Source organism: Pinus tabuliformis, chromosome 2_2, assembly GCF_031772625.1.
Source record: "Pinus tabuliformis cultivar Carrire ecotype Pingquan chromosome 2_2, CPIR1, whole genome shotgun sequence".
NCBI classification, from domain to species: Eukaryota; Viridiplantae; Streptophyta; class Pinopsida; order Pinales; family Pinaceae; genus Pinus; species Pinus tabuliformis.
The window spans coordinates 1,248,069,178-1,248,141,266 of NC_142300.1; positions in this window are offsets into that span (position 1 = coordinate 1,248,069,178).

Consider the following 72,089-nt stretch of genomic DNA (forward strand, 5'->3'; position numbering starts at 1 on the left):
TCACCATTTGCACCACTCATGAATGTGGTTAGTGATATAGGCGGCGGTGGTTTGGCAATAAGAGGTCAAGATCTCGATACTGGTATCATGGAGGACTGGTAATTGAAAGTAGGGAAATAACATATTTGCGATGGTGTTGAACACATGGTGAGTGCCATGGGGTTGGTCGATGTACCATTTCATTGTAGCATCAGACAATGTGCATTAAAATAGACGAATATGAAAAAAATATTTCAGGATGGAGTAGGAGAAACACCACATATGGAATGATCAGATGTGATTGGTAGGATCCTCTCCTGGGTTCCCCTCAAACTTAGTGATATATGAAGGAACCTTGGTTAGCATTAGGGGCCATGTCAAATCATGGAGAAGAGGGTTGTGTTGTAGTGGCTACAACCACATTCCAAAATTTTTACTTTGATTTGTTTTGGAGCCTCCCTCGACATCTTAGTAGCATGTCTTTCATTTCTCAAGTACTTGTGTTTTTATTTGAACTTATCTTTGACTTGACAGCTCGTGTTCGCTAACTTGCCTTGTTTTCTGACCACAATTTTCCCCCATGACTTGGTTCACATCTAGTTCTTACGGTGTCTTGGAAAACTGCACAATCCTAGAGGGCAACCATCCTTGCTCTCAGGAATTGCGTAGAGCAGCCTAGAAGTCAGCACTACTCTCGAGAAATGCCCAGAGCAGTCTGACAGACAACCTTCCTTAGAGAATTTGCACAGAACATCCAAGCACTGGGCTTCGGCTCAAGAAATTACTTCACCCAGCTGACAACTTGTCTTCAGATGGGAAATTGTGCAGAGCATGAGAGGTAGTCAAAGCCACTCAGCCTAGGAACTACGTAGAAGCATTCCTCAGTTTGTTGTCTAATTCATGTACTGGCAAGTTGCTCGATTCCCTCCAGAATTGCACAATATTCCCATGCATGCATGACAATGTTTCTTGAAAAAGAAAAAAAGAAAAAAGCATCCCTAAAAAATAGGGATCCATTTTTAGCACTGGGAGTTACATGCAAAGTTTATTTTAGAAACTTCCCACCAAGTGTCGTTTTTTCCTAGATTTGTGGCATGCGCGTCATAAACCATAAATATTCTAAATATATTTAAATGACACCCCAGAGCTCATTCTACACATTAGATCTTGGATCTCTACCATTTCTGAGGCATCTAGGAACCTTCGGCACAGTTGCCACAACTTTTCCTGGTAAGTTTTGCTTTTCAAGTCTTTTGCTACTTTTTCTATTGCTTGTATTTCCTTGGCTTGTGTGAGTGTTGTTCTACATGTTCTATTGAATGGCCGTTGGCATTTTGGTTTGTTTTAACCCATGGAAGTGTTGTTTCAAGTTTTTCATTGTATTTCCTATGTGTCGTATGCATAACATTGTTTTTGCGCTAATGGTCGTCGTTGCGGCGACCCTTTCCACCAGCTTCGTTGTCTATCTGTTTCACTGATTCCTGCATTGGTTTTTATTGCATGCATTATCATTCACTCCTATCTACACCATCCTTTTCTTTCTCTTTCGAATGTACTCATTTTCAAGTTGCCCTTGGGCAAATCTAGGCTGCCTTGGCTGAGATCCTATTTTCAACAGCATGCTCTGCGCATTCTTGAACTTGAGGCTCTACCTTGGCCCTAGGAATTGCGCAAAGACTACCTGTCACTGGCCTCCAGAAGTGCTCTACGTTGTTCTAGGAGTCATTTCCTAGTCTTTCCCACTGGGAATGCGCAATGTGGAGCCCCATCTAGCGGTAAAGCCAGACTAAACTGCGCATTACGTAGTTCAAGTCCACAGTCAGCCTAACTGGACTATGTTCTGCATAGTTCCAGTCAGCAACAAGTTCACTGGAAGTTGGGACTACGCAATGCGGAGTTCCAATTGACAATCCTCAGCCTCCCAGAATCACCATTGCGCAATCTTGCCCAGCAGTCACCTAGTTTGTTGCATGATCAATCCGTGAAGTAATCTTTTTTGTTAAACTGGCACTTTCTTACTGTGAGGGTCCGCTCTATCTCTAGGTACATCAGTTGTTGAGAAGTCTCTCAGCAGTACAAGCATCATGGTTTCCAAGAGAGCTAGATCAAAGGGCATTGTAGAGAGCAACAATGGAGACATGGTTGAACATATGCCAATAAACTTGACCGTCTATGCATACATGCAATTTTTCATAGAGAAGCACATGATGATCACATGGCAAGAGATAAAGGACATATTTGCAAGCACTTTCAAGGAAGATCTGGCAGGTTGTCAAGTCTATGTGAACATTCATAAGTCAGGCTTGTACAAGGTTGCATGCAAGTACCCTACCTTCTCGTGCACAAATGTCATTCACTAGGTTGACTCACATACCGATCCCAAGATGATGACTCTAAGCAGCGATAGTGGAACACAGCTTGCCACCTTCAGAAAGGAAAACTACAATCAAATGTATCACTTTCCGTAGCTGGTGAACCACATGGATGCATCATTCTTCACTCCTAACAACAATGAAAATTCAAGAGATATCTTGAAGCGTTGGGTAAAAGATCCATCAACATTCAGGATGAAGTCACTAAGGAAGGTTTACCATCTGTTGGTCATATTCATATGTCGCTTGTATGGTGAAGAAAGCACGAATACCTTCCTGTAGTGTTGGGTTGTCAAGTTGGATCAGTTGGAAAATGAAGGCATTTCAACTGGTTAGATATGTTGGCTCTTCACCTAAACATGCATGTGTCAAATGCCCAAAATATGCCTAAGGATGGACAAGAAAGATTCTATATTACCTACTTGATGCAATCTGTACCCAACAAAAGTTCCCTGGCATGGGTTGGACATGGACACCATCAGAAGAATTTGTGAATGTTTATTTCAAGTTGCTCTCTGAGTGAAGCTATCGAGGAGTCATGACAAGGTTGTCTGAACACTTCATCACCCCGCTGTAGAGGATGATATTTGAGTAGGACCCACCTTGCATGTCCTAGGAAGTGATGCAGGCATTGCTCAACATTGCAGATTGGTATGCCTCATCCAGTGGCACCTTCATCAAGATTTTTGGTGCAAAGAAGCTTCCGCATGAGCTATCGAGATTTCCCATGGAAAAATTGGTCATGTAAGAGGTTGTGTGCCACATCTCCATAGGGTTATCAATAGGACTGCACAGGAGGAAGAAGGCACCATGGCCCACTATTCCTTTGCAGACTGGGTTGTATGATATTCGTACCTTGAAAGATGAAGATGTTGATACCAAGGACTTGAATAATTTCAGGTTTAGAACCAAGAGTTTCAATCCGTATGATCTGTACTGCATATGCAAGAACCACTGTGTGAAGGTGTACTGCATGTCATTGGCCATAGGAAGATCCTTATAGGTATTTCTATAACTCCTCTAGGCTCAATGAACTAGTCAGTATCATTGTAGAATGGAAAGCAACATTGTAGGCAGCCACACCACAGGAAGTGACAACAACAACAGTAGTGAGCAGCAAACTGGCACAAGACAAAGGCAAGAGGAGGATTGTCGATAGTGCAAAGGCTGAGAAAAGCTGCAAGTTCAAAGAATATCCAATTATTGAGAGATTAGATTTGGAGATAGATGCAAATACACAAAAACGTGACAAGAGAGTAGCACAAAGAAAGAGGGAGAAGAAAATATTGGAAGAGATGAAAAGGAGATTGCAGGAGACAGAGAAGAAGTTGAAAGAAGAAAAATAGCTCTGGAGGAGAGAGAGTGAAGAAAGGAAAAAACAGGAACAAGAAGAAGGATAAGGTGCATTGAGAGAGAAAGTTGTATAGATATAGGTTGAGACAGTAAAGCAGCCAACAAATGATGACCATGGTGGGCAGGTGTAGGTTCGAGAACTTTCCTAGCAGGTTCAGCAATTGGTTGAGGTAACAAACATGGAGACAGAACACGAGCTATAGGACCAAGACATTGATCTCATGTTGAGGGGATTCGAGGTCGAACCACAGTCTCTAACACCTCCAAAACCAAAACCAGTCCCGAGTGAGCAAGGAGAAGATGTTCTCCTTGAAGATGATCCAGAGACAGATGTGTACAATATGGCATTTGATGAGACACAATAGAGGATTGTACAGGCACAAAGAAAGCAGCTACCTGATGATCATACATCATCTGCGCACACAGAAGTAAGGGTGATTATACCAGATGTTAGAAGACATCTAGTTTCCACGGCCGAGGCTTCTAAGACTTATGCAAAAGTCATGAGTTCGACAGTCAAGTTCTTGGTAGTAGAGAAAGATCGAATGGTGAAGGAATTGCAAGAGGCCAGGCAAATAGTAGAGCAGTCTGCGGGATTTTCCATGACAGAGATGAAGAAAGCAATAATGGCAAAGATGCCAACTTTGAAGGCCACCATGTGGACAATGTATAGAATATTTGTCACCGTGCATAAAATGGTTGTCCATTTGCATGTCTTTCAGCAGTAGTGTGCTCAAATACATTCACACTACTATTGCACACATGCAAGAATGGAAAATGAGGTACAAGGGAGCCATGCTTTACTTGCACAAGAAGATGAAGCCACAGGCTCAGCTAGACAAAGCACGGATTCAAATGCAAATATGGAATTATGAGCAACTCCCTCCACTCATCACTAGCATTGAGGCTTCCTATGCATGGTTGTTTAGGAGTTTGGATGTGATAGTGTGAACACACAAGATCCCTTCCTTTGGAACCCTCACACAGACCATGAGGAAGAACCATGTTGGATGTCAACAAGTACATATAGCAGTTGAGTGCATAGCCACCAATGTATTCAACCATACTATTAGAAGAAATACCAATACATATGCCTCTTGAGACTAACAATTGACTAGATGAATAATATATTACCCAAGTGGTGGAAGCTAAATTCCGAGTATGTCTACTAATACCATCAGTGAATCTTAAATACACCAAATCACCTATCGAAACCTACCAAAGCAGATCAAAATATCATCATCACCACGAGGCCCATAGACAGAAATAAAATAATTTGTACAATATTTATAAAACAAAGCAAATGATATGCAAGAGCCTAGGCATAATACTTCTTGAGATATTCTTTAGGGGAACAATTCGCTCCAATGAAGATAACATTAGGACTTGTAAATGTTCAATGGAATGATTTCTCAAATACTAGACATGTTACCTTCGACATAAATATGTGATGGAGCGAAAGGGTGATGAACATTTCAACTGACAGGAGGACTAGACAAGTTTGATTCAACCTCACGTAAATTAGGGAGAAAATAGAACCGATGGTGCAAATCATCCCACGGTCTTTCTACACAAGTTAATTCTTATAGAATTGTCTGATCGGATGATAAAACAATATCAAGGAAATCCATAGCTAAAGTAGAATCAATTGTCCAGACTGGAGCCACATCCCCTTCTTCATCCTCTTATGGGAGAGGGATGGGATTAGAATCTTCAGAATTCACAATATATTGATATGTAATTTTTGTTGCAGATATTAGGTAAGTCATTCCGCCTACTTGTTCTTCTTCTAATATGGCAGTAGGAGGGGACAAGGGCCAAGGATCATAAAAATAGTGAGTTCTAAAAGAACCTTTTCGAGGAATGATCCTAGAAGATGAAATGGAATTGACATGAGCAACAAGAGATGGAAGATCAAAAGTTCCCATCAAAGAAGAATACATTCCAACTCCTAAATTCTCAACATTTTTCTTTGTATTCTTTACCAAGTGAACAATAGAGTTAGAAGATGCATTGGGGTCATTAGGAGAATAAGCTAACTGATCAAGCGTCACAATTCTCCCTTCATGAGGGAAGCATAGGATGCGAAATAAAGATGAGACAATGGCATCCATTGTGTAAACCTAGCTGCGACCCAATAAGAGATTGTAATCGAGATTAGTATCTACTTTCTCTACTTTCACAATAGTGACCTTTCCCCCCTACACAAATATGGAAAATAGGTAGAATTCCATGAGACTTATGAGAATGGACATCGAATGTAGTTAAGGCAATAGGAGAGGGAGCAATTTTAGGTGACCCAATACCCTTCCAACATGACATAGACATGATGCATGTGGAAGCCCCTTCATCAACTATAGTTCGAAATATGGTCTTCTTCCGATATGTAGATTTAATCTAGAAAGCCATATGATAAGGGAGTCTAGTCTTACCACTTGACATATCAATGAGCAAAGTACTCCTCTATGCAGGACATTATTGGAGTACGTCTAATGTTTATATGGCACGAGGGCTCTGAGCTAAATCTTCAAAAATAGAGTATTTTTGAGCAGCCCTCACATTGGTATTATAGGTTGAACATTTTGAGAAGCCTTTAGGTATCTGAGGTATAGGTTCTACTACGGGCCTCTCAATATGCTGAGGTTCTCAGTTATCAGAAGCCGTTTTAGCTTTAAAGGTTCTACCTCTCCATAATCATGAGCTCTCATTGAAATATCAACGTGAGACTTAACCATATATACATTCAATGTAGATTCCCTGTCCTTGTTTCCCCCTGTAGGGGTTCTAGCACTAACATTTGTGCCAACAAATAATTGTTTCCCTTGGGGAAAAGGGTTAGTAAGCACAACCTAGGAACTAGAAAAACCTTGCTGAGCTAACAAGCATTGAGCATCCTAAATCTTGGGGTAGAGATGTGTAAGGTGATCCCAACAACATAAATTACATGGGAAGTTAACCTTATTCTTAGATACCATTTTTCCCTTGTTAGTGTCATCACTGGGTTTATTAGTATTTCCCTTCCCTCCCTTATATTTTTTATTCCCACATCCCATCTTCTTCCTATAGAATTGTTTATTTGCTTTGAGATTTGAGGACTAGACAATGTTAACTGATAAAGGTTGAGAAGAAGTAGACACAAATGACGTAGTTTTTGTTGTAGAAGTAGATTGTAAATACAACTTCTATAATTGATTCAATAAATTATTTGTATTTCTATCGATCGATCCTATAACTTTGTCATCGTGGGGACCCACTTTCGGCTTGGCGAGGCCAATTTTTAACTTGGGAGTGTCAGGAAAAATCTTATAAAGAACTCCTGACTGGAAGTAGATGAGATCTAACTGTTGCGCTCTGAAGATAACATGTTCTTCAGTGAACACCTCAGAAAGTGACACATCCTTCGAAATCTTCGGTTGCAATTGATTTCAAAAACCATTCTAGAAGAAATTCATCAGGGATATAGGCCTTAATTAGTCTGTCTTCCTTTTGCGCCACTCTTGAATGTGGTTAGAAATATGTGTACCCTTTCACTTGTTGAAATTGGCAAGAAGCTCAGTTCTAGTGTCGTTGTTATAGCTCCAAATCTCACTCTTATGGTTTGTGATGCTGCACTCATGGCCTAGGGCAACCCCTCCTTCCAGACCTGGTCCTAAAATTTAAAAAACAGTGTTTTATCCCTTATACGCGACATTGCCTTGAGTTAAGCGCGTGTACACGCGGGTCTGTGTATACCCAACCCGCGTGTATGTATTAAAACACTTAAAAAAATAAATAATTCCTTATTTTCGGGCGGAGATCGCGGGTTTTACCTGCTGATCACCTGTTAGTGCCCGTGGCCCAACTGTTCCCAACCAACTCCTAACTAAAAAACTACTTTGGAGATGGTATAAAAAGACATCAAAGGGAAGGCCTAATGGAGAGAGAAAAGAAGAGCAAGATTATTATGCTGAGATTTTCCCCTTAGACCAGGTCTGAAGTCCTTGGTGCCTTTTTCACTTCCCCCATTTTGCATAGGAAACCCTTGTTTCCATGTGTATTGGTGATCATTCATCCTTTATATCACCATTGAGTAAGACTTGGAATGAGCTCTTGTTGGAGGCTTGAGGCTGGAACGAATCCGGGAGGAAGCTTTGCTTGGAGCCTGCTGAAGGTGTTTCAGGTGAAATCTTTCCGTTATATGTACTTTACTTGCCTTTATCTAAAGAAACACGTCTTGGTTCCCGAAACAATCTTTCTTTGTGCTTATGAGATTCTTGTCTTGAATTCTTATGCAAGTAGTTACTTAAAGATTTTTATAACTAACTTTATAGCATGAAGATGGTTTTCATATAAGTATTTGTCCATGTACTGCTGTGTTCTTTGATTTGTTTGTTTTACAGGTCAAAGGAGAAGAAGGGAACTCCAAGAAGGGTTTGGACCCTAAAGGCCTTCTCGAACGTAGGACCTTAGGTACGTACCCTAAACATTAGAATTTTCTTATAGTAAAGATAATGGTTGTGTGTGTTTCTTTTAATAAGCAATTTTCAGTCTGGTAGAGTCTTAACCCAAAGGACCCTAGGGGTACTTTCCCCTCAACCAGAATTGGCGACTCCACTGGGGAACAACACTCTTGTTGTTCCTAGTTTGGGTAGTCTTCAAGCCAATCAAGGCTCAGCCTCTCTGTTTGCTGGCTCTGACTGTCTGATCTTTTCTTGAACTCTAAGCTTTTCCAGTTTTTTCAGTCTGTATTTTTTATTTTTCTTGAAAATCTTCAGATACGCTGTTTTTCTGGATTACAGAAGCGTATATACGCAAGTTGTACTAAGTGAACCCGCGTATACGTAGGTTTCCTCAGTTACAGTCGCATGTACACGCACTCTGCACATCACTGCAGGCGCGTATATTATCTAATTTTCAAGATTTATAAATTTTCTTTTTGCTGAATGTCTATCTGGTGGTTTGGGTTAGTTTGAAGCAGTCATTTTCCAGTAACAGTCCTCTGTTTAACAGGGGGCATCTTGTTCTGAACTCTTTCTAGTTATAAGGAGTATCAGTCTTGTTTTCGTTGATTGCAAGCGTCATTGTTTTTTTTAACATACAAGATTTCTGGTTAAGAATCTTGACTGCTCTGTTTTGGCAGAGTAGGAAGATTGGATTCAATCTTTGTGTTCATTTTGTTTTGGTGACCTTTTGTTTGCTTAACGAAACCATTTTTGTGACCATTTGCTCCTTCGTTTTGGGAAAGTTGTTTGTTACCATTTTCTTAAAACTTGTCTTTTGATATTTTGGACTTTCATTGCTGCTTTTGATTGTCATGAGCGATTTCAAACGCATTTATTTTTGTTGGGTTTTCATCATTTGAAAGGTGTCAATTCACAAAAGTGTTTGGTTGCCTATTCATCAATCATTGGTGTCAGTATTTTTGAGAGCATTCTTTGAAAAAAGACTTCTTGGCTTCATTGAAAGAAAATCTTTTGAAAGTTTTGAGTTTCGCTTTCTTAAACTTGCTTTTCATTTGATTTCCTTTTTTTTGAAGTGAAAGTGCTTTGTGTTTATCTTAGAACTTGTTTTTATTGTTTGGATGAAATGATTGGTAACACATCATCTTCTATCTAAGCATTTTAGTGGCAAGACAAATTTGATAAGGCAGCAACTTTCCTTCTTTGTTTTTAGAGTAGTCTTTAAATCTTGCATCCACATATAGTTCTTGCATTAGGATAGATTTGCATCTCTTTTTAGGCATATATAGTTTTGTTAGTTTTTGTGAGTGTGGAGTCTGAAAAGAAAAGGAAAATTTGTTTATATTAGAAGTACCTCTGAACCTCATAGAAATTGCTCTTCATCGAAAACAAAAAAGTGCATGTGCATGTAGCTAAGTTTTATTAATTTCTTTTGTGTCCATAAAAACACCACAAGTTTCATCTCCATTACCCTGTGACTTAAAGAACAGCCTAATAAAATCAAGCGCTAATTAAAATCCACTAGAACTTTTTGTTTTAGTCAGTTACACCAACAAGTTTAGGATTTTAGGGCATTGGATTAGGTGAGTGGAGAGTTAACTCTCCAAGGCCACATAAAACGTCAAACATAAGAGTCTGAATAACGAGAGTAAATCCAATAGCGTTAGGAAGACCAGGAAAGCTCCGGATCTGGGAGTTAAGCACGAGGGTCTATGAAGATAGGGAAGAGAGATACCCCCTCTCCTACTTGTCCGAACTTACCTCACGACTGTTCTGCCTGGCTTTTGCGACGAGTTGGTACCCATAGTTGCCTCTCCTAGGGATCTACACAGGTGGCTGCGGAGGGGAATCCCGTGGCACCTGAGGTTGACATTGTATCACTCTCGACAGTACTACTGGAGGGCACCCTTGCGAAGCTTGGGGGCTTGCACCGGCGCAGGCTGTTGTTAGGAGGTTAGCGTAACTTCCTCTGATACCTTCGCTGATAGGACTAGGCCCTCATCATCCCAGACTATCTTCGGAAGGCCCCTTGATTCACTTTCTCGTATTTTGGTGTCCGGTCCTAATCACCCGGAGCGGAAATACGTGGAAGTTGTTTGACTGGCTGTATCTTTAGGGACTTTATAGTGTGTGCTCTGTGCTTCTAGTTGGCCTAGCTTTCAATTTTTTGAGTCTTTAGTTAGATCATAACAAAAAATTCAAAGTGGATGACCGATCTCCTAGACGGTCTCGAAGACTTCGTGATCTTTCGCCGCCAAGTTTAGAGCCTTCTCTGAGAAGGCGCAGAGGGAGTACCACCGGTGGGGCTCGTCCTACGCCGGTTGACGCATTGGAGATTGATCCTCCTAGCGGAGGCATTATTGCCCAAGCAAGGCTTGGTACTTCTGAACAAGAGAGGGATAATCCAGTCCTTTCTCGAGTTCTTTTTCAAGCGGAGAATAACGTAGAGGTAGAAGAATTCTCAGAGTCGTTAGCGGCTCCGAATTCTCCCCTACCATTTAGTCATCTAGACGTATTGCAATACGTTGGGACTTCGTCACATAGACCATCAAGTCCAGGTTACGCTACGTGTTGTGGGGAAAAATGCCTATGCAGGACGATCCTATCCACCTAAGGTGTGACAGCGCCTTAGCAACAAACGAATACAGCTATTATGATTTCTTCCTTTATGAAATGGGAAAGAGGGGAGATCGGTAGACTTACCGTTATCTTCCGGTTGTCCCTCGAACTATATCCTCTTCTCTTTGTGTGTCCACAGCTACTTGTCTCCTCACTTGCTCAAGAGAACAGCTACTTGAATCCCACGAGATCACAAGAGAACAGCTACCTGTGACAAGAGAACAGCTACTTGCGACAAGAGAAGAACACAACACAAAGGCAAATATACATATTCATAAATGATTCAGGATTAGAAGTAAATCAAATATACTAATGCAATCATACAAAGTACACCAGCATATAGGAAAGAATCAAGATAGCTTTATTGATTGATAACAGGGTTCAGGAAGAGATACAACCCATAGGGCTCTAATCCAGCATCTCTTTCCCAGCATAATGGAATTCCTTCTTCAGCTCCCTTCAAAGCATTAAGCACCCAATGTCTCCAGTCACAAACCAACAGCAATTCTTTGCAATAACAAAATTCCAGCCTCTAGATCCCATGGAGGAGAGATCCATATATAGATGTTTGGAGAGAGGATGAGTCAGCTTGAGATCTGACTAGTGTCCTCTCCCTCTCTCAGTTCTTGAGTCCACTTGGAGGTTCTTGCTTCCACTTGGAGATTTGGAACCTCTTACTCATCACCAGTCGAATTCCTTGATGCAAGTGTCATTTTGGAAGCTTCCTGGGCATTGACACCTTGAGGAATGACTCTGCCACATGTCCAAACTTGCTCAGCGCAGGTAGCTAGTGTTGGAGTTGACATTCAATGCAGGTAGCCAGTGTAGCAGTTGACATTCAGCGCAGATGCTCAGTGGAGCAGTTGACATGATCCAGAATTGGCTTGTTTTTGAGTGTTTTCAGGTGGAGAACTTCTGTGAATTGCTGTGGTTAGTTTGCCTTGTTCCTCTAGGGGTAGGAACAACATGTTTAGGGACTTTGGATCCCTTAGTTTATGGACATTTCATGCTCAATGTTGTAAGGCACAAAAATGTCTATAACAGTTGCCCCCTAAAGTATGAGGCCGTTTATCGGGTGAAATGCTTTATCCAGGAGGGTCCGAAGTTCATCCATCTGCTGGGAGGAGACCTGTAATAAAATACAATACAACACATTATGATTCATACTGCTTTCATGATCTAGCTGAGGCGGGCATTCCCATGCTCAGCTTTATAAATTCATTTTTGTACATAGCACAAACGATCGTCTGATGGTAGACTGATAATTTTGGCGAAATTATCATCCTTTGAGTAGGATGATCATCTGTTGCAATGATGTACATGTCAAATGTCTTTATCTTTCCTGAATATATATCGCAGCCCGGATGGATGAAACTAGATCCGGGGTCTTCAAACTCGTTCGATCTTCACTCTAAGTACAAGTCGATCCATGTGAGAATTGCGCTGAAGTCGAACATGGAAAGACATCGCTTGATTACCGGTCAATGATGTAAACCGTTAACAAGCGCGAGAGGAATCACCGATAATGATAATGACCCTCAAGGTACTGCAGTACAATTCACGTGGTGTGAATAAGGGACTTGGCGTCGAACACCACGCAAAATCTTCTGGTCGAAGGTCATTAATGTATACCTGTCACCGGAAGTGAGAAACTTGCCATTGAGGCATGCAAGCTTCAAAGTACTGAAGGGGGTGTTCCTAGATCAACTTCTTGGATAATGAGCTGATGTCGACAAGAAGCGATCCGTCACAGGAGGGCCTTAATGAATCCCACATTAGTGACACGGAACGGAGCTAATGATTTTAATGGAGGTGAAAACGATCTGTGACATATGATTCAGGGTGGCGGTCATGAATGGATGAAGGATAATGTATGGCAGTGGATGGGACCCGGTTGACTCTTTCTGAACGACTTCTCTTGAACATATGGCGACACTGATGCGATGGATTGGTAGCATTACCCCAAATGTGGATGGTATGGCGAGACCATGGTGATGTGACCGGTGAATGAAACAACCCAACCCGAATGTGGTACGGAGGAAAAGTGTCATGTTCAAGAGCGACCTGCTACCATCAAAGTTTTCTTGATTTTTCCCAATTTTTCCCCAGTCATTGCTGACCAGTACCTCTTTATTTTTGTCAAGCTTGAGGAGGATAACATATGCTTGTTCTATAACCTGCCCTTTGGGCAAGCCCATCGCTATGTTTTAACGAGCCTAGCGATAGTGAAACTCGTTCTCGTCTAAAGACAAGTTTGTCGCTATTTAATAATTTTAACGAGTCTAACGACAAGGATAACTCGGTCCTTTTCATTTTTAGAGAGTCTGAAAAGGTACATAAAGTTAACTCCAAAGTTCCTTTTTCGTCATCTAATCCCTTAAGTCCGAAAAAGTATAAAACAATACAGAAGGGATGAGTTTTCGATAATTTTAACGAGCCGAATAAAACAAGCGCTCGACATTTTTGTGCAATAATCCCTCAGGTCCAAAAATATTAAAATCTAGAAGAGGGATAGCTCTTCCTGTCCTTTAACGAGCTGGAAGGCCAAAACTCGGCAATCTTTTCATATTTTATGAGTCAATTGAAAAGAGCTTAAAGAAGACTCGTCTTTTGAGGAACGAGTGATAAACAGGGATAGCAACTGATTCCAGGTACAGGTTGGAATTTTCCAATCACGGCAGTGTCACAAGGATGGCTAGGTGAAATCACTCTTCGCAGCTGTTCCTCAAAATGGGTAAAAAATCATATGGAGGTGAACGATCGGCCAAATGAAAATTGGAGGTGGCAGGTGCAAACACGACCAAGGCTTTAACGGCTGATAAATTACATTCACAGTGGTTATTTACCGGGATAGGTTCAATTTTTAGTTAAAAATGAGCTTAAACACTGGAGGAAACTCTGCTCACTGCTTATATTTATTTTTTAATGAGCATGAAGACCGCGTTAAAACTGCTCGGATCTTGCGTTTATTTTTTAACGAGCATGAACTTTATGCTAAAACTGCTCGATTACCCAGTCATTTGATAAGAGTGTCTCATCAAGATTCTATTTTTTATGGAGCTTCATCTCACTAAGCTTTGCTCCCCATCCTTTCTTTATGCAAGTTCGGAAACGGCTAATCCTACAAGTTTAAAGGGTTAGACCTACAGGTTTAAAGGGAGGACCTAAAAATTTAAAAAATAAATAGTCGCCCCTTGCTTGCACTCCAAAAGGTTTGCATGCCCCCAGGTATAAAACAGAGTTTCAAGGTTACCTCTACTTACCCTCCACCAAAACATTTGTTTTAATCGAGAGAGGCTTACCTCTTTCAGGTTACCCAAAGATTGTCTTGTTAATCTTTCAAACAAAACACTTCCTCGGCAATTTCTATCGAAATAAATAGAGGTGAGTGACGACCCCCTCCTCCTCACATAACTTTGACAAAAGAATCCTATTCTAGAACAACCCCTCTTCCAAATAACGGACGGGGTACGGACTAGTCATATTCTCCCGCGGAAACCTACCCTATACCCAAAGTTTTCCTGCCGAAGCAGACCAGGACGCATGCCCCCTGGGTTCCAGCCATATCCTCCCGGATTACTCGCGCTCATCAGGAGGACGGACTGTGGGTTGAGACACTTCTTGCATGAATAGACCATTTAGGGATGGCACATGACTATTTGCGATGTGTGATCTGGGAAACGAAAGTTGGTCCACGAGCTTGACCATTCTTCCTTCATGCGGAAAACACATTACTCTAAAGAGTGAGGAGACTACAGCTCCTATGCAATATATATAGTCTCGTCCAAGGAGTAGGTTATAATCCAAGGGTCCTTGAACGACCATCACGTTCATTTGAACGGTCTTCCCTTTCAATGTTATAGGCACATTGGGGAGGATCCCTAAAGGTCGACTGGTTCCTTTATCAAAACCTGATAGATTTCTCATCTCAGGTAAAAGCGCTGGCGCACCAAGCGCTTTCCAAGCAATAGAGGAAAGGATACTCACAGATGCCCCTTCATCAATGATAGTGCCAGCCATTACCATTCTGTATATTTGACAAATAATTCTGAATGGTATACTGGCTGGCAACCGGGGTCTGCCTAGTTGGTTCCAATCAAAGGACACAACCAGGTTGCTTGGTGGTGGGACCGAATATACGGCCGGATAGCGCTCTGATGAACTTCCTTCCTGCAACAAAGGAATGGTGGCATTGCCCCCTTGATCATCAGAGTCAGTGCTGATGAAGAGAATCTGGACGGTGTCGTCTTTATTCTCCTCTCTGATGGTGTCATTCGAAGATAGAGCCTCTGAAGGCAAAACCGGGTCAACTGCCGTATCAACCTTTTGACTTTCGTCAGGCATGGATCCAGACGGTTCTTCTTCAATGACAGGTGCTTCGGCTGACCACCTAAGTGGCTCAGCTGGATCCTCAACTAGTGGGGGACTTGGCAGGAGTCTTTGATATCCAGGAGGGAGATGCGCTCGTAAAATCGGGCGATCTTCCAGAACTCTTTTTGCCTCGTCTAAGAAGGGACAATGGTGGATGGCGTGATCGCCTTCACACAGTCTGCAGGGAAATTTAGCTCTCCCGCTCTGTCCTGGAGCTTCACTCCCACTAGTTGACGATGAGTAGTCGACATGGCTATCAGAGGTCGATGCTACCGAATTGTGCAAACGGGGGGACCAGTCTCTTAGTATCTGCGGGATACAGGGACAATATCTATGGAAGTGGTCTCCTTTGCATATGACGCATGGCGATTTAGGCCTTACGAGTGCGGTGTGTGGATTCTTGTTAGATGACACTTGTTTGCCCCTAGTCGCCTTAGGCTCCTTCTTCTTCTTTTCTTTCTTCTTCTTCTCCTTCTTCTCCTTAGGAACCTGGTTTTTAATTTGACCAGTTCCGTCAAGCGAAGAGGAAGGAGGGGAGGAAGATGAAGTGGAAGGCTGGGAGGCAACTTTTGTCTGATCTAACTATTGACTCAACTGTTCAGGAATGGTGGTATTCTGAACGACATTGGTTGAAAAGAGCCAAATTGGTAGGCCAATTTTCAGTCCTGGAAGCGACAATGTGGCCATGTGGGGCGCACCAACATCTCCCCAAGAGGAGAAGGGACTAGGATTCCCACCAAGGGGAACTCCTTGGTTGGTGTGCTCCATCTTTTCAACCTAAATATCAACGCAGGATTAAAGGGTGATTGTTCCGTTTAAAATAAATTGTTAACGACGCTTTAGACACAACTTGCTTTTTCAGTTTTAAAGAGTCGAGAAAAAGCTAAAGATGACTCTAGTCTCCTTCGATGTTTTAACGAGCCCGAAGTGACAAATGATCGGATGGACTTTTTCTGTTATAGAGTCTGAAAAAGGCCAAAAGAAACTGCTCTGGAGTTCTAGGCAGAGGGTGTGCCAAACTTTTCGCAAAACCGCAGAATTCTTTTTAGGGTACGGGCGGTCAATCTTCGTGAATGCCGTGTTCACTGCATTGCGATCAGTAGGGCGGCCGACACGGCTTCCTAAGGATAAAAGATATATGCCTATAGGGGTCTCCCAATATATACGCGACGGTACGTGGGAGCACAATCCGTACTAGCGCTACCGTCTCTCAGGAGGAATCACCCACCTTCTTCGAGATCGACAGTCACTAGGCTTAACGACACCGGAACACGTCTCTAGCCTAGACCTCTATGTTGTGCGTTATGTTACAAAGCGTTGTTAGGTTCATTCAGTTTATTTTAGGTTGATCTTTTTAAAGTTTGCCTTTCAAGGTTCACCACGAGATGTATGATACAAATTCCTAAATGCAGTCTAAGATGATAAGCAAGCTTTATTATCTTTTCAACTTTGAAAATCCTAGCTACTAAGGGAAAAGAATAACACTATCTTCTCTCAAAGAGCAATCAGCACACTCTAATGCACTTTCCCTAAATCCAACATGCAAACTATCAAATGCAAAATGCACAATGCAGGTGTTTGTTTTCCACTTTCTTAGTATAAATGCCTACAAAGAAAGCTTTTTGCACAACTTTGAATTTGCTTTTACAATGATCAATACAAACAAGTTCACTTTCTTCGAAATCAACAAGGGTAGAAGAGATTACAATCACTTTGCGATTTTCGAAATAAAGACTTGTTTTGACACTTTGAAAGAGACAAATTCAAACCAATAAGCAAAAGTAAATCTATAATCAATCTGAAAACAGCCAATGAACTCTCTTCTAAGATCACTATCAATCAGATCTGAATCAAAGGCTACAGGATGACTACTTTACTCATGCAAAGGAAAACTGTAAATGACGCCACAAACACATAAAAACATTGACAGTCTTTTTGTACAAAAAAGAGGCGGAATCTAAGCAAAGAAAAGGCTTATCAGAGTGGTACCTATGTTGGTTAAAGGCTGCAAAAACAGAGATCAAAATAGGGCAACAGAGCACAAAGAACCCCAGCTGCACAAGGCCAAACTGGTTCAGCACAACCTCAACACTGAGGACTTGAAATTCAGCGCAGGTAGCCCCTTCGGGACCTGCGTTGAAATGCAGACTACCTTCACAGCAGTTGCGCTGAAAGAGAAACTCTCGTTTCCCTTGGGTTCTGGGTCATAAAATGCTCAAAAATCAATTGTTTCAGGCCAAATCAGAAACACAAGCAAGGTATAAACAGAGGGATACTTTGATAGGGTACTAAAGACTATCACAAGGATCATCAAATCATTTGTGGATCTAGTTTAGATCATAGACAAGTCCAACAACTGGATCAAAGCAGCAACTTTCTACTTTGCATCCGGGAAAGATGCAGTTCAATAGTTGTTGTCAAGTCTATGAAGTAAACAAATGACTGAAACACAAATGAAATGAATAAACAAGTTCTTCCCCAGCGGAGTCGCCAATTTGTTATGGGGAAAAATGCCTATGCAGGACGATCCTATCCACCTAAGGTGTGACAGCGCCTGAGCAACAAACGAATACAGCTATTATGATTTCTTCCTTTATGAAATGGGAAAGAGGGGAGATCGGTAGACTTACCGTTATCTTCCGGTTGTCCCTCGAACTAGATCCTCTTCTCTTTATGTGTCCACAGCTACTTGTCTCCTCGCTTGCTCAAGAGAACAGCTACTTGAATCCCACGAGATCACAAGAGAACAGCTACCTGTGACAAGAGAACAGCTACTTGCGACAAGAGAAGAACACAACACAAAGGAAAATATACATATTCATAAATGATTCAGGATTAGAAATAAATCAAATATACTAATGCAATCATACAAAGTACACCAGCATATAGGAAAGAATCAAGATAGCTTTATTGATTGATAACAGGGTTCAGGAAGAGATACAACCCATAGGGCTCTAATCCAGCATCTCCTTCCTAGCAGAATGGAATTCCTTCTTCAGCTCCCTTCAAAGCATTAAGCACCCAACGTCTCCAGTCACAAACCAACAGCAATTCTTTGCAATAACAAAATTCCAGCCTCTAGATCCCATGGAGGAGAGATCCATATATAGATGTTTGGAGAGAGGATGAGTCAGCTTGAGATCTGACTAGTGTCCTCTCCCTCTCTCAGTTCTTGAGTCCACTTGGAGGTTCTTGCTTCCACTTGGAGATTTGGAACCTCTTACTCATCACCAGTCGAATTGCTTGATGCAAGTGTCATTTTGGAAGCTTCCTGGGCATTGACACCTTGAGGAATGACTCTGCCACATGTCCAAACTCGCTCAATGTAGGTAGCTAGTGTTGGAGTTGACATTCAACGCAGGTAGCCAGTGTAGCAGTTGACATTCAGCGCAGATGCTCAGTGGAGCAGTTGACATGATCCAGAATTGGCTTGTTTTTAAGAGTTTTCAGGTGGAGAACTTCTGTGAATTGCTGTGGTTAGTTTGCCTTGTTCCTCTAGGGGTAGGAACAACATGTTTAGGGACTTTGGATCCCTTAGTTTATGGACATTTCATGCTCAATGCTGTAAGGCACAAAAATGTCTATAACACTACGTGCTTACCATTCATGACCACTACTGGAAGCATGGCTTCTACGAGTGCTACGACTATGCAAACCCCTACATCGGTGCAAGGGGGAGGAACCATTTCCATCCCCTCCACTTCCTTGTTTGGAACTTTTGCGAGCACATCTCTACTTGGGTCTACCTCCATTCCGTCCACGAGTGGAAATGCCCAAACCAATGCTTTTGGTACTGGACTCTTCTCTTTTGGCACCCAATCACAGGGTATTCCATCGGTTCTGTTTAGTGCCGCTACGTCCATGATGGGCGGATTGGCTTCATTCCAGGGTTTTCCTTTCGGAAGTGGTCATATACCACATTCCAACCCGACGGTAGGATCCATGCCTTTTTCTTCAATAGGACAAAGCAGCAATCCTTTCCAAGGTTGGAATAACCCTGGGGTTAGTAGCGCGGGAACTGGGAATCCGTTTATCGGCCAACAAGGGAATAGGCCGTACACCACGGTTAGTTCGTTTCAAAGTATTCCTCCCCTTGCTTCGGCTTGGAATCCATATCATGGGTTATCAACTCCTTACCATTCTCTAGGAGGAAACTTTGCGGGTTATGGAGGTTATACGGCAAGAGTTGGTCAAACTCCGAATTTTGCTGGACCACAAGGCTTGCCTTTTGGTTCAGCCGGTTCTACCGGTCACTTCGGGCAGCTTGGTGCCTCCCAAATTCCAGGACAATCTTTTCAGAGCTCTGGGAGTTCTGCTCAGTCTGGGTGGAATCCCCTAGGTCCTCCTAGGCTTCCATTTCTGGCAACGTTAAACTTGCCAGATCTCACAAAGTTAACAAACGACCCAATCAGGTATAATCCGGCCTGGCCTCCGGTCCCAACCAAACTCCCTTCGGACATTCCAAAATTCGAAGGGAAGAGTGGTGAGGACCCAGGCGACCACGTAACCACGTTCCATCTGTGGTGCTCATCCAACTCCCTCATCGAGGATTCGATTAGGTTGAGACTCTTTCAGCGCACCTTGACTGGTAATGTGGCCAAGTGGTATATAGAGTTGCCAGGGGGCAGCTTTACATCGTTCGCCGACTTAGCCAATATTTTCTTAAATCACTTCCAGTTGCCTGTCCGCTATGATGCCGGAACTGAACTTCTGGCCACCTTTCATCAGGATAAGGCTACTCACATTTCCGATCACATTCAGGAATGGAGACGGAGAAAGAGGCTCATTAAAGCCGAAATTCCCCTGGAATACTGTCTCGAGTGGTTTTTGAAGTCTTTACAACTCGAGATCTCCAAGGATGTCACCATGCCTGGGGTCTATTCTGAGGAGCAAGCCATTTTTAGGGCCCAGCAATTAGAATTGATCTACTCTCAGTCTGGGATCCTAAAAAAGTACTTGCCAGATGCTCCTGGATCTAAGGTTGATTTAGCTAAGCCGAAGCCAGGTCCGCACGCGGACGGTATCGTTGGGTCAGTAGACACAACTACAGTGAACTTGTTGAATCAATTGCAGCAGTTGTCTTTGCAAACTGCTTCTAACAACCAAGTCACAATGTCTAATCCTCCCACTTCCCAAACTTCTTCAATTAATGTCGTCCAATCCGATAACCCCAAAGGAAATCAAAATTCCAATGGGAAGAAGAAAGGACGTGGTAAGAAGAAGAACTCAGATGGGAAGCCCGATGCAAATAAATCCGGTAACAATGCTGGTGGTGGTGGAAATGAGTCGAGAAAGAAAGTCAAGTTTCCTTGCAAGTTATGCAGTGGAGACCATCTAACTCATCTCTGCCCTAGGATTGAAGATGCTCAGCGCTTGTTAGGACAGCAAGGGACTTCTAGTTCAAAAGCTGTGTTAACTAACCCATTTCCCCAAGGGCAGCAACTTCTTGCTGGCGCGAGTTTGAATCCTGGGACCTCCTCAGGGGGCAACCAGGAAGGGGACAAGTCATCAAATGTTTTCATGATGGGTGCTCACGCTAACATGGCCACACGGTCACGCGATTATGGTGAAGGTGAAAATTCTAAGGGTAAATCAGTTCCCGAAACTAACAACCCACTTCATATTGAGCGACCTTCTGTTGAGACTATACCTCGGGTGCCGAAAGGTTCCGAAAAATGCGCGACTATCAACCCTAATATTAGGGCAGCCCAGAATTACTCCATTGTTGAGGATCTGACCCAGAGTCCATGTGCTATGTCCGCGTTAGAGGTTCTCCAGTCATGTCCTGCTCAACGAAGTGCCTTGCTATTGTCAATGGGGGCGGTACATCCAAGTAATTCCTTAGCTCTCACTTTTGATATGAGTAATGTCAAAAAGAGACTTCCTCATCACATGGCTTTCTAGATAAATTCTACCTACCAGAAAACGAATATTTTTCGGATGGTTGTTGACGAGGGAGCTTCCACGTGTGCCATGTCTATGTCATGCTGGAAGGCCATTGGATCACCGTCGGTTGTTCCTTCACCCACCCTATTGACAGCATTTGATGGTCATTCTCATAGGCCATACGGGATTATCCCAGCTTTTCCTGTATGTGTTGGAGGAAAGGTCATTGATATTGAAGTAGAGGTCATAGACGCTAACCTAGACTATAATCTCCTCTTAGGAAGGAACTGGGTATATGAGATAGATGCCATGGTTTCGACTCTGTTTCGTGTCATTTGCTTTCCTCATGAAGGGAAAATCGTTAAGGTTGACCAATTGGACTATTCTCCAGTTGATCCTCAAGCAAACTCTGACTCTACTATTCCTTTAGTGGGTAATCCCCGTCCGCCTACTGAGAGTCTAGGAGTCGGGATGTACTCTTCATTGATGGGTATGTTTAATCTTCCCCCTCCTACAGCTGGTATAGATACAATTTAATCCTCCAGGGATCCTTTATGGAGAGAGTTTGTCCAAACTCCTTATTCTTCGAATCCTGGAACCTTAGCTTCATCTGCGACCACATCAGGTGACGACAAGGTGGGTGGAATAGAATCTCTTATATCTACAGTGGAACCTAGATGCGAATCTATCGATAACTCTGTAGATAACCATTCTACTCTTTCCTTTTGGAAAGAAATAGATGGTGATGTGGCTCATTTTCGGACCATTGATTCCACCTTTACATCGGATTACTCGGATATTGTTTTTCCATCGGATGAAGCGATATTCGAAGCAATGACGGCCGTAGATCGACCTTTGGAAGATTTACATCGTCGGTTACACTTTTGTGCCCCTGTGCGTGAAGTCGAATCTCGGTCCTCCAATTCGACTAGTGATGTTTGTACGGTCCCTTTGGCTCCAACACATTCATTTGCCGAAGAGAGTATATTGATTGGTTCGATCGTCGTACCTATAAACATCCCTAGGAGTAAGTTGGTGGAGCCCCCTGACGGGCTCTACCTCAAGAAGTACTTTGCTTAGTTTTACCAGGCAATGGCTTCTTTGTATATTATGTATATATTTATACATATATCGTCGAGCGTTTTCTGATATCAGTGCTTTTTGGTCTGCTGTGGCAGGTGCTAATGGATGATTTGGTCTATTTTGGGTTTGCCGATGGTGTTAGTCGACACACCCAGAATCTTGCTTTCGCAGCTTGGGTACTTTATTATCCAACTGGTCAATTGATGGTATCGAGAGGCGTGTGTATCGGTCCTGCTTCAAACAATATGGCCGAGTATACAGCTGTTATCAATTTATTATCCGAGGCAATCTCTTATGGGATCGACTCGTTGGTAGTATATCTTGATTCTCAATTGATAGTGTCTCAATTAAATAACATTTATCGGGTTAGGGATCCTTTATTATATCACCAATATTTAAGGGTGAGGTTGTTGCAAAGATCATTCGTTTACATTAATTATTTTCACATTCCAAGATCTCAAAATTGGTTAGCTGATTCTATCGCTAATCAAGCATTAGACTGGCATATCAATCAATCATCATCATAAAATCATACATCAAAAAGTCAAACTGTATATATATATATATATCATAAAACGCCTCGAGTGTACATATGTGTGTCCAAAAATATACAAAATTGGGACTCAAATGCCCATAATCATGTCAGGCATATCTAACGCCTCGGCTCAGGATGAGCATCTAAGTATGTCACTATAGCATTGGCCACACGCCGAAAGACGCGAACCCAGTCACGTGGCATGCCAACCACATGACGCTGCATATCCGGAGGAAGGTCCTCTATCTCGGCCATCGATACTCGGCAGCTCAGTCTCGCCAAGTGTCGTTGGACGTTGTTCAGGGTCTGTTCCGTATCTGCAGCCGCCTCTTCGGCTCCTCGGCCACGCCATCCATGCCGCGGGAATCCATCTGGTCGTACAGGCCCAATGTCTGGAACATGATCATCATATTAGTCATTTGAATCTCATCAAAAAATATTTTTCAAAATTCATCATTATATTTGAAAAATCCAAAAAAATCATAAAATAATAAAAAATTCGTACCAATCTTGCCCCATGCTGCATCCGGTGATAACACTAGATCAGGATCTCCTCGGAAATCCAGCCCAGCATAGGGGTAGTCATCCACGGCGATGATCTGCTGCTCCCACCAGGCAAAGAAGTCATCGTCAAATTCATTCCTTGGGACTTCCCCACCCCCCAGACGTTTCATCAAGTCAGCCCACCGCCCCATGCGTGGATCACGTGGACTACTGATGGCAACTGCTACCCTGGGGCGGAGTGCAGGAACCTTCTCGAAGAATAAAGTACACAAGATGGTTCCGAACCCAAAGTTCTTGGTCTGTCCCCTCCTGATAGAAGTGAGTTGTTCCTTCATGTTGGCAAGAAGAGGAGTACACCAGTCAAACACAGTAGTGAGACAGTCCACTGCCACACTCATGGTTACCCGTGACACTTGATGTAGTGAGGATGATTCGTTCACTCGAGCTATGGTGGACAAGATTATCCTGAGTGACAAACTCTCCACATGTGGGATAGAGATCTGGCTCCCGAATTTCCGATGACCCGGGCAGTAAATCTGTACATAGTCATCTACACTGAGGCTATTCCGTGTCCTGCCCCGGGAATGTACTACCTCTCCCCTTCGGGAAAGGCCCATGATAAAATATATGTCTTCCACTTCTATCCTGAGTGGCATCTGATCAATTATGAATGCTTCCTCATCGACATCCCAATAATCAATGAGCCTCTCGAGCAGACGCATGTTTGCTTTCATATTTTGCAATTTGAAGAATTTAAGCAACCCGCATCCCCGTAGGGCATTTAATGCTTCATCATTGCCCATGACTTCATTATCCATGGCTGAGTGCTCTCTTTCACGCCATGTGATAGTCATCCTGGAAGAAAAAATCATTTTCATCCGTTAGTTTTGTTTATAAAATTAGTTCGCTGCGCACACGCGGGTTCCTATATACACAGTCGTGTGTAGGGCCGTCGTATACGCGAGTTCAATATTGCCAAACCGCGTGTACGCCGCGAAAGAATTTTTTGCAAAAATCCAACGGTAAAACATCAACTAAAATTCCTAAAAACTATCACAATCAATTGCAAGACAAGTTTGAGGCTTACCTGGAAGTTTTCGGCAAGTTTGAACGGTTGAATTGGTCACAGGGAAGTTTGCTCCTTTTGCTCCACAATTTTTGCTCTCCAAGTCAAATGGTGAAAATGGTGAGTCAAAAATGCCTTTTATAAGTTTTGAAAATGCAAAATTTTTTCAAAATTTTATTTTGTTTGACCTCATGTGACTTTTAACTTGGGAGCTTGGAATGCCGAGTTTGGTTTGTTTTCAGGACATTTTGGATATTTTTCGACAGTTCGAGACGGTTCCATGACCGCTGACCCGTCATGGCAGGTATCGTGTTTTCACTGGCATATAGGTTAGGGACACCATTTTTTCCGTTGCATTATGCATACTAGCCTCCATATGACCGATACATCTGCCGTAGGGTCCACCCCATCGTGTTATGGTTAGTAAGCCATTTTCACTCGCCGATTCTTTAAATCATGGCACGATGGTAGAGCCATCCCTTTACATGGGCATCGTAGTTAGCACCTCACTGACATTTGTTGCCCATGCTGCTTCATTTTGAGTAGGCTTGGGAGTCCTCTGTAGTCCCGCCATGACTTATGTGTTGAAGACTCATTCCTCTTTACTTCTTCGCTTTGTTCTGGCCTTATACCCTAGAGGCTCCTATGTGTGTTGAGTTGTACTTCTGCATTGCATGTTGACCATTTGCACCTTTTGGCCTAGAGCCGGCTTCACTTGGACTCGTGTTTAAGCCGACTTTTGACCATGACATCTGCAAAATTAACCTTGCATACCTTTGACTTCTGCAGCTTAACATACCCTGATCCGTGGAAGGAACATACCTCTGAGTGTCACTGACCAGTTTTCACCTCCCTGCATTGAGCATAGGAACGTTCCTTTCCCAGGAACTAGATCATCTGTTTCACTGACACTCGTTCTTTCCACTGTACCATAGCATTCTTTTATTCTTTTTCCGGCTTCACAGAAAAAGACAAAAAAATTAAATATTCCAAAAAAAAAGAGCGGGAACAGGGACATTATTTCCATTTATTGTTGGCAGCTAGAGTCAGTCGTGTCGCCCTTGAACAAAGCACTCAAAACAAGGTCTCCTCTGCATAGGTGGGATTTAGTTTGACTTAGGTATGCCATAACCTTGTTATTGAGTCAGTTCTCCCCCGATTGGTTATCTCTTACAATCATATGGAGGGTTTGTTCGTGCCTCCTGCATGGCAAACTTATACAGAGTCATCATATGCTGCCACATAGTCACATTGTGTCGTGCTTTTGTTCAAGGGAAGTTAGCCTGAGTCGGCCTCTCTGCGGTGTCTCTTGACTCATTTTTCAGTCGGCCATCCCTGGTTGTCAGTATCATGTCTATCATCACATCAGCTATATTGGTCCTTTACTCGTGCCGGTTTGAGAAGGTCCCCATTGACTTCTTGCTGGTGGGTCTTGTCCTTATCGACGACGACACCTTGCTCTGAGGACAGGCCTAGAGCCGCACCCTGGCCCTATTTTCATTATTGATAGATCACCTTGTGCTCAGCATCGATTAGTATCATGGGTCTTTGAATGAGTGGTTTCCCTTGTGTTCGACATCAGCACACATTATCACACATTGGGATTCGTGCAGTACCTTGGTTTCCATTTGACCCTATTGGTGGATACCTCGCCTCTGTGTCAGCTTTCATTATTGGTTGGTTCAGAGGGTTTCTGCCATGCGCTAGCCACATCTTGTGTATGCCGGAAACGTACTTCGGTTGGGTTACTACATCTTTTTTCGTCTGATTCCTTCCACATTATTGGCCTACGGGTTACACTTGCGCTAGATTGATGGAGGATGCCTTAATGCCTTCCTTCTAGCGGATCTTTCCCTATCGACTATGACTCATTGCTCTGGGGCAAAGATTCAGAGTCCATTTGGCAGTACCTTGGGGTTTGCAGTCATTAGTGGCATATCCTTCGCTATCGACAGTGGGAAACCATCATTGTCTCCTGATCAATAGATTCTTACAGGTGTTCGACTTCAGCTCATCTATTCACACTTGTTATATTGTACTGGGTACCTTGACACTCATTATCATTATCGGTGAGTAGTCTCGCGTTTGTTAACGGTATACATCAATGACCGGTAATCAAACGATTTCTCACATGGTCGACTTCCGATCATTTATTCCCATGGTGTAGAAATGTACCACGGCGGTCGGTGAAGACCTCAGGTTGTATCAACATTCATTGGTTCACTTGACAGTTGCTCCTGTTCCTGCTAGTTGATACCACTCCACCTTATATGTTGCAGTCAGTCATGGCGACATTCTATATGCTGGCACCTGAGTTTGCAGTGTAGTACCATCCTATTCCATCATGTTCAGTTGGTACCTTTTGGGATCAGTCTTTGATATCAGTGATCCGTTGCATCTTTCAGCATCATTGACAGTCTTATATGTGATATTCAGACATGTACTTGCTCCTTATGATCAGATGATCCATTATGTATCTTCCAGTCATTTATACTTGTATACTTAGTGGATCCGCTTGTACTTGATATGCGGACATGCTTTACGTTTTCTAAGCATGGGTATGCCTGCCTCAGACAGTGTTTCTTTTTGATCTCCTTTTGGTGGCTTGGCAGGCTGAATTCTGGTGAAGTCCTCCTCGGTTTTTCGACAAGACTTCCTTTCCATGTTCTTACATAATATATTTCGGCCATCATGTTCCCCTTCTAACCTCATACATTAGGGGGCATCTGTTATAGCTCCAAATCTCACTCTTATGGTTTGTGATGCTGCACTCATGGCCTAGGGCAACCCCTCCTTCCAGACCTGGTCCTAAAATTTAAAAAACAGTGTTTTATCCCTTATACGCGACATTGCCCTGAGTTAAACGCGTGTACACGCGGGTCTGTGTATACCCAACCCGCGTGTATGTATTAAAACACTTAAAAAAATAAATAATTCCTTATTTTCGTGCGGAGATCGCGGGTTTTACCTGCTGATCACCTATTAGTGCCCATGGCCCAACCGTTCCCAACCAACTCCTAACTAAAAAACTACTTTGGAGATGGTATAAAAAGACATCAAAGGGAAGGCCTAATGGAGAGAAAAAAGAAGAGCAAGATTATTATGCTGAGATTTTCCCCTTAGACCAGGTCTGAAGTCCTTGGTGCCTTCTGCACTTCCCCCATTTTGCATAGGAAACCCTTGTTTCCATGTGTATTGGTGATCATTCATCCTTTATATCACCATTGAGTAAGACTTGGAAGGAGCTCTTGTTGGAGGCTTGAGGCTGGAACGAATCCGGGAGGAAGCTTTGCTTGGAGCCTGCTGAAGGTGTTTCAGGTGAAATCTTTCCGTTATATGTACTTTACTTGCCTTTATCTAAAGAAACACGTCTTGGTTCCCGAAACAATCTTTCTTTGTGCTTATGAGATTCTTGTCTTGAATTCTTATGCAAGTAGTTACTTAAAGATTTTTATAACTAACTTTATAGCATGAAGATGGTTTTCATATAAGTATTTGTCCATGTACTGCTGTGTTCTTTGATTTGTTTGTTTTATAGGTCAAAGGAGAAGAAGGGAACTCCAAGAAGGGTTTGGACCCTAAAGGCCTTCTCGAACGTAGGACGTTAGGTACGTACCCTAAACATTAGAATTTGCTTACAGTAAAGATAATGGTTGTGTGTGTTTCTTTGAATAAGCAATTTTCAGTCTGGTAGAGTCTTAACCCAAAGGACCCTAGGGGTACTTTCCCCTCAACCAGTCGTAACGGAAAAGCAACTGAAATTGGTTTAGAAACATTGTGCTAAATCACCAAAAGTAGAAAATGTACCCCCCCAACTCAATATACCATTTATCCACATTTCCAGTTAAAGTGTGTTGGAATAATATCAACCTAATTGAATCATCAATTAAGGAGTTAGAGGAGCTCCATAAATGGAAATTGGTTATATGGTTGGTCAGATCCACCCAGACTTCCCTTAAAATTTAGGAATATTGAAGGGAAGTTTAGTAGGGACCGAAGGCCAAGCTAGGTTATAATGGGTCAGATCATTCGTTAATTTCGACAGATCTGGAAAATTACGCATTTCCAGGAATGCTAAGCGCAAAGGAATAGGAAAATTCCAAGTGGAATTTCCAATATTCGAAAAATATTATTCTAGATTTGGAGTGGCACCAGGCTGCCATAGATTACTCGTAGAAATACCTGAACCATACATAAAACCTTGTAGTTTTTGGCTTAAGGGGACCTCACCCAGTTTAGAGTTGTTTGCACCAACCAACAAAACCCTAATTGCTGACCCTTTTGGCAACAACCTACATAGCGCAGGTTGTAGTCTCATCCGAAATAGTGTTGGGGGATGCTAGAACAAGGTTTCCACATCCAGATATGGTGTGATAAGTGGTCTTAAGCTCTTGTAGCTTAGATCTCACTTCGCAAAGATCATTGTCATTTTTTGGCTCACTGCTGCAACTCTAAGGAAATGGTTTCTAGACCTTCGCGAAGTTTGCGATCATAATTTAGGGACCTAAAAGAAGTTGTTTATCCACTTTCATGCATTAATTAATAACCCTAGTTCTACCTTCATGCAGATCTATCCAATTTGCCAAAAATCATAACAGAATTAACCCTTAACTTCACGAAAACAGATAATTAGTTAAGTCATGCATAAATATGATAGATTCAGAAGAATTTTGCAACATTTATACATTATTCCATAGAAAACATATTATTGAGCATCAGAACATAACATAAACAGAATTAACAATAATACTCAGATGCAAGATATTTCTTCAAAATCAATCTTTATTCAGTTCCAACATTCAATTTACAGACTTCTCTGCCCTGCGCACTCAGCTGCAGGGGTCTGAGCACTTAGTTGCGGACTTACCAAGGCCTCCTGCACACTCAGCTGCAAGAGCCTTCCCCTTATGCCTAAGTACAGGAAGCAAAGCCTTCCTGCCTTAGCACTTTCTGAAAACAATCTCTATCTTCACTTAGTTACTCTTCTCTACTTCTTAGACTCGTTATGACTTAACTATATATAGATTTTTCCAATACAATACCTTGGTCCGCAGACCATGGATGAGTCTCAACAACCAACCTAATATTTGCCCAAACAAGGGGCTAAAGCCCCTTTTACTCTTATCTAGCTGCATGCTCTACATCCATATTTCGCGGAGACTTTACATTCTTTACAAAACTTTTACAAAATTGGGTTAAACTAACCCCAAAACTAACCTTAGGGACCCTATCCCAATAGGCCCCCAACACAAATATGGTGACTCACACTGGAGTCACTCAGTTGGCACCTTGATCTTGCCATGGAGTCCATCTAGCTCAACCTATAATGCTGCAATATCAGCAAGGCTATGCACTACGGCCTGTTGCACTTCCTCTACCAACTTATACGTTGTCGGGCCTTCCACTGCTAGGCGCATTGTTCTCTGTGTTTGCTGCAGTACCTTTAATTTTTCCTGAAGCGATAGATTAAGCTGGTAGGCTTCCTTTATCCACGACTGTAATATGGCCTTTGGAGGACCTCTTTTCTCTATAATTCTTTTGTCTGTGCTTGCAACTACTTGCCTTCCTGCAACTTCGTGAGGCATTGTGTTGGCGCCAAAGTGTGTGCAGTCACTCGGACTTCATCATACCTGCGTTGTGTCTCCCTAACATCTGTGTTCAACCTCTGCAAGTTTAAATCCTCATGCAAGTTCATCCACAATTCTATGTCTGGTTCAAACGTCATTACACAGTCTGTGACTGTGGTATCCAATGTGCCCATATTTTCTCTTATCGCTGCTCCACATTGTTCCTGGACCTCTGGTGGAGTGGTGGGCTGCAACTTGACCTGTAGTTCTGAGATCTTCATCTGGAAATCGAATGTTACTCTGTCGATCACATCCTTTGATGTGAAGACTACAGAAGCCAATTTTCTGACTTTTGTTGTAGCTGCGGCATCCTTCGAGATGTTCAATTATGGGACTGTCTTGTAGGGCTGCTCTATTATTGTCTCCAGGCTTTGAATTCGTGTCTCCAGCTCCTCCTTTTCCTTCAGAGCCTAATATTTATCCAAATATATTTGTTCATTATTCACCTTGAACTCACTTATGACTGCAAGGGCGCACTTCTCTCTGATCCTTAACTCATCTGAAACCCCTTGATGCAGCGCATGGAGGGTCTGAAGTGGCAGTGTGGCCAAATTGACTCCCATGTCCTTCACTATACTTAACACATTGAGATCTTCATCTGACTCTGCACGGATCGATCCTTTGGGTAAAGGTATGACTCCGAGGTCCAGAGTTCATTCCAGTTCTACTATTGTTCCACTTCCTTATGCCAGGCTCGCTTGCAGCCCACTCACTTGCCAAACACTCGCTTGAATCCTGCCGGTTTGGATCTTCAACTCATGCAGATCCTTCTGTATGCTCCCTAGTTTCTACATGTATTGTTGCTCGAACTGTTGCCACAACTCTGTTGTGGTATGTCTGACCTTATCACCTATCTCATCAAGATCCCCTTTTGTAAGGAACATTTGGTGAATGCATGCCTTCTTGTCAGATTTATGCTTCTTTCAGGGCCCAACAGTCTGCTCCTTTCTGTGCTTCTTCAAGGTGAAGGGAGTGCTCTGTTCCTCTCCACTGCCTCCTTCATGCCTTGAAGTTTCTTGATCATATGTATGCTGCGAAGCCGATTCTTTTACTTCTTCTATATCTGTGTGTTCTTTATTAGCATGATCTTTTCAGCGTGCTCTTTCTCCACAACTTCCTTAGTAGCAGCTTCTTTCCTCTTATGCTCAGCTAGAGCTTGCGTTGCCTTTTGAACTAATTCTTTTCACTTCTACACAGCAGTCGAATGCACAACAAAAATTTCTACACCTTTGCTGGTACCTACACCAATCTTCATGTGTTCGCACCACACTACTGGCCAATTCCCCATGATCTCCTATACATCTTTCAGATACTAAATATGGCAGCTTGTGCTAGAGATGCTTTGGGTCCTTCTGTGCCTTGAACCCTGTGAAGTCCGTCAACTACTCGAAATTTTTTTGGGACAACCTTGGTCACTGACTGATAACTATCCTTAGGTCCATCTCCATCAATATCCATAAACATTTTATTCCTTAATCCTCTCTGGATCCTTTGTTGCCCACAACGAAGTGAACTTCGCTGCCTCTAGTAAATCTTTCAGTAGTGGGGTAACTGACTATCCTCCGAAAATTGCCAAGCTACTAAAATAATAGACAATAGGAGCCATGCATAATGGAATGGCTTGCTCTCCTCCTAAGCTTCATGACAGTTCATGAGGAACTCCTTACACAAATACTTTACCCAATTATATTGAACTCCCTTCGCGCACTGGGTAGCCAATGATACTATAAGTGTCGGAACTTCATTCGCACGAAATTTCCTCATGATTGTTTCTGCAAGTATTTGAATGGCGAATTGCACCACCTAGTCCTGAATGGATCGGATAGAGTATCAGCGTGACTTCTTTACGAGACCATATTTTTCCTTCATCTTATCTGCTAACTCCTTTTCGCCACTTTTCCTTCCAGACTCTTTGGCAGGGTCCACCCCTTGGAGGGAAGCTTCGTTATTCAATGAATTAGCATATATGTGATTGATATGGACTCCCCAAGCCATAGGAACCCATCATGCACCAACGCGAGGATATGGTGCACACACACCGTGTTGTTTGTTGATCAGTGAAAATGTCACACACATAGCATGTGTAGTAACCCAACCTGCTCAACACCTCTGACCCACTTCATGGGTTCCAACCGCGTAACCCAGGTATCTTTGTAGTAAATCTTCTTCATGTACTTGCTAGTCACCAAATGTGGGAATTTCACATGGTCCACAAGGTCCCAATCCTCCATTTTCAGCACTGGAATGCATGCTAAAGTTGTGCCTTCAAATTCCACCTGTTCTTGCAATATGGGTGTCGAGACGGTAAACTTCCAGAATCAGGATCTTTTGTAACTTTGGCTTTCCCTTTCCGCAAAGGGACATACTCTAGAAGCCATGTGATAGGCTCACCCTCATCGACATCCAACTCCTCTATGCCCTGGAATTCTTATTCCTCCAGATCTACCACTTTCTTCGACTGTTTATCTTTTTTCTCCTTCTATTGCACCTCTAGGTTCTTCCTCGGTGAATGTCTCATTGACATCAGTTGCTTTTGTTTCTCTTTTGTGGTTGTTTTCTTCCACCTAGGTGACCTCGAGACTATCAGCATAGCAGGTGTAGCTTCCATACTTGATATCTCAAGGCCCGCCGTGTCAGATACAACATCTTCAGAACTCACAGCTTCAACGGGATTTGTGGCAGTCATTCGTTCTAAGAAAATTTCACGGGCTGATGTGTACAAATTTGCGAATGAGGGTCATGACACAAGTTCTCTCCAGTCTTAATTTTTCATACAATGACAGTAAGAGGGCTCAGAAACAATTCTCAGAATGCAAAGTGTTCTTCGACGAACCAACATGCTCAATTTATAGGAGGTTTTGAATTCAAATCTGACCGTTCCCTCCAATGTTTGATCATAAATGTGTTTTTGGCAGCAGATTTTCAGAGATGTTCACCATAAGTGGCACCCACCCATTCCTCATAATGGAATTTTGGCCATCAAATCATGAATATTAACTCCAATGGATACTTTTGGACCGATCTGCGCAGCACCATATTTCATGGCGCAACTCATCCAACATAGCTTCACCTGTCGCACTCCTATATTTCGACATGAAGCCTCCCTACCATGTGTTTCTTTTCTTCAGGCAACGTAGTTTATAGTCCCACAATCTCTTGCAACTGCATGGATTACTAAAGTTGTCCTACTTCCATATAGTCATTGTGTAAGGGAAGGATACCCTGTGTATAGCTTCATCCTACTTCCATTCACTTTCCTAGGGAACGGTTCCCCATTTAGCTTCACGAGTTGAACTATGCCACCATCTGTGATCTCCTTAATAGCATATGGCCCCAACCAATGCACTTGAAATTTCCTTGGAAATTTTGTGAACTTGTTGTCGTATAGTAGCACTAAATCATCTATCTTAAATGTGCATAACGTAATATGCCTATTGTGCCATACTTTCTCGCATTCCTTTTGCACTTACGGGTGAAATCCTGCAAGAAAGCAGTCTTCTTCTAACTCCATGATCTATGCGAGCCACTCCTCCAAGGTCACGTGATCTTCCATCTTTGTCAAAGTTGTAATACGTAAACTTGGCACAATATATTCCATAGGCATCATTGCATCAATGCCATAGGCAAACCTAAACGGTGTTTGGCTTGTCAATTTCTTGCAGGTCATCCTATATGCCCATAGCACTGCTAGGATGTACATATCCCAGTCATTCCTTTACATGTTGCATATCTTCGTTATTGCATTCTCCAAAATTTTGTTAAAATCTTCCACCGTTCCATTTTACTGTGGGTGATAAGGTGTGATCTTCTGATGATACACCTGGAATTATTGAAGCATTGCGCTAATAATTTCATTCAAGAAATGTGTACCCCTATCACTCATCAATATCTTAGGGAAACCAAACCGTGTTAAGACATGTTCAAACAAAAAATTCGTAGCAGTAGTAGCTATATAATCCTTCACTGGCTGCACTTCCGCCCCCATCTGGTTAAATACTCTATTGCAGTAATGATGTGTCGCATGCCTGTCTTCTTACCTAGTGGTTTTCTTGGACCTATAAAGTCAATGGACCATTTATCAAATACCTGCAACGAAACCTGAAGATTTAAAGGCAATTCATTGCTTTGCAAAGGCTTCCCCATCCTTTGGCAAGCATCACATGCCTTTAAGTATGCCTTATAATCCTTGTGTAATGTATACCACCATAACCTAGCACGCAAAATCTTCTGCGCGGTGGCTTTTCCTACGTAGTGACCTCTTGTCACTCCTCTGTGTGCTTCAGCAAGGATACTAGCACATTCAAACTTCGTAACGTACCTTCGCAGTATCTCATCCATTCCCATCTTATACGAATGACCCACAATTACTGAAAAATATGGAGTGCGAACTACTAACTCCTTCTTCTACTGAGTGGAATAACCTTCTGGAGTTGTTCCTATTGTTAAAAACTGAATGATATTAAAAAAATGATCGTCTGCGATGCGCATCGCAAAGAGCTACAAATCTGGGAGTCCTTCATCCAAACTACTTGGTTCTTCACCTGTTTCAATCTATGATAGATGGTCTAGGCCTGCATTCAGTCTTCCATTTTTCACAATTACTTCAAAGTCATATTCCTGAAACAACAGTAACCATTGGCATATCTCCCCCCAACATAGGCTTATTGACCAGGTACTTCAGCGTGGAGTGATTTGTATACATTTAAAGTGTCCACCCAACAAATAATGCCTAAACTTATGTAGCGTGTAGACCATCTCCAACCCTTCATGCTCTGTAGTGGAGTAATTCTTCTCAGCTTTTGATAACTTTTTGCTGACGAAGGCTATTGGATGATCAATCTCTCCTTCACTTGCCTGTGTTAATATTGCACTCAGCTGAATGCAAGAGGCATCTACATGCACATGGAACTTGTTCTTCCAGTCTGGAAATACCAAAATAGGTGTAGTTACCATCTTTTCCTTTAGAACATCTAGACTGCATTGACAATCTTCATCCCATCAAAACATCACATCTTTCTTTAATAGTTTCTCCATTGAAGCGGTTATTTGGGCATATGCCTTGATAATCTTCCTGTAATACCCAGTGTGTCCCAATGTGGCATGCAATTGTTTCGCATTCCTAGGAGCTTCCAAATTCACAATTACGACGATCTTCACAGGGTCCACCATCAATCCCTATTTACATACGACATAGCCAAGCAAAATCCCAAGGGCACACAGAATATGCACTTCTTCAAGTTCAACACGATCTAATACCTTCGACATGTATCCAGCATGAGGCGCAGACTCACAACATGGCACTTCAGCAACCCAAACAGAGTCCAATCATAAAAATATACCTCCAGGAATTTATGAATAAACTCTTTGAATTCCGCAATCACTACTCGGGAAATGATTGCAGGCATGTTCTTTAATCTGAAGGGCATTATGATATATTGAAAGCAACATCACTAAGTCATGAAGGTTGTCTTGATTAAATCTTCTGGCACAATCTTTATTTGATGATATCCTAAGAAACCATCAGTAAATGAATACACCTCCTATCCTGCAACATTATCTAATACTTAGTCAGTAAATGGGGTTGGAAACAGATCATGCACGCACACATCGTTCAACTTTCTCAGATCTACATAGATACGGATTTCACCTTTCTGTTTCTTCTCTTGGACTACCATTGGGCTTACCCAATCCAATTCTTCTACTGGCTCAATAATACCATCATCCACCATCTTATCCAGCTCTTGGCACACCTTCTCTTTATATTTTGGGTTCAACCGATAGGGCCTGTGCTTGATATGCTTTGCATCTGACTTCAAGGTAATTTTCATAATACCTAAATCTCTGATGATCCCTTTCAAATCTAAAAACTTCATTGGGAATAAATCCTTGTACTCATGCAGTAGCTCAGCTACCTTATCAACCATGTCTTCGTCCCAATAGTTTCTGATCTTCGCAAACTTAGGCTGTGCTTCAAATCTAATGTTTACTTGTCGAGTTTTCAAAGGTTCAGATATATCTAGGTTCTCCACCTTCATTCCTTCAACTTCGCACTGTTCCTGGTCTCTATAATGGTAATATTCCATGGGTCTTCCTCATCTTCTTCAGAAGTCACATTGTAACATTCCAACGCATGGCACAACTGTGTACTCCAATATGCCTGAGCCCATTCTACCGGTTCCTTCAGCATTTTGAATATAGCTTCTTTTATCTCCTGTAGCAGCTCATCAATGCTCTCAAATCCATCCTCAAATATGTATTTCTTATAGACCGAGTAATGATCCTTATCATGCCCATGGCTCTTACACTTCAGACACCAGACCTCAGCGCACACCTCCAGCTGAGCTTCCTTTCCTTTCTTCAGGCTCTGCAACTCCAAGTGCAGGCTTTCCAACTGTAAGTGAATTTGTTGCACTCCAAGGTTCGTATCTTGTATAGGTGAGGCATCCAACCTCATCGTGATCTCCAAGGCTTCCACTTGCATTTCTATCTTGTGTTGTGATACAGGTACTCTTAAATGTGGCAAGAGCAACACTATATACTAGTCGTGATGTTGGGAATCCATAATTATCATATTGGCTTGCCTGATCATGAATTTCAATATTTGATAATAGTCCCAAGGTGTCTCATCTATCTTCTGTTTGATTTCCTTAAATTCAATTACTAACTGTGCCTGTGACTTAGGCTTATTGAACTCCCTGTTCAGAGCTAGCTAGGTATCAACCAACGTCATGTTAGGGTTATCAGTGCAATACTTGATGTACCATGTTAAAGCATGATCTTGTAAAGCTGTAACCAGTTAACCAGTTGCTCGTTCTTAATATTATCATTCATAATCTGTTGGTCTATCCATACAACTCCTGTGACAAACCAAAACTTTTCGGGATCTTCGCTCCCTACCCCTTTAAAAATTGGCATCTTCATCGCGTTTGCCATGTTGAATGGTGGAAGTGGAGGTGGATGGGGTGAAGGTGTAGGTGTATGAGGCAAAGGTGGAGATGGATGTGGAGTGGATGGATGAGGTATCCTTGGGACACCTTGTCTAATTAACTAAACTGCACTTCACGATGTAGTCAACATTGTCCCTTTGTCATCGCTTGAAGGGGGTTCAATGAGCGGACTATATTCTAGACTTGATCCTCCGTTCCTTCTAAAGAATCTCCCGCTTCGCGTAGCCCCAAACATCAAGGTAACTGCATAACCCTCTTTTCACATAACAACATTTTAATCCTAGCTTTTAATGATTTCAAATACTTACCTCACGGTCCTTTAAAGAGCCTTTATTCCACTTCACTATAGCTGATATTTCTATTGATCACAAAATAAGTCACAAAAATTCCCAATGTGTGATCAATACACTGATCCACAGCCCGCGCGATATTGCTTTATGATGCTTCTAGATGCCACACTAGTTTAGGAGTCCATGGTATAGGACCCTCAAGCCTCCACATTCCTTGACTATCGACCAACTTAGACAACCACTTGTGTAGTTCCTCAAGGAAGAAACAGAAGAACATGTCAGTCTTGTCTGTGTACAAAAATATCTGCAACCACTATTCCTTAAATAATTTAGGGCTCCTGTGCTCTTGAGCTATGAACACATGCACATTTTGGTCAATCCACTTGCCAATCTCTTTCTTCGTAGGAAACCATTTATCAAACATATCTCAGATAGATCCCAGTCCTAGCAACAGAACCATTTATTGGCTTAAGGGAGCCTGACCTAGGTTTAGAGTTTTTCGTGCCAACCAAAAAACCCTAATGACAGGCCCTTTCGGGAAAAACCTACATAGCGTAGGCTACAGTGTCACCCGAAGCAATATTGGGGGATGCTAGAACCAGGCTTCTGCATTGAGAGACAATGTGATAAGCGGTCTTAAGCTCTTGTAGCTTAGATCTTCCTTTATGCATATCAGTATCCTTTTTTGGCTTATTGCTGCAACTCTAAGGAAATGTCTTCTAAACCTTCACCAAGGTCTACAATCAGACTTTAGTGATGTAAAAGAACTTTTTTATCCACTTTCGTGCATTAATTAATAACCCTAGATCTGCCTTCGCACAGATCTATTCGATTTGCCAGAAATCATAACAGAATTAACCCTTAACTTTGTGAAAACAGATAATTACTTAAGTCATGCATAAATATGATAGATTCAGTAGATTCACGCAACATTTATACATTATTCAACAGAAAAATTATTATTGAGCGACAGAACATAACATAAACATAATTAACAATAATACTCATATGAAAGATATTTCTTCAAAATCAGTCTTTATTTAGTTCCAGCGTTCAATTTACAGACTTCTCCACCCTGCACACTTTGCTATAGGGGTCCATGCACTCAGCTGCAGACTTACCAAGGCCTCCTACGCACTCAGCTGCAGGAGCCTTCCCCTTACGCCTAAGTATAGGAAGCAGAGCCTTCCTTCCTTAGCACTTGCCCAAAACAATATCTATCTTGACTTAGTTACTCTTCTCTACTTCTTAGACCCGCTATGACTCAACTATATATAGATTTTTCCAATACAATACCATGGTCCATAGACCATGGGAAAGTCTCAACAACCAACCTACTACTTACCTAAACAAGGGGCTAAAGCCCCTTTGACTCCTATCTAGCTATGTGCTCCGCATCCACATTTTGTAGAGACTTTACATTCTTTACAAAAATTTTACAAAATTGGGTTAAACTAACCCCAAAAATGACCCTAGGACCCTATCCCAACAATAGTCCAAGAGTATATGGAGTGTATCCACCCCCTACTATTGGATTACTTGTCATTGTAAGACTTCCTCCTAGAGGAACATTATATTAAGGGAAGGGAATACTCCCGTGCTGACCAAATAAATGGGAAAAATTCCCTGACCCAAAACCACTCATAGAAGGATGGGCAAATGATTAATGTTCAGAGCATGACCAGAGAAAGTCATTGATCCTAAGTTCAAAAATGGATTGGAAGGAGGAACATTTCCACTTCAAAATTGAAAAGCTTGTAAAGGAATTGAAGCAATAGCCATTGAATTCATATATGTAGAAGTAGCAGAGGTTTAAAGTCGAATACATAGAGGGAATCACACTAGTTGGAATTCTGAAAGGATAAGCTCCCATGAAAGGAGTTGAAGGTTGGGTTCTCCCACTCGGAATCAAGATGGAGGTAGAGTGAACAGGTACCATACTAGGTGTAATAGTGGATATATGAATAGTACCTCCTCCTACAATGTAGGAAGGTGTTGTAGCGGCTACAACCACCCTCCAAAATTTTGGTCTGCACCCAATTTCGAAGCCCCCCTTGAGAGTTTCACTTGATGACTACACACACTCGGGTTCACTCTGTGAGCTCATGTGAGTCCTTGCATCCATGTTTCTTGTTCATTTCATTGAAGTTTCTTCATGTTTGTGTCTAAGTCATGCTTGCAGCCATGTTTTGGTTATGCTCAAAGTCTTCACTTCGTATGTGCTTGTTGCGTTCGCTATGAAAACATTTGTCACACTCAGACATGGAGTCACATTCACTAGCACACAAGCATCATCTCGATCAATAAATGGTTAATTGTGAGTGTCACAGTTGTCACTTGTACCGTCGGTCAGTCATGTTGAACATGTGTGTCTGGATGGTTTGAGTCGTTTCATCGTCGAGTCATGTGAGTGTGTGTTTGCATGATCACCTATGCATCTTTTGATCGTTCACACACTTAGTCATTTTTGCTGAAGTTTTGATGACAAGACTCCCCTCTAATAGCCATACCATCACCCCACCATCGACTCAATTGACTGTCAACCAAAACAGTGCAGAAGCATCAAGCAAGTCTTTTCAAGCTACGTTGCCTGCAAGCAATTCAATCCACTTTCACCCTGGGATTGACTCCCCTCAAAAATTGCGCAGAGGCCACTTACCTTACTCGCTCAACTGACTGAGGAAATTGCATAGATAGGCCAGATAGACACCAAGTTCCCATCTCTATCTTCCTTAGAAAATTTCACATTTTTCACAGTCAGTGATCCCAACAGTCGACCAGCTGCTCATCCAAGAAATTGCGCAGTTTTCATGAGTAGGATTTTTACTGCCCAGAAGTCCACTCAGCTTAGAAATTGTGTAGAGATGATTAGCAGGCTAGCCTCCGAGCCTCAATGCAGTTTCCTCTACCAGCAGCTCCTAGTAGCAAACTGCCATTTCCCTCCAGGAATTGCACAGTTTCTGCTGCCAGTGACCTAGCAGCCAACTACCAGTTCCCTCTAGGAATTACATAGTTTTTGCTTCCAGTGACTTGTTGAAGCCCTGAAAATTAGGTCCACAACAAGGAGGATACCCACCCGGTCCGGACCTTGGTTAGCAGCTCCCTTTCTGTTTGGTGTAGTGGGTCCGACTGGGGATATGGGACCAATTTCCTAATTTATGTGTGTGTGTTGAGAATTGATATTTCCTTTCTAATAACTTCTAAGTAAAAATGCTTTTATTCTAAATCTGACTTGACAACATGCAATTGTATTCTAATAAACATAAATATCTAATTTTAAAAATACCCCGGGATTTAATCTTTCAATTATGCGATCTAAAATATTTTCTACAGCAATTGGTAATAAAGATCATTCAATTGTTATAAGGAAAGAATTCAATAAAGATGAATTGTTTTGTATAAAAAGTTAGCCGAACAATTGTGAAAAACATATCACATAATAAGTCACTCATATATTAAGCAAAAATAAATGGCTATCACTGTACAGAAGTGTCAAATGATAACTCAAACATTTAAGCATTCATACATAAATAACTGAACATGAATATCACCATAACACATAAGCAGAATTTGTTAAGAGATAAAAGTACCATTTATAACGAGTTCTACTCATGAGCTCTAGCAATAATGATTTATCTCTTCTTAATTCAACATCTACTAAGAGTACAAAAATGCAATTTCAGTAGCAGATATTAAACACAGATATCAATAAATCTTGTTCCATTCATTCATCGAAACCTCCTCGGAGGGTGTAGAAGTGCATGTTTTGAGGACAAGTTTTTGATAAATTTCAAGACCTTTCTCTAAATGGATGAGAAGGGTTTAAATACTACTAGCTAAATCTAAAAATAGTTTATTACAAAAATATAGGAGGCGGTTTAAATGACCATCCTCACTTCAGGAAAAAATAAAGAAAAACTAAAACTAAAACTGAATCCAAAAGTAAAACTGGCAATTATCTATCTATGTATATGATCTTTGTAGTCGCAAACATCCAGCATCGGCTTGAGGAGAGTTGGCTGGCCGAACTCCAACTTTAACTGTCCTGTGAAAATGAAATTGACAAGTGCTGGCACCATCTTCTCGGCAGAATTAGTGAGACATTTGAGAGTCATGCACTGACTGTGTGGTTTAACCAAGTACTGCCAGTAAGAATCCCAGTTTAACTTGGTTAACCTTTTGATGGACTCTGCTCTTTCTTGAGCCTCTTGTCTCCAGCTTTTCTGTAGATGCTGCACATTTGGTAGAAATCCTGGAGTGGTCTCTGATATGAGATTTATCCTGTGCAAATTTTCATTAACACAGTCAATGCCATTGTTTGTCGCAGTGGCTGCTTCTTCTGCCGCTTATTCTGCTTTCCTGATCTGTGCATCCGACTTATTAAAGAGAATTTCTTTGTGGGCTTCATTGATCATGGGTGTGCTTGCCTTTTTTGCTTCCTCTGATCCCTACCAAACCAAATATTCAGTAACTCTTTTATCAATTAAATCGTAATCATGTCGCAAGTCCACGACTTGATTAGTAATCCTATCGCTTATCTCGCAATAAGAGCTCCACTGCAATATCCCTCGGCACAATGTTTCTTGCTGCTGCAGGAGTTGATCATTTAAGGAAATGGATTTGGCGACAAATTTCGTAAGCTTAGGATCATCCTTATGCATTTCTTGCATAACCTATAACTGTTTTTCTCTTTTGGCCAAACTGTTATGGTATCCTAGCTGCATTTGTTGAAAGTCCTGCTGTAATTTTTCTAGCTTTTTCTCTGCCTCGGTGTTGATGCTGGCTTGGTGTAGCTGTTGCTGCAAAATCCGTATTTGATCTTATTTTTCTTTCAATAATTGTCGTACCTCGGATGCTTTATCAATGGTAGCAGACGCGTATGCTCCTGCAATCTGAGATAATTTAGTGAGAATTTCAGTAGGGTCAGTCGTAGGATCTTTCCAAAGGATGTCTAATTGCTCTGCATCAGAAGAGAGCACGCTTTCCAATTTCCTTTTCTTTCTTTGTCTTCTCACTACCGCCTTATGCTGCGGACTATAAAATACATCAAGAGGAGGAATTTCCTCTATTTTGAGCATAGTTTCAGGTGATGGGGTAATGGGAATGTGCTCCATTTCTGGGACATTGTTGGTTGTCCCAGTGACTATATCATCCATTCTTTGCACATTACTCTCAGGCATCTTTTTGCTCTGCTCCTCAGTATTGATTAAGTCATTAAATGTCTCCCATTATTTATCCAGCTCGGTTCTAACTGGTGGTGGCTGGATGATGAGAGGGGGAAGATTTTCCTGTGGAGTGGTCAAAACCTGTTGTTCTGGGCATTCTTTGGACTGAGCAGTATCCCTTATTGACCCTTCGCTTTTATTATGGTCACTCTCAGACCTCTTGGAGTGTTCTGGTGTTTCTCCCCTAGACTTGGATCTGGACCTATCTGTGCCTGAACTTCCACTGACACTGATACTGGGAGAATGCTCCCTTACTGGTTCCAAGCGTAATTTATCCAAAGGGATATTGGCTAACCTCCTTTCTCTGTACATTTTGAACTCTTGAAATTCTACTGGAGGAAATTGCATTTGAGCTGAATGCAAAACTTCTTTAAGTGTACTTTTCTACTGAAATGTATCATCAAAAAGATCATCTTCTCTAGAGAACACTTTTATTTTGACTGCAGTAGTGAAATTCTTCACGATATCATAAGGGTCGAACTGTCTTCCTGGAAATTTGAACAATTGTAGACATAACATGTTGTTTACTTCTTTGAATGCATGACCTACATCAAATAGTGAAAAGGCCCCACAAGCCACAGGGAATTGTGGCCAAATGGCCTTCTTCTTGTCCTTCATCTCTTTACTCATTCCTCCTACCTCACAAGTCTGGTAGGCAATCTCTCGTGCCAGTAGTTTATCCGGGAAATACAAAGGTAGGACATGAGGGGAAGCGAGACTTCTGAATACTCTGACATAGGTGAAAATTTCTTCTCTGAACCATCTTGCGACAGGGAGCATATCGACCTCCGCTTCGGGAGAAAATCTTGGAGCATCTTTATTATACAACATCTTGTATAGAGGCATCATGACTCCATGAAAAATCTTATAGAAATATGGAATGAACTTGGAATCCCATAATTCTTTGTGATAAACATGAATGGGCAAGGGGTCCTGAGTAGTCCATTTCCAACCCATCATAGGAAAGTTGGAAACATAACAGACTGCATCCATTACATAAGAAAAAAAGTAGAAAGGAGGATAAATCATCTGAGTAGTTCTTTTGGACCGATAATTCAAAATGGTTGTGGCTAAATTGTTAGACAATATTTTAGCCCAATCCGCAATAGTAGCATTAGTTGTGGCATCTAATAATGGTAGCCATTCAGATGAAATTTGTTAATGTCAGGCTTTCCAAAAAGTCTACAGAGCATGGCAGCAGCAAAGAAATATGGAGAGCTGAGAGAACCAGTACTATACATACCATGCTTATCCATTTTTAGTGGTTTGTCCCTTCTCGAACTAGTACTATACATACCATGCTTATCCTTTTTTAGTGGTTCGTGCCTTCTCGACCAGTCCTTGGTGCATTCTGCCAAATCTTCGTTTTCTTTAGTGAACTTCTCCATGAACTACTTATTATAGGTCACTTGTGGCTCTGGTAGATGATACATGAGCCTCAAATCTTGTGTAGTGAATGAGCCAATGAGCCCTTGGCTCTGAGTCTTAAACTGTCTATTTGTTATCTCAGCGCTATCCAATACCCATTTGACCATGTCCGTCTATGGAAGAATCTTGGGCCTTGATGTTATCCGGTGCAAGAACAAACATGCTAGTTCTGTAATTGACACCTCAGATGACCTGTGTGAGTCTGTTGTAGCTATAACCTCCATTACTCTGGGATTCTCTTCCTCGAGTGGACTGTGCATGCCTTCCCAAGTATTAATGCCGACATCTTTGTTACAGGGGGTGTCTGTGTATAAGGGCATCATTTCTTTCTCTTCGGAACTTGGAGCCTTTCCTTTCTTTCCCATAATATTCTGAACATTTCTATGTATACCTCTCTGCTTTTCGCTCCTGTAATTTGCAAATGAGGCAAGAGTAATGATAAGAAAAAGGTGACGGGAAAGCTTTAAATGCCGAAATCATATAAAATATATCACCTTACGTGAAATGGCTCTTTGATCAGATCAAAAGCATATTTCATTAATGATTTCCAACTAACTCATTAAATTGATATTAACACACATAAATGGGCATTGTTTTGTGGAAAAGCTTTTTCGAACGATGAGCCATACAGATCTGTGATAAGGCGATTTTGCGATTTGCTTCGCAATATCACAGATCACAATATCGCTAATCCGTTACATGTGGCGATCATTTACCATATTTTTTCTGCGAAATGTGACTTGCGAGATGCGCCATCGAATATTAGCGATTTGAGGTATTTCGCTTTAAGTGATACTTGAAGCACGTTAAAACTGTGATGCGATGAATGTCTTCGACGTGTGATTTAGCATCGCGATTTCACAATCTTAGGATTCGGTCTGTAGGAAATAATCTATTACCTTTTTGTGATGCAATGTGACGCTTTTTATTTAGAAAATGGTTTTGTTCAAACTTATCATAAAACTTAAGTCTTTTTGGATTTTTGGGTATTCCCCTAAGTTTTATAATAGCAAGATTTATTCAAAATGGAAATACAAGTCCTAATTTATTTTTTGAATTTTATGGATAAGGGTCCCCACTTATTTAGTATTAGTGATAATACTAAATAAGAAGGGGGGTTGTTGCTGGCCACAACATGACCCCAGCAGCCAAGTGTTGCTCATCCTCTGAGCAACCAATCTCTCTCCTCGTCTTTGATAGCCCTGGTGGCTTCCTTAGCTAAAATCTCAGCCGATTTCTCCTTCTGCTGCCCTCTCTCCAAACCTCCTATAGAAACAGTTCGCAGGCTTCCTGTAGAAACAGTTTGCTAACTTCCTGTAGAACCAATTTTCTCTGATTTTGCCTGCTTGGCTTGGGGTGCCTTCTCCTTGAACTGTGCTGCTACCTGAAAGCTGACGAATCCAACACAAATGGCAAGTCTAATGTATTATAAAAGCACACAAGTACAATGAACTGCCCGAGAATAGATATTGCATGCCAAAGCTGGATGGGAAAAAGTGTTTCCAGGCCTTTAACTGAATCAAATGGCATTCTTAATCTTGGATTTGAACTCTGCTAAGAATTGATAACAGAAGCAGAACAGGACATAAGATAGATCAAGGGCAGAGAAAATATGACTTGCTCACATATCACTGCTATGGATCAGCATTTCCCTTCAATCTGAAATTGCTTCATTGAGATCTTGATCTTGCTATGAATGTAATTATGCCAAGACTTCCAGCGCTGAGACTGAGGTTGTCCTCATTATTGCACCATTATTACATCATCATTGATACCCTCATTGTTTCTTCTTTATCCTATCCATGAAGTCTACCTGAAGGTTAGATCTCCATGTGTGTCTAAACTGTGATTGCAACTGTGGAATTTTATTTCAAATACCCATTGAGAGATATCAAATTACAGTTCACACTGAGGTATGCAGGCTAATATAAATTGTATGCTGAGATCCTTGATTATAGGACAGATCCTTCAACTTCATCTCTTTGATGAAAACACTTGCAGGTTGACAAGATGATGTTCATACATATTCCTAGGTTTATACATCCATAGATATTTCCTTTAATCATAGGTATGCTGAGTATCACATATATTCGTTGTGATATGTCTAGACAGATCTGAATATAGAGCCGAGATGCAACCCTTGTTATTTCTACAATATATATACATAGTCTTCTCTGTCCCTCAACTGCAAGTTTCACAGTAACAATCCTTCCATCAATGGTTTTGTTTGGTTCCTCACGGGCTCACTTAGTAGCCTCCACAGTCTTGAGAGTCACAAATGAAAATCCCTGGTTGGTTGCTTCCCTGCAATGCTATAGAGCTCTGTCTAACCAACGCCAAGAGACCTTTCAAACAAGTCAAAGCCACAGATGGAAGTCTTTTAGCACATCGTCCAATTGCAGAGACTGCATCTGCGACAAACTTTCTATCTGGATCCCTAATATAGTCCTGAAACTCTAGCAATATTGTATGAATAGATGATTCCGTTGCAATGAGAGACAAGATCTCCAGCTTGATTGCTCGCATATGGCATGTATCAGAAGATTGAACAAAGAAATATTCAAAGAATGGCTCAAATAAGGAGGGCATTGCTGCAACAAATGTTGCCAGATTTGATAGTACCACATACTGTGAGTCATAAGAGGACCTGAGAAGGAATAAAAGCAGCTTCACAATTCTTTTCATATCCTTGACTAGAGCCATAAGCCAATGGACTCCAGCAGCAGCAACAATGACCCCACTGTTTTGACACCATAACAAAGGCAATGTGCATTGCAATAGAAGTCTCAACTCACTATGTAGCTCAATAGTAGGAGTAGCATCATCTGACTCCGATGAATCACTGCTCAAGGAAGTCGTCCTTTATAACTTATGTTGATCATTTCTCAAGTAGCTTGAAACCAGGCCCTGTCCTTCCATTTTTTTGACCTTCCTCTATGTTAGAGGCATTGCTTCTGCCATATCCGTGGTTCATAAAACCCTCTGATGAACTATCAGAATTTTCTGTTTCGATGTTTAGTCTCTTTGAATAACCTGAATTGAATGCGGCAGACATTTTTGAAATTCCATGTTTTGCAACAGCATAACGTAATAAAATCTCAATCAAGATAATCTGGCCCATATGAACTGTTGTGCTATCATGAACTGCAGTGGTTAACTGTGTGTTCTCTGCCTGTAATCTCATCCATCAGTTGCACTGGAGTTTAGACTACCCACACTATCCGTGTTTTTTAGATTTCACGTGCATGACTGACCCATGCATGCTACGTGACTTTCTCGTGAGTGCTAGAGAACTGGGTGTCTTGCTACATTCATGGCTTAATTTCACCATTCCATTCGTTCATGCAATGCTTAGACTAGATTCATGCAATAGATGAACAAGGTTTAGTCACGTACCTGAAGTCAAACGGCTGCTTGTGAAGCTTTTTGCTGCTGCATGCTCATGTTCTGCTGCTGCATGCTTGGATCCTTTGGTTGCATGAGGGCTTCGCTGATCATTTTTGATTGATTTTCCTTGTGCAGGTGTCCTCTGACCAGATCTAAGCTGCATGCATTTGTTTCCATGTTCAAATCTGCACCTTCAAGCTGCTGCTGCTGCAATGTCCCAGAACCAGAACTTGTTTTCGCCATTTCTCCCAAACGGTAAAGCGGATTGATCTGAAACTTGCTGAGCATGTTTCTATCATCATGATGCATCTCCCATAGAAAAATTGTGATCAATGGATGCACATATTTCGAGAAAATTAGAAAATGGCTGAAGATTTCAGAGACCAATTTCTCGGAAACCGTGCATCGGAATTGGCTGAAACTGCTTGGGTAGGTTACTATCATCCATATGCATATCCCCATGAAACATGTTTTGAAACAGATGCACGGATATGGAGAAAATGCAAAAATGGCTGATGGTGATGGAGGCTGATTTCTTGGAAACCGTGCACCGGAACGGCATGAAACTGCTCAGGCATGTTGTCATCACCCTTGTACAATTCCCCATAAAACAGTTTGTCAAATGGATGCATGGTTTTCAAGTTATGGCAAAAACAAATTTTGTTCTATGTGTTTTTGCTTCAAGGCACTTTGCATGTGTTTGCATGGAAGGGAAAACTGAGCTTGGGCTGTGATGCAGGTATGGAGATGATGGAGGAGGAGTTGGAAGATTGCATGAGGACTTCTGAACCCTTGAGGAAGCTACCATGTTCGCTTTTTGAAATCCATGTCTAGTTTCCCATAATTTCTACAGGAAGTTCCTGTAGAAGCACAATGAGAAGCACAATGAGGTGGAAAAAATGATGGAGAAAGGCAAGGGATGGACACACGAGTGCTTGTAGGCCTAATCAACAGATTCCCACCATCAGATTCCATTTTAGACTTGAATTTGGTTCGTCCAAAGGTTCTACAGGATGTTTCCTGTAGACATACAGAGCTTCCTATAGAAGGCACAAGAAAAATTCCTTTAACCTTGATTTGAGTGCTCCTCCTGTCATGAAACATCCTTCTTGCAACCTGCAATTAGCCAATGGAATTAGTTTTATTTTTCTTCTTCTTTTTCTCTTTTGTTTTTTTTTTTGAAAAACAACTAGGGCGCCTCATGGAGGTTTTCACCCTAATTGCCTACCTTGGGCGCCTCCAAGGGAGGTTTTCACCCAAAGATCTTATTCTCTTTTCTCTTTTTTTCCAACCCATTGACCGCCTCATGGAGGTTTTCAATCAATGAGCCAATCTAAGGCGCCTCCGAGGAGGTTTTCACCTTAGATTTCTATTTTCCTCTTTTTTCATTTTTTCTTTTTCTTTTTTTCTCTTTTTTCTTTTTTTTTTTACCCTACCCTACTTGAAAAACAAACTCATTCTCAAGTATAAGAATACTTCCAATGGAGCCATGTGCACATTGAGATTAGAGACAAGATGATGTGAAGGCTCGAAATGCATGCTTTGATAGGTATCCAGATCTCAGAGACCAAATGATCTAACCTTGAAGGGATCAAACATAGCTGAGGAAGAGAGTACCGCTGCAACTGAGTGACCTTCTGAAACCATATCTCAATATAGCTTTGATATCCTTAGTTCTTTTGCTGATCTGGATCATGTTTCATGTCACCTTCTAACATGACTTTCTCATCTTCCTCTTTTTGCTAATCTTTCTCTTGAATACATGGAAGATTTGATGGTAACCATGAGGAAACTCTCTTGATCTTTGATTCTGATCTATTCTCTTCATCAAGTGCAGCCCATGGTTCTTTGATCTCCTCTTTGGAATCTTCTTTTTCCTTTGGTCCTTCAATGTTGTCAATAGAATCTCTGTTTTGCAACACTCTTCCTGAGCTTTGGTGAACATCATTGAGCTCAAAAGGAGTCATTTGCACATGTTGTGCCTCAGCTTTGCAATTGGGTTGAGCTACTCCATTGTATGGCTTTGGAAATGGTACGGGTAGTTGAGTGGAGGTGTGAAATTGAGATGGAGATGGATGGCATTGTGGTTGGGTAGGCATTTGGGGTTGCCTTGGTGGAGGAGGAGGCGATGGTTGTGGATGAGCAGGTGGTGGAGGAAAATGAGCGGGATGAGAGTTGTACTGGGGCCTCCACTCCTGATAAGGTGCATTCCACTGAGGCTGTGGCTGAGCATAAGAGTGAAATGAATGAGCAACTGGTTGGGCATAATATGGATCTGTGAAGGAACAAGGAGGAGGTGTGAACCAGGAAGGATGAGCAGGGGGACCCCAAGAAGGCATGAAAGTGGCTTGGTAGGGGTCATAATAGGTCTCAGGTGTCCCTTGCAGTTCCTGCAGGTAAGATCTAGGTTCATGTGACCTCCTTTGGTTCATATAATAGAGTGATTCAGTGGCTCCTTTGGCTCTCTGATATGCAACTTTGATTCTGGGTAAGGAAGGGCACTGATCTGTAGGATGGTATTCTTCATAGATGAAACACACTTCTAGGGAGTGCATTGGACATTCATTCCTAGGATGCTTTCTAGTGCACCTAGGACAAAAGATGACCAAAGCCCTCTTGGCTTCCTCTTGCTTCTTTTGGATCCACAGGGTATCCAATTGCATGGCAAGAAACTGCCTCATATCACTCTTGAAATCTTTGATCTGATTTTCAAATTCATCTTTGGACAAGATGTTGCTCCCAACATTTCTGCTTGTAGCCGTTCGCTTAGAGGAATGTTTTCTTCTTCTTCTCCCCTAGAGGTTCTTTAAATATGTCTTGCTGTCCACCTAAGGGTTCTTTAATCATAGCCATTGAAGAAGAGAGAGAAGGTTGGTTGTGTGAAGCAGTGGGGGTGTTGTGCAATCATTTTTCTAACTTATCTCTACTCCTACAAGGCATGAAATGAAATCTTTTTGGTTGATTTTTGCATTTTTCTTCTTGTACCTGCAAAACTAAAATAGGTTGAACTGCAACTAACTATCTTGCTGAAACGAAAATGCGGAATTGAAATGAAAGCAGGAAAGGACTAATCTATTTTGCTCAAATGAAATTGCAGGAATGAAATGCTAGGCTACGCTTGCGGAATTGAAATGCTAATCTACACTTGCAGAAATGAAATTGCGGAATTGAAATGCTAATCTATGAAAGCGGGAAATGCTAATCTACTTTTGCATAAATGAAATTGCATAATGGAAATGAAATAAACTACTTAGCAGAAGGTTGTAGTGGAAAATAGAAGAAAAGCGACAATCACCAATACTCTGATGCTTCCCCGGCAACGGTGCCAAAAAGATGGTGGGCCCCAGTATTGTAGCAATAATGCTACAACTCCTGGAACTCCCTTCTTTAATTTTATCAACCCGTTAGTTCGTAACAAACTTGGAAGCGACGGTGTTGTATGCACAAGTACTAGCTCTTGCCGCAGCTGTCACTTGGTCAGCTGACACAAGTCCGCTAGGGGCTCAAGCCAACTTCTATGAGCTCTTAGAAGAAGCTTTTTAACTGATGGATGAAAGCTAACTCAAAGGAAGCTAATCTACTTGCGGAAAGAAACTGAAAGCCAAAAAGAAATACAAACCCTAATTCTACCAACTAGTCCTACTGATGCAAAAATGAGAATGAAAACTACGAGAAGAGATGCCATTACTTCTAGGAAGGTAAAATGCATGTGTCTAAGTTATCACTTTCTGAAGAAAACATCTTTTTGTATTTTTGCTTAAGTTGTTGAAAATATCATGCATGTGCTTCTAACTAGTTTTCCACTGTGCAGGGATGGATCAAGGGATGAAATGCTTTGGGAAAGGTTGGGATGGTACAGAGAGGGTCTAAGGGATCCCTAACATTCTTTCTGAGAGTTTCACAAAGTCTGGATTCCATGCAACCGTGTTTATGAACTTCTACAGGAATTCTGCGGGGGTTTCTACAAGAAGTTCTGTAATTCTTCTACAGGATGTTTCGTGATTGGGTTTTTGACTGATAGGTGAGTGGGAGAGAATGCATGAATGGGTAGGGAGGTAGGGTAGGGGCTTGGAATGACCCAATGACTGAGGGATGTGGTGATGAGAGGGTGTGGAAGTCTAGCTTGCATCAAAGAAGGTTTAGGCAATGGAAAGGCAAGAAGGTAGGGTTACGTGGCAAAAGAGCAGATGGGAGATGAGGAAACAGACTTGGTGATGGAGGAGCTGATCTGGACGAGGCTCAGATGAACGAGGAGGTGATGAAGGTGCCCTGCATAGTGTTTACCTGATCAAACCAACTACGTCTTGCATACAATCAAAATATTAGATGATCTATCTAACAGTTTAATGAGATCAGTGAACAACAACCTTATTCATGACAAGAATCACGTACAACATGTGAACAAAACATTATCAAAGAGATATAAACGCATGACTAACTCCTACCAATCCATCCTAAACATAAAAAGCTACTTCAACCATCAAAAGCAACCTAAGTAACAAAGCACAAATTAAATCTAAAGAGCAGACTTTATTTTAAGAATGCAGCGAACACACATAAAGATAAACAAGGGAGGTACTGGGCGCTTGAGATGGGCCCAACCCCAAGAGCTACAGCCTCCCAAGAGAGATTTAGAGCTGGTGCAAAGCTGGATTCATCTTTATTAATCAAGAATGAAGAGTTACATCAAAACTGTCCACAAGGAGAGCTTGAGAATGAGCTGAAAGCAAAGCTAATCTATTGCCTACAAATCGAATTACAAAATGACTGCAACAAGGCTATGAAAGGACTAACTACTAGCTACTATCTACCGGCTAACTACCTAACATCCATTGGCTAACCAAAATGAGGCCCTAAGCCTTCTTATTTATACAATTTGAGGACCCAACAGTCCTCCTAAAATTTAGGGACTTGGCTGCCCAAGACTTGGAGTTAACAGCAGTCCTACTTGACTTGCTTGGCTGCCCTTGTGCTGATTGATTTGGTGGCCCTTGAACTCTGAGCTGATGGTGGAGAATTCGAGGTAAGGGCCCATAAATGAGGGGGACACCTTCCTACAAATCCTCTCCCTTGTTCTCCCACGAATTTGGCTGCCAAGTGCTCATTAAGACCTGCAATTTTGTCTCCAAGTTGACCAAAAAGGCTACACAAAGCACCCATTAGACTTGTTGGCATAATGACTAACCAAATTCACTCTATTAACATAAATATAATAAAAAACATGCAATAAACTAATGAGAATGGTGGATTAAGTCAAATTAGGAGGTTGAATGAGCCCAAATAATTATCCATTTTTGGGGCTCATCACCAACTGCCAGTTCCCTCTAGGAATTATGTAGTCTTGGTTGTTAGGCTCCCGGGTAGTTCCTCCTAAAAATTGCGCAATCTCTGCTTGCTAACCCCCCTTGCAGCCTGGCCTGTTCCTCCAGAAAATTACGCAAATTTGGCCTTCCAGCCCCTGCTGCCCACTCGTTCCGGAAACTACACAGATGCTGCCTACCTTACCTTCTTGTAGCCTAAAGTGTCCCTCCCAAAATTTGCACAATTTTTCCTTCCAGCCGAGCCAAACCTCGCAGATAGTCATTTTCAACTTGGATTTCATATCTTCATCACTCAGTGACTCTTGTGCAATTTTATTAGTAGTGCCCAGAGCCATCATCCCGCTTCACAACCTTTTTGCCTCTCCCGGTCACCTGCATCCAAAATGATCATGTGTCATGGTAGACTAGGAGGTTTTGGATTTGATGTCGTCCCATCATGAGTGACTGCAAGTATAGGTACACCAAAAAACATGGCAAGATGATGAATGGGATGAATGAATGGAGAACATCCAGAAGGTGTTGGGCATGGAATCCCCCCAAGGCCTGTTTTTGGGCTTAAAGCCCAAGTTTTGACCAAGTCCTTTGTAAAAGCTCCACGAATTAAGGGTGCGGAATGCGAACTCATAATAGAGTCACAGGGTTGTTCGCCCTTGTTTTTGTAATGTAATGTTGGCTTGATAAACCTACCCATGGTTCGCAGACCATGGGATTGTATAAATAGAGTGAGGCTCTAAGTGTAGAAGATAGCGAAGAACATAACTAAGAATGGGAGCTTAAAAAAGTCTAAGTGTTTGATTCGAAGTGTAAAGGGTGTCTTTGGGTCGTTGTTACACAGTAATTTGTCACCATCCCTGTTACTCCTCTTGTCGTACCTTAGAGGACTCGTTCCGGGAGTTATAAGAAGTGACAAGGGCTAAAAACACTTGCATTATGTTCCCCTGAGTATGTACTCCATGTTCCCCGAAGACACCTTCTGCAGATCATCCCTAAAAAGTACTCTTTTTCCATTGGCGCAAGTCCACAGTATCCTACCCGCGCCAATGATGGAGATCCTCAAAAGAGGGCGCGACCATTGGCGCTCTGTCTTAGAGCAACAGTCGCGCCAACCAAATTTAGTCGTGCTTTTTGCCTTAATGAACGTCCGACTATTGTTTCCTTCATTACATGGAGCTTTTCTGAGGATAGAAAATCAGTTTTTTGTCGAGCTTTATCCATCTTTATGGCTTTTGCTAATTCCACGAAAGGTGTCCCGGTTCATCGCATCCTCCTCCCTTCTTCATCTATATAAGCTTGTCATTATGCATTGGACAAGCTAGAGTGTTGGTGTTAGTGTTATGCTAGTGATTTGGTGATTGAGTGATAGTAGTGATGATTATTGGTCATGGAGTGTTAGATGTTGAGTTCTTGGAGGAATGCTAGTGAGTGCTAAAGAGGTTATGCTGTCGGAGAGGAGATGCATGTCAAGACACATATAGTTACTCGCCCAGCCAGGAGAAGGGTCGATGTCAGAACAATGGTTGTAACTTTTCATGTTTATTAATTGATGAGCGACTGCTATTATAGTTCCAATCTCATTATCTATCATGGTGATATGTTGATTTATTTCCTTTCTGACTGAAATATAGTTGTGCCTTGGTAGTTTTTATGTTGGTATCTGTCTCTTCCTTTGCATGTGCAGGTATTCGTTATGATCTGTTGGAGCAAGGGAGCGAGGATATCAACTCTGCTTCAATCATAGCGTTGGACTCCAGGTTAGTCTTCTTGATTCACCTTTGATGCATAACTAGGAACTTGCGTAGCAGCGTGGTTTGTTTGTGGCTAGTTCTGTGATAGGCTAGTGGGATCGCCTCTGTCCGCAGAGGGGATTTACCTTACCAACAAATTGGCGACTCCACTGGGGAGGAACTATTTGATTTTTGTCTTGCATGTTAATTTTCTTCTGCTTGCTTGAGTGCATGAGCTTCCTGAGTCAGTTTTGAGTTGATTCTTTACTGTTTGACCCATCTGAGCACTGTCAACCCGACCTGAGGTCGTATCCTTTATCTTTTTAGTTGGCAAGCTTAATTGGCGCGGTTATTTCTCTGACAGTCGCGCCAGTTGGCGCACGTTGCTCAAAAGCAACTCGCGCCAATTCTCTGGTAGCGCAAGTTGCAGACTGACAGTCACGCCAGCTCTGTAAATTTTGCCTGTGCGTGGGTGGAAAGCTCATTCAGTCTCTTTATATATCTCTTTCAGCCTCTGGAACTGTGTTGAACCTCTGCTTGACTGGTCTTAGCCTGTATCCCTCAGCTGTTTGCTTGTTTCCAGTGACTTTGCATGTCTAGCCTTCTGTGGGAAGTTTCGGTCTCTTGATCATCCAGTCAGCTTGTTGATTGTTCTACACCTATCTAGTGCTTTGTTAAAGCTTGATCTTCTATACTCTGAATACTTCACTTCTAGCCTCTTTGAAGTTCACTAGTTTTTGTGTTTTTCCTTGCTTGCATGGTTCATTTTGTGTTTTAGAATTGGTTCTATTTCATTGACTGAACTTGGATTGTGCATATCTCTTAGAATTTGTTTACATGCATCATGCCATCTTAAAGGAAAGAAAAACAAAAAATCTCTTGCATCATAGTAGTTAGCATTTATTGTTATTTGTTGCTATTAAAAAGAAAAAGACAAAATTTCGTTTCTTGTTATTAGATGCATTAGGATCTTTGTTCTTTGTTGAAGTGATCATTTCGTTTGTGAAAAAGATCTCAACCCTCCTGTAGATAGAATTCATCGAATCAAATGATTTAATTTTGGCATATAGTTTGCATGTAAGAAGTTTTCGAGATATCACATACGGTAGGACCAAAAAACTGAAACATAATCAAAGATAAACTTTAAAATGAACCAAATGAACATAACAACGCATTGGAACATAACGAAAACACTCTAGAGGTCTAGGTTAGAGACGTGTTCCGGCGTCGTTAAACCTGGTAGTTTATCGTCGAGTGGTTGGGTGATTCCTCCACGGTGAAACGGTAGCTGCCAATACGGACTGTGCTCCCACGTACCGTCGAGTATATATTGGGAGACCCTTATAGGAATAAAGCCTTTATCCATAGGAAGCCGTGTCAGCCGCCCTACGATTCGCAATGCAGTGAACAAAGCATTCACGAAGATCGACCACCCGTACCCTAAAAAGTATTCTGTGGTTTTGCGAAAAGTTTGGCACACCCTCTACCTAGAATTCCAGAGCAGTCACTTTTGATCCTTTTCGGACTCCCTAAACGAAAAGGTGCCTGTGAGCGTCTTGTCACTTCGTGCTCATTAAATATTCGAAGGAGACTAGAGTCATCTTTTACCCTTTTCTCGACTCTTAAAAAATGAAAAGGTTAAGTTCAGTGTCTTAAAAATTATTGGCCACGATAACATCTACCCAATTAGCTTTCGTTTGTGTCAGTCCGAAGTAGGAGTTATCTCGATAAACTTCTCAAGTTTCATCCTGGCAGAATTACCAGTTTCGTCTTCTACCGAAACACCGGTGGTGAGTCTTCCTGTGGTTTTAAGTATACAACCACTTAGTTCTCGTGCCCCGGGTGACGAGACTTACCAGTTTCATTGGAACCCTACGTGGGAACCTTTTGAGGACGGTATCCCTTTTTGGGACCATCCTTCCCCTCGTGGGTCAGTCCCACAAGTTTCATCCGACATGGATGATTTATCCCCTACTACAACCGATGAGTCCGTTGCAACGAGCGGTGAAATTCCCACCTCAACGGACCCTATACATGTTAGTAGTACACCTACTACTACAAATCTACCACTGGGTTATAAAGCTTTGAGAGATGCTACGCTTTCTGGGACTCCGTTCACAGGTCCCATGTGGTCATCACACACTTTTCCTACTACGGAGCCTTTTACTCCACCAAGTCGCAGTCTATCTGTTACCTTCGTCACAACCGCTCCAACGGTATGTGCAGCCCCCTTGACTTCTATTTATAGTCGTCCCTCAGCTTCTTTGTTTGGAGTCTTTGACCCCATGACAAATGTCTCAATGCAGGAGCCATATGATCCATATTTGTCATCTCAACCGGTTGTTGAGGTATCGGTCCCATTGTCAATTGATTGGACCTCCACCTCTTTTCATGGTGGTCAAGTTTTATCTGCGCAATCTCCAATACAACCCCCTCAAGACCAACTAGGGCAATCCATTTATGGAAACCCTTTCGTTACTGCTGCTCCTTTTTCCTCTTTGCAACCTTCTGGTAACTCAGGTCAGTCGTCTTTTCAACAAGTCCAACCTGGTATCCAGCAAGGCTATCCCGCTGGACAAAGTGGTCAACAAACTGTTAACCCGAACCAGTCCAATGTCCAGTGTAGTCCAATGTCTGGACAAGGTACTCAACCACTCGGTCAACCTACTGTCCAGTATTCACAACCCTCTGGGCAGATTGGTCAGCCTCAAACACAGTTGGGCCAACCAACTGCCCAATCTCCTCAACCATCTAGTCTGCTAGGACAACCTTCAACTGCGCAACAACAGTTCCAGCAGGTAGGCCAACCTCAGTATCAGCAGGTCCAACCTTCTGGACAGATCGGCCAACCTCACCATCAACAAGGTTTTCCTTCTGGCCAGATAGCCCAACCTATAGGACAGTTCATTGGTACTGCTCAGTCCGGTCCATGGCCCCAAATGGGACCCCAACACCCATTTGGCCTTCCAATGCAGGCTGGGTCTCAATCACAAACTTTTCATCCAACCCAGCCTGGTCCTTCAACTCAATTCGGAGCCCCACCACTGTATGGCTACCAACAACCTCAAGGGCAATTTCCGTTTGCCCCATACCAGAATTACCAACAACCGCAAGCAAATCCCTCACAAACTTATCAACAGCAATACGGCACGCCTGCAGCATCATTTGGTAATCCTTATGCTGGGGGGCACTATACAAATCCTTACGGCCAATCCACTATGGGGCCAAATCCTTCCGGACAAACTCTATGGGGGCAACCACCACCTGGGTGGAACCCTGGTGCTCCACCCTACCAACAGCCCCAGATGCCTTTCAATCCTCAATTACCATTCTTAGCGACTTTAGAATTACCAGATGTATCCAAATTAACCAATGATCCTATCCTTCATAATCCTTATTGGCCTCCAGTTCCAACTAAAATACCTGGTGACTATCCAAAATTCGATGGTAAAGCCAATGAAGACCCACAAGCCCATATTATGACCTATCATTTGTGGTGTTCGTCTAATTCATGGCTTGACGATTCAATTCGGCTTCGCCTTTTTCAAAGGACTCTCACTGGCTCTGCTGCTAAGTGGTATATCGAACTTCATCGCGGGTCCTTTCAAGATTTCAATTCCTTGGCTATGGCATTTCTCACTCACTTCCAGTTGCCCATTCGATACGAAACGGGTACGCACCTCCTCACTTCCTTAAGACAAATGACAGCTACGCATATCTCTGATCATATTCATGAATGGAGACGGCGTAGACGTATGATCAAATTTTGGATTCCCAACTAGCTTCTTACCGATTGGTTTACGACTTCGTTCGTGCCTCCAATAGCTTGGGATATCGCCATGGGGGCGTGTGTCACTGAAGAGCAAGCTATTGCTCGAGCTCAGTACCTTGACTTGGTTTATTCTCAGTCAGGTACGTTATATGATTATCTGCCTGATGTCCCAAGACAAGGAACATCTAAAGCCCCGCCAACACCCACTGTTGACGGTATCATCGGTTCGGTTAATTCACCCTCTAAGAAAAATACGAACCCTGCAAAGCAAAAAACATCTGCTTCGAATGGACAACCTTCCCAGGCATCGTCTGGTTCGAATGTTACTTCTGAGGTTAATGCCGTCCAATCTAATATGACAAGCAAGGCTTCGAAAGAGAAGAAAAGAGGGAAAGCGAAAAATAAGACGGAGCAACCTAAGCAGGAAACCCCAAAACCTCAACCTGAGGACGACACTAAACGCAAACCCAGATATCCTTGTCTTATTTGCGATGAAAATCACTTTACCAAGGATTGCCCGAGGCGGTCCGAAGTTAGTCGTTTATTAAAAGGCACCTCTGGGACTCCTGCGGTGCTCAAGGAGCCCTTTCCCACCCAACACACTCAAAAAACTCAAATGGTGGCTGACCCTACTCAGCCTCCCTCTTCCTTTGGTTCTCAAGTGTTTATGGCTGGTACAATACCCATTAATATCAGTACTCGAACGAAGGATTATTCGTCATCTGCCGGGAAGGAGCCTGAGGTTCCCCCAAGTGCTCCCCCGTTCAGTTCCGGTCCACTCCACATTGAGAGACCTACCACCGAAACGCCTCTTCGACCCCCTCCAAAAGGAGTACTCCGGAAATCCTCGTATAATCCGAATGCTCGTGCTGCACAGCACTACAACATCGTTGAGGACTTAGCACAGACTCCGTCGGCTATGTCCACTTTAGAGGTTCTCCAGAGCTACCCTTCTCAGAGGAAGTCCATGCTATCTGCCATTGGTGGCATAGATCCGGCCGATTCGGATTTAATAACTTTTGACTTAGAACACCACACTCTAAGACTACCTCCTCAAATCACCTTCCTCATACAGGTAATTATTGATTCCAAGACGATTCATCGTACGGTTATTGATGAAGGTGCCTCAACTTGCATCATGTCCGTTGCCTGTTGGAAAGCGATTGGATCTCCGACGTTGAGCCAATCTACCACCACCTTGGAAGCTTTTGATGGAAGAGCGTCCCGTCCTTACGGTATACTCCAATGTTTACCAATCTCTTTGGAAGGGAAGACGGTCGAGATGGAAGTTGAAGTTGTTGATGCTACTCTAACCTACAACCTCCTTCTCGGACGTAGCTGGATATACGCAATGCAAGCTGTTGCTTCATCTTTCTTCCGAATCATCCGTTTTCCTCATCAAGGGAAGATCGTTACCGTTGACCAGCTCTCCTTTTTTGCTTCTTCTTCCGAAGGCACCATCCCGTTCGTGGACCATACTTCCAAATTACCTAAGACTCTGGGAGCTGGACTTTTCAAAGATCCTGATCTTATGGGTGTTTTTCCACTCCCTCCTATAAATGTCGCCTCTGTCAATATGATCGCTACTGGCTCTGATCCGTGGCTCGTACCCCCCACAGACCAAGTAGATTCCTGGGGCGACCGGATGCCGTTGAGTCCTGCCGAGTTTAATTATGTTGAAATCATTGCTGCCTCGGCTCCCTCTTCTGCGCTTACTCCATCCTCAGGACTTCTAGATGAGGCTGCTTCGGATTCTCTAGGAAAAATATTCCTCTCCGACGAAGCTATTATTGAGACCATGTCTCCAGAGGAACCTCCCTGGTATAGTTCTCACCATCGTTCCTCATTTCTCCCTGCCTCGCAGCATTTCCTGACATGCCTCGAGCGTTTTGCTCCTTGTCTCCCATCACAAATCCTTCAAACGCCTATTCAAATTGATCAGGTTTTTTCTGAAGGAAATATGGCAGCCTTTCTGGTGCCCACCGGGCAAGGTGTTCCTCCTGATGGGTACCCTCGCCCATTTCCTTCTGTTGGAAATGTTGGTGTTCAGTATATCGCAACATTGTCTTTACCTGGGTTGACCATTAGTTTACCCGTATGGTTGTTTTTAAACTCGGTGGTCTCAAGTGTGATGACTCCTATCCCACCACCACCTCCTCCACCCGAACAACACCATGTTGATTCTAAGGTGGACCCCTTCCCTTCTTCGCCTATTGCTGCATCCTCATCTTCTACTTCGCCTGGTGAAACCTTGGATTTCACTAACCAGGTGGCTAAGAAGAAGAAGCAGAAGACCAAAAAGAAGAAGTATCCTAAGGGAAAGGTCGTATCTACCACGAAACTATCAGAAGTGGAACCACCTTCTGCTCCTCCGCGGAAGCTTTGGTCTCCTTGTCGATTATGCAAAGGGGACCATTTTCTTTCTGATTGTCCTGGCATTCCCAGGATCCTAGATATATGGTCCCGTGACCCGACTCGCCCCGTACCGTCGCAAATCGACGATACCTTACTAGCTGGTAACAGAAAAGGGAAGGTTCGTTTCCCTTGTCGACTTTGTGAAGGTAATCATCTCCTTCGCCTTTGTCCACTTATGGATGAAGCTTCCCGTCCTTTGGCAAGTCTGTCGGATTCCTTACCCCAACTACCCGCTGGATATCAGCGTCTTTTTACACATGCAGAGCGTCTCTCCACTAACCAAGTGATCAAATATGATTCCTCTTTGGTCCAGCTTTCTCTTCCTGAACCTACCTGTGCTCCGCCTGCTCCAGACCAGTCCCTGGTCGGAACAAGTGATTTATATTCATCATCTACGCACCACTTGATCATCAAAGATGAACCCCCTGAGTCCAAACCAACCGAAAGTCCACAGTTCCAGCTTACAAGTAACCCGGTCTTTCAAAAGGTCCAGCTTACAAGTGACCCGGTTTTGCCTCCAGAAGTTCCATCTTTAGCTGCTCTTACATCTGAATCTAAACCAGACAAAAGTCAAAAGGTCTGGCTTACAAGTGACCCGGTTTTGCTTTCAGAACTTCCACCCCTAGATGATCCTACATCTGAATCCAAACCAGACAACAGTCAAACGGTCCGGATTACAAGTGACCCGGTTTCGCCTTCAGAAATTACCTCCTCAGATGATGTTATCACTGCCAAGAATGACGAACCCACCGTCCAAATTCTATTCATTGACATAGACGTTAATGATCAAGTGAGCATCCCTCTCATTTCTTCACAACAGGAAGAAAGTCCATTAGAGGCATATCCGGCTGTCTATCCAGTCCCACCTCCGAGCAACCTAGTTATTTCCTTTAATTGGGATCAACTAGTCAATCCTCGGTTACCAGCCTCCATACCATTTCGAATTATAGTTCAAGTCTATCGCATGGTTATGGCCGGTACAATTATTGATGAAGGATCTCCTGTGAGTATCCTTTCTTCAACAGCTTGGGAAGCACTTGGTTCCCCACTGCTTCTGCCTGAGATGAGAAGCCTTGTAGGTTTCCATCGAGAAATCACTCGACCTTTAGGAATTCTTCCCAATTTACCTATCACGTTAGAAGGGAAGACTATCCAAATGGGTCTCATGGTAGTCCAAGGTCCGTTAGATTACAATTTACTCCTTGGACGAGACTATATTTATCGCATACGTGCTATTGTGTCCTCACTCTTCAGAGTGATGTGTTTTCCACATGAAAGAAGAACGATCAAAGTCGTAGACCAACTTTCATTCCCCGGTTCACACTTCACATATAGCCATTTGCCATTCCTAAATGGTCTTATTTCCACAGGAAATGCCCCAGCACCCACCCCGTCATTCTGATGACGGCAGCTTACCCGGGCACGTGACTGAAGCCCGAGGGCATCCTCCAATCGAGTCTTTCCAAGTAAACCTTCATTCCATCCACTCCGTGAATGCCATGAAGCTTGGGGGGCATGTACCTCGATTGGTATAATCATGCTGGGGGCATGCAACAATTTTTTTTTAACAAGCAAAGTTCTCCATGGTTCAAGCTTGTGTAAAAATGAACCCATTTACATCCCGTGATTGCCCTTATCCGCTAAAATTCTGCTAGATGAGCCTTGGTTGTTTCATTCCATCGCTACCATCTTTTTGGCCGATCATATGCTTTCACTTGGTTGTTTCTCCTTTCCTGAGGAACCGCATCGATGAGTGGTCTTATTAGCCAACCTCTTAACCTTTACGTGTTTCAAGTAAAGTTCCACCATTACCGGAACCAGTTGCTATCCCTTATACCACTCGTTCCTTCAGGACGAGTCGCCTTTACGCTCTTTTCTGACTCGTAAAATATGAAAAGATTGCCGAGTATTTTTCCCTTTTTGACTCGTTAAAGAAAATAAAAATGGAGGTCCGCTTTCAGCTTTTCTGACCATTTAAAGAGGAAAAGATTGTCGAGTCGCTCCTCTTGACTCGTTAAATGGTGATAAGGGGCAGTCGTTTTAAGTTCTTTTTGTCGACCGTTAAAACATAAAAAGATTACCGGGTTTTTGTCGTTTCAAACTCGTTAGTGGTTACGAAACGACGTGGTTTTGACCGCTTTTTTACTTTTTCAGCTCGAAGTCACTAATCATGAAAAGTACTCCTCGATCATAATGATCGGGCTGTTCTTTCGGGTATTATTTTATACTTTTTCGGGCCCGAGAGACACAACTTTACGAAAAAGGACATCCCTGGATTTTCCTTTTCTGCTATCTTTTCAAACTCTCTAAACAAGAAAAGACGCCGAGTTCTTCCTTTGTTAGACTCGTTAAAACTTAATGACATCGGATTTTGTCACAACACAAGCATATGCTATCCCCATCAAGCTTGTTAAAAATAATTGGGGTACTCGCCAGAAATGGTGGGGGGAAAATAAATTTTTTTGAACCATAATTATTACTGTAACGGTAGTATGTCGCTCTTGAACATGGCACTTTTTGCTTTCATGTCCAGGGTGGGGATATTTCATCTCATATCTTTCACTTTCTTCCATGGATTTGGGTACCCTATTTGACCTCTCATTCACTCATTGCCTCGTCATAATGACCTTGGATACATTGATATCAAATACTGCCAATTCCGTTAATGTGCCGCCGATATGTTCAAGAGAAGTTGACCTCTGCAAATAAACAACCTCCCTCTGATAGTTCGCACAATCTTGATTCACGACATTATCTCTTTGTCTCGTGTCGATGATGTGGGAAACATTATGGCCCACCTTCGATCAAGGTCACTCCCTGTCGACTTCAGCTCATTATCCAGGAAGTTGACCTAGAGACTCCCTTCCAGTGCCTTGGAGCCTGCATGCCTCAATGGCAGGTTCTTCGTGTTCGACGTGAGGTTTTCATCATTGGCCTCCGATCGAATGATTCTACGGGTGTTCGAGTTCAGCTCATTGATTCACACGCCGTAAATTGTACCTATAGTACCTTGAGGGCCATTGTCATTATTGGTGGTACCTCTCGCGTCTGTTAACAGTTTCCATTATTGACTGGTAATCAGGCGATGTTCATGCATGTTCGACTTCAGCTCATATATTCACATGCTTGACTTGTACTCTTGTTCGGGTCGGGATGGAGCGCAAGACCCTGGATTGTATCTGTTGTAATCCAGGCGTGATTCTTGGTACTTGACTCATTCACTGGATGGCTGCGACCATACCTGAGTCAGTTCATTGATCCTAACCAGATGGCTGCGTCCATACTATGGATCCAGATTATTTATGTACTCTCTTATGGATGGCTGTGACCATGCCACGTACATCATGTAATTGAACTATCAGTCATGTCTCTTAATACAACTTCTCGGCGGCAGTAACTATATGTGCTCTTATGTAAAGCATTTCACCCCTCTCCACCTCTCGGACTTCATGCTTTAGGGGGCATCTGTTACACAGTAATTTGTCACCATCCCTGTTACTCCTCTTGTCGTACCTTAGAGGACTCGTTCCGGGAGTTATAAGAAGTGACAAGGGCTAAAAACACTTGCATTATGTTCCCCTGAGTATGTACTCCATGTTCCCCGAAGACACCTTCTGCAGATCATCCCTAAAAAGTACTCTTTTTCCATTGGCGCAAGTCCACAGTATCCTACCCGCGCCAATGATGGATATCCTCAAAAGAGGGTGCGACCATTGGTGCTCTGTCTTAGAGCAACAGTCACGCCAACCAAATTTAGTCGTGCTTTTTGCCTTAATGCACGTCCGACTATTGTTTCCTTCATTACATGGAGCTTTTTTGAGGATAGAAAATCAGTTTTTTGTCGAGCTTTATCCATCTTTATGGCTTTTGCTAATTCCACGAAAGGTGTCCCGGTTCATCGCATCCTCCTCCCTTCTTCATCTATATAAGCTTGTCATTATGCATTGGACAAGCTAGAGTGTTGGTGTTAGTGTTATGCTAGTGATTTGGTGATTGAGTGATAGTAGTGATGATTATTGGTCATGGAGTGTTAGATGTTGAGTTCTTGGAGGAATGCTAGTGAGTGCTAAAGAGGTTATGCTGCCGGAGAGGAGATGCATGTCAAGACACATATAGTTACTCGCCCAGCCAGGAGAAGGGTCGACGTCAGAACAATGGTTGTAACTTTTCCTGTTTATTAATTGATGAGCGACTGCTATTATAGTTCCAATCTCATTATCTATCATGGTGATATGTTGATTTATTTCCTTTCTGACTGAAATATAGTTGTGCCTTGGTAGTTTTTATGTTGGTATCTGTCTCTTCCTTTGCATGTGCAGGTATTCGTTATGATCTATTGGAGCAAGGGAGCAAGGATATCAACTCTGCTTCAATCATAGCGTTGGACTCCAGGTTAGTCTTCTTGATTCACCTTTGATGCATAACTAGGAACTTGCGTAGCAGCATGGTTTGTTTGTGGCTAGTTCTGTGATAGGCTAGTGGGATCGCCTCTGTCCGCAGAGGGGATTTACCTTACCAACAGTCGTAGAGTAGGAGAATGCTCTGCAGCAGAGTGTACAGAGGCCTAGTAGTCCACAGCTGAGTGCGTGGACCCCTGCAGCTGAGTGCGTAGGGCTAGTCGAGTCTATAACCGTTGGAAGAAGTGATGGCTTGTTGGGGCCTGACCCAAGTTCGAAGGTGATTTAGCCAAACAAATCTCAGTACTACTGGCCCTTTTGGAAATAGTCTGTGGAGCGTGGACTAAGGTCTCACTTGAAGTAGTATGGGAGGGTGCTAGAACCAGGTTTCTGCACCCTAGGTATGTCTGATGGGTTCGAAGTGGCCTGCAGTTCAACCCTACGCGACCGTTGCTATGCGCACATATCCATACCTCGCAACCTAAGCTACTTCCTTTGCGCAGCCCTACTTAAGGGCTGAATGTTGTGCTTCTACATTATCACCCAAGACTTCACTAATATTCCACTATTAGTTGATTAACTTAGCTTATCTGTATGCTTTCATTTATACTTAACAATATTCACCATTCATACAACAACGCGCAGTAAATAGACAATATAATTGCACATGATATCAAACATGTAATAACATAAGAACAGATACATGGAATTCAAATAAACTTCTCTTTATTATTCTTCTTCCTTGGTTACAGACTCGACTCCACCTTGCACACTCAGCTACAGGGGTTCGCGCACTTAGCTGCGGACGCTACTAGGCCTCTGCATGATCCGCTGCAGAGCCTCTTCCTACTACTATGACCCAAGAACACTTAGACTTTTACCTTATGCTTCACTATCTCCTTCTATCCATTAGATTCTCTATCTTCTTCTTCCCCATATTTACACTTAGAGCCTCGCTCTATTTATAAAATTCCATGGTTTGTGGACCATGGGTAGGCTAAAATGACATTACATTAAATTACAAAACTTAGGGCGGACAACCCTATGACTCAACCTATACTTCGCGCTCCGCACCCACAATTCGCGGAGTCTTACAATACACTTGACCCAAAACTTGGGCTTTGAGCCCCAAAACATGCTGTGGGGGGATTCCATTTCTAATAGGCCCCCACCACAAACATTGTGACTCACCCTCGAGTCACTCTGTCGGTGCGGCGATCTTAGCGCAGAGTCCCTCCAACTGGTCTCGAACACTCTTGGTGTCCACAGTGCACTGAGCTACTGCATGTTGAACCTACTGCATTCTGACATCTGAATCATCTGTGTCTGCATTATGTCCTTACCTTGGTACCGGCATCTGCTGTGTGTGTTTATAGTCGCGCACCCTAGTCCGGCTCCTCGGGTCACAGAGACTGTGCTTCAGCCGGTTAGTCAGATAGCCAGCCCACCTGTGTAGGGCTTCAAGCAGCTGCCATTTACTTTGCCCAATAAGGGTTCTCCATTTAGTTTGAATAGTTTAATGGCGTCGTCATCTATGACCTCCTTAACCATGTATGGTCCCAACCAACGCATTCTAAATTTTCTCGGGAATTTTTCAAACTTACTGTCGTACAACAATACCAAGTCATTAACCCTGAAGGTGCGCAACTTGATATGGTGATTGTGCTAGGCCTTTCCATGCTGCTTTTGGACCTGTTGATGAAATCCACCCAGAAACCATTCTTCCTATAGTTCTTTCAGTTGCACAAGCCTTTCTTCTAGGGCTTCACGATCCATCATGACTGTGAGCACTGCTATTCGAAAACTAGGTACGATGTATTCCATCGGCATGATAGCTTCCATGCCGTAGATTAATCGGAAAGGTGTCTGTCCCGTCAATTTTTTACATGTTGTCTGGTATGTCCATAATATGACAGGTACGCATAGGTCCCAGTCAATTCGCTGCATGTTACATACTTTGGTTAGGGTAGTCTCCATTATTTTTTTGAATGCTTCTACTGTCCCATTAACTTGCAGGTGGTACGACGTACTTTGTTCATCATACACCTGGAACTCCTTTGTGAGTGCGCCGATGGTTTCATGCAGGAAATGTGTTCCATGGTCAGTCATTAGAATTTTCGGACAACCAAATCTTGTCAACATGTTTTTGAACAAAAAATTCGTAGGCATAGTGGTTGTGTATTCCTTGACTAGTTGTGCTTCTGCCCATCGTGTTAGGTACTCCATCACGGTGATAATGTAGCATGCCTCTGTTTTTCCCTAAGGTTTGATCGGTCCCACAAAGTCGATTGATCATTTTTCAAATGCTTGTAGTGTCATTTTTGGGTTTAGTAGCATCTCGTCCCTTCGTGATGGTTTTCCAGTCCTTTGACATATATCGCAAGCCCTACAGTGCGCTTTCGAATCTTGGTGTAGGTTTAGCCACCATAACCCTGCGCGGAGAATTTTCTATGGAGTCACGCATCTTGTATAGTGTCCTCCTGAAGCACCTCCATGTGCTTCCGCGAGGATCTGACCTCGTTCAAATTCAGGTACATATCGTTGCAATATCTCATGATTTCCCATTTTGTAGAGGTGCCCTGCGATGATAGAAAAGTCCGCCGCGCGCACCACCAATTCCTTCTTCTGCTGGACTGAGTATTCTTTCAGTGTAGTCCCTATTGCTAGAAAATGGATTATATCCTTGAAGTGTCCATCTGTGATGCATATTGCAAAGAGTTGTGCACCAGTTAGTCCCTCATCCAAATTTGTTGGTTCCTCACCTATCTCAATTCGTGACAAGTGATCTAGTCCTGTGTTTAGGCTTTTGGGTGTGGAGCCTGATTATCTTCTGTATTTAAAGGTATCACTGCATTAGACCCCAGTTTTTAATGGGGCGGCAATTCCGCCCGTAAAATATTCGCTACAGGGGGGGTCCAGTGGGGGAGGCTGTGATCTTTGGGAGCCCCTCCCTGGCATGGGGATTAGGGGTAGTGCCCCCGAAGCTAAGAATAGATGTAAAATTTCCTTGTAAAATGTTGCAATTTCGTAGTCAATCTGGGCCATTCATTAGGCAGAGATCTGATGGTAGAAGTTATGTTTAATTTAGGGTTTTTTGAATTGTATTGCGTTTATGTATATCTGTATTCTGAGTGAGGAAGAGAGAGGAGATTGAGAGCGAAGAGGGAATTACAATGGATCTACTATAGGTTGTATCTCTTTAGTTTTCTGGATAATATAAAAGGAAGGACTGATTATTTCTCCGTGGACGTAGCCCAAATTGGGTGAACCACGTATATCTGTGTCTCTCTTATTTTATGCGTTTTCTGTGTTTATATTTTTGCAATATTTGATGTGTTCCATTGCTCTATAATATTTAATTCTCTAACAACTGGTATTAGAGCCAAATGTCTATTTGGATGATAAACTTGCAGGAGAGAATGGTTCCTGGTTTGAGTGGGAGCAATGGCAGAAGATGGTAGGTTTAGGGTCGAAAAATTTAACGGCCAAAACTACCAGCTTTGGAAGATGCAGATGGAAGATTATCTATATCAGAGAGATTTGTATCAACCATTGAGCAGAAAGACAAAGAAGCTGATGAGTATGACAGACACAAAATGGGATATTCTTGACAGAAAGGCACTTGGAACAATACGGCTGTGCCTAGCGGCGTCGGTAGCATTTAATATTTCAAAGGAAACGACAACAGAGGTTTTAATGTCGACATTGGCCAAACTATATGAAAAATCCTCGGCCTTAAATTAGGTATTTCTTATGAATCGTTTATGTACTATGAAGATGTCAGAAGGTGGATCTGTTGTTGATCATTTAAATGAATTTAATACAGTTATCAGTCAGTTAAGTTTTGTAGGGGTAACTTTTGATGATGAAGTTAGGGCTTTGTTATTTCTGTGCTTATTACCAGAAGGTTGGAATGGTTTAGTTATGGCCATTAGTAACTCTGTCTTTAGATCTAGTACTTTAAAGTTTCATGATGTTGTCGGTGCAATCCTTAGCGAGGAAATGCGACGAAAAAGCCCCGGTGAGACATCAAGTAATGCTTTGACTGCAGAGACTAGGGGAATAAAAATGGAAATAGGAAAGAGCCTTGGATATCGCAGTAAGTCAAGAAAAGAAAAATCCAAGTCTAGATCGAGGATAGTATGCTGGAAATGCAGGAAGAAAGGACACCTGAAGAAAGACTACAAGTCTTGAAAGGGAAAAGAAGGAGATGCGCAACAAGAAACTAATAATGAAGCGAATGTAATAGGTGATGTGTTGTAAGATGCTTTGATTCTTTCATTAGAAAATATTATTGATGCTTGGGTGGTAGATTCAGGGGCCTCATTCCATGCCACACCTGATAGGAGACATTTTTATGATTATGTTCAAGGAGATTTTGGACAGGTTCGATTGGGTGATGATAAACCCTGTAAAATTATGGGAATGGATACAATTTTCATAAAACAGAAAAATGGAAATCAGTGGCTATTGAAGGAGGTAAGGCATGTTCCAAATCTGAAGAAAAATCGGATTTCAACAGGGCAGTTGGGAGGTGAAGGTTGCATAACTACTTTCATGGATAAAACCTAGAAGGTCACTAAAGGATCCTTGGTAATAGCGAAAGGAGGAAAGGTTGGTACATTGTATTTATGCAATGGTATTTCTAGTTTTATTAATGCTTTAACCTATACAAGAGAAGATACGGAATTGTGGCATCATAGGCTGGGAACATGAGTGAGAAGGGGATGCAGATTCTTCACTCAAGAAATTTGTTACCAGGTTTGAAGCATGTTGATTTAAAATTCTGTGAGAATTGTGTGTATGGAAAATAGAAGAGATTTAGCTTCCTTAGAGTTGGGAAAGAAAAGAAGAGTGAAAAATTAGAGCTTGTGCATACATATGTATGGGGACCTGCTCAGGTATCATCTCTTGGCGGCTCTCATTATTATGTTACTTTTATTGATGATACAACCAGAAGAACCTAGATTTATTGTATTCGAAATAAATTTGATGTATTTGATACTTTCAAGAAATGGAAAGCTTTGGTTGAAAATGAGATAGGAAAAAGGTTGAAGTGTCTCAGATCAGACAATGGAGGTGAATATTGCAGCAAAGAGTTTGATAGGTACTGTTCAGAGAATGGAGTTCGTAGAGAGAAGACAGTTCTAGGAACACCAAAATAAAATGGTGTGTCAAAAAGGATGAACTGGACAATCATGGAGCATGCATGGTGCATGCATGGTGCATGAGATTGCATGCAGGATTTCCTTTACAATTTTGGGCAAATGCTGTAGATATCGTTGTTTATCTAATAAACAGAGGGCCTTCAAGTTCCTTGGATGGTGGTATTCCATAGGAGGCATGGACAGGTAAAAAGGTAAACTACTCTTTTTTAAAGACTTTTGGTTGTGAAGCCTTTGTCCACATTAATAAAGAAAATAGAATAAATCTTGAGGCAAAATCAAAGAAATTTACCTTTATTGGATATGGTGTTAATGATTTTGGTTATCGCTTTTATGATTATGAAAAACAAAAAATCATTAGGAGCAGAGATGTCATATTCAATGAAAAGGTTTTGTATAAGGATCAGCTGCAGGAAAAGAAACAGGAAAATGAAAACAGAGAATCATAGTGCTTGACGAGATCATAGAAAGTGTGATGGTGCCTGAAAATCATACTGATCAATAGCCAGAACAACAACCACAATAGCGACAAGCACCTCAAACATCTGAAAGTGGTGTTAGAAGATCCACCAGGATAAGTAGACCCCCTGAATGATACTCTCTTTCATTATATTATGTATTGTTGACTGATTCTGGTGAACCAGAATGTTATGAAGAAGCAGTGCAGGTAGAAACCAGGAAGAAGTGGGAGCAAGCCATGAAAGAAGAGATGGACTCCTTAGCACATAACCAGACTTGGGACTTAGTTAGGTTGCCTGCAGGTAAAATATCATTGCAGAATAAATGGGTTTACAAGTTGAAGGAAGAAGATGGAGGTAGAAAAAGGTATAAAGCTAGACTTGCAGTGAAAGGGTTTGCACAAAAAAAGGTTATAGACTTTGATGAGATATTTTCTCCTGTTGTTAAAATGACTTCAATAAAAACTATTTTAAGTCTATTAGCAGCTGAAGATTTTCATCTTGAGCAATTAGATGTAAAGACAACCTTTCTCCATGGGGATTTGGAGGAAGAGATATATATGCAACAGCCACAAGGATATGAGGTAAAAGGGAAGGAGAAACTAGTGTGCAGGTTGAAGAAGAGATTGTATGGCTTAAAACAGACTCCAAGGCAGTAGTATCTAAAATTTGATAGGTTTATGTCTGAAAAAGGCTATATTAAATGTCACTCTGATCATTGTGTTTATCTCAAAAGGAAAAATGATGGCAGCTATATTATATTGTTATTGTATGTAGATGACATGCTTGTTGCAGGTTCTAACATGCAAGAAATAAATGTGCTCAAAAGAAAATTGGCAAACTCATTTGCAATGAAGGATTTGGGTGCTGCAAAACAAATCCTTGGTATGAGAATAACTAGAGACAGGAAGAGTCACAAATTAACATTGTCTCAAAGTGAGTACATAGAAAAGGTGTTGAAAATGTTTAATATGCAGGATGAAAAACCAATTAGTATACCTTTGGCTATCCATTTCAAATTAAGTAAGGAGTGTCGCAAGACTCAGGAAGAAATGGCTCATATGTCTAAAGTTCCATATGCATCAGCAGTTGGAAGCTTAATGTATGCAATGGTCTGCACAAGGCCTGATATTGCACATGCAGTGGGAGTTGTAAGCAGGTAAATGAACAATACAAGAAAAGAACATTGGATGGTGGTGAAGTGGATTCTCAGGTATTTGAGAGGTACCGCAAATCAAGAATTATGTTTTGGTGGTTCAAACATTGCTCTACAGGGATATGTTGATGCAGATATGGTAGGTGATAGAAATAACAGGAGAAGCACAACAGAGTATGTGTTTACTGTAGGTGGAACAACTGTCAGTTGAGTCTCAAAACTGCAAAGTGTTGTTGCACTCTCAACAACAGAAATAGAGTATGTTGCTACTACAGGGCTAGTAAAGAAATGATTTGGTTACAAAGGTTTCTGGATGCATTGGGTAAGAAGTAGGAGTTGGGCAAGTTATACAGTGACAGCCAGAGTGCCATACATCTTGCAAAGAACTCTACATTTCATTCCAAGACTAAACATATACAGCTCAAGTACCATTTCATATAGTCAGCATTGGAAGATGGACAATTGAAGTTGGAAAAGATACACACTAGCCAAAATCCTGCAGAGATGTTAACAAAAGTTGTAACCAGGGAGAAACTGAGAATTTTCTTAGTTTCAATTGGTCTTCAAGTA